We start from the raw sequence: 51006 nt of genomic DNA on the forward strand, positions 1-51006 counted from the left end.
ACGTCAGCTGCCAATCATGGGCCCTACAGGCATGAGCTTAGTGACGCCTCCCACAAGCAAAACAAAACTGCTGCATGCTCTTGCGTGTGATCTGTGAAATGCCTCTATTAAAGTGACAAACAAACATAGCTGCACTATTGAGTCATGCGACAAGATGGAGAAACAATAATTAACCTTGTCCTCCGCACAGCTGGTGACTCATGCTTTTGGGGATCTTTCTGGAATCACCTCCCAGGAACGGAATAAAACTTTTTGGGAAACACATATTTACCTTATTGTTTAATACGATGCAGAGGCATTTGATTACACAACAGTACCTGATGCCCTGCCCTTTTGCATTCGGTACATAACATTCCGAAGCGGAAGGCAAGTACGAAAAGCGCACCAGCCTCTCCCGTCGTCTGCTCCTCGTACTGCTAACAGGTATGGGCGCACCTCGCCAGGGAGAGGAGTGGCACATATGCACAACGAAAGTTAAGCCACACAACCACATCATTAAAATATTGTTAAAAAAAAAGGCATTAACAAAGAGTAACCACGCTTGCAGTTTCCAAGTTAGTTTCTGTCACAAACAATAAAACAAGCAAGATAAAAAAAATTTGAGTGTTTTCTTACATAGATACTTTTACCACTAATGAAATTATGAGCTGTAGACCCCATATTTAGACTACGCCAAGACATTCTAGAAGAAAAATAATAAACATGTTTTGTGACACCAAAGTAGTACAAGTGTTGACCACGTCCGGCATTTAAAAGGGATTTAACAACCACCCTGTAGTTCTTCAAGCCTAATGCTAACCTCTGCAAAGGAAAACCCCACGGTAGGGGTGATCTACATAGCATCAGTACTATAACACACAAAGCAATTACATGCATTGACAGCATTCTTGCATTATTTGGCACTAATCTCAGCCAGACTTCGAAAAGTTTGACTGAAGATTGACTATTATGTGCATGTGCGGATATTGAAAAGGAGCTGATTTTGCACCCCCTGTGGACGGGTGCAATATTTGATGGTTATACTGTTTCACATTAGTAAACTAAAGCACATATGTCTGTTTCTATACATGGGTTGGACTGACGTCACATCGCATACTTTTGACCACCATGCAAGAGGTGGTGAGTGAAGCTGCTCTTGTAAAAATTTTGAGTGACGGGTTAATCTTCTATAATCTTCTGGGGGGAGAATAGCGACATCTGTGCAAATCCGGGAGGCACAAAAGAGGATCCTGATAAGAGGGAACCTCCCTTTTCCACTCTTCTCTGGTGGTCATCGGAGCGCTCTTTGAATGACGTCACATACAACCTATGTATATTGTGTAAAAATTGGTATCATTTAATAAAATGTAAAATAAACTACTTTCTAAATTATATTATCATTTTAACAATTTAAATTTTTTGTGCAGAAGACTGGCAACACTTCGCAAGTCCAAATTTGTCGAATTTTGCTAAATGCCTTAACGCAAACCGCAGATTCCAAAGATTTGGGTTATCCCGTCATGACCCCGATCGGAAAATGCACTTGAGAACAAAGCAATATTTCTCAATTTGCATTGTTTTAGAATTAGTACAATTGAAACTCAATTTAACAAAACCCGATTTTACGAATTTCGCGATTTAACGAAAAAATTCGGATTCCCCGAGGAGCCTATGCGCGAGGTCTTCCTTCCTCGATTTTACGAAGTTCCCGATATAACGAAATAATTATCGGGTCTAGGTGACTTCGTTAAACTGAGGTTAAACTGTAATTAAATTACGAATGACTATTTCAAAGGTTTAGTTCTGTTGAGATTCTTTCATGATGGCCCATCCAAGCACTTTCCAGTCTAACACCACACTTGGCTTCATTTAGATCTCTGAATTGAGCCGGGCAATTGCAAGAAACTCACCAATTTTACTTTCAAATAGTTAGCCTTAGCAGTCAAGCCCGTGTCATTTTCAATTTCTGTCTGGTGCCACAACATTTCGGAAGGATTATTTCCTAATTCTTAAATTCCAAAATGTATGGACTGGGAAAGAACTACCGCTCCGTCCCATCATAATTCCATACAATGGGTAAGTAAGTAGAACCTTTATTATGTGCTACATACACGAGAACACAATTACGTTACCAACTTCACAAAACACAAGGCTCCAATTTTAGAAGCAATGCACGCACAAGGGCCATTTTAAGTGAGTTTTGTCGGAACACATTTATAAACCTCCCGAAGCAACGGGCCTTGAAATAAAATGTCTCACAAATAACGCGCATGATACACTCATTGCCCAAAATGCTTTTGAGCTCGACTTTCGACTCGACTGCGCTGCTTAATGCAACACCGACCTTTTAAAAAAAAGTAAATGTCACGCAGTAACAGTAAATCCCAACTCGCGAGTGCCGATACGGGACGCATATTAAACCGCTAACAAACAAAAATGGGAAAGTAAAAATTCAGAAAGCAGGAACAAGAAACAAACATTCAAGTATCACATAAAACCCACACTTCCCCCACACAACTGCTCGTTGATTTCAGGCACGCCGGCATTTGTCGACATGTTCCGAGCAGAGCTGAGGTCGCAACCGCTCCTTGCGGCCAGAAATGTAAGTAGCAAGCAAAAGACGCGGTGAAATAACAATAAAAAAAAGTCTACCACGTTGCCAACGTTGCGGTCGAACGACTGCGTTCACAGATGGCACAATGGGTGTGGCTAAGTGGGGGTACGGCACCTGCAACGCGTCCGACCGGCGTCCGTACTGTCCCATCCTGCCCGTGCGTTCGCGAAGTGGCAACGACATGGGTTGCGGGAGACGAGGTGTCGTCCCGTTTGACGTAGCCATCCTGGCGGTCAGACGCTGCAAAGCCAGCGAAAAAGGCGAAGAACGGCCGGGAAAGTGGTCGTTGTTGCGGCGTCTCGTCTCGCGTCTGCTTCGGTTTCCGTACACCGTCTCGCCCAGAGAGACCTAAAGCGGGACGGGCGTCCGCAGCATCTGCCATGGCAGAGACTGCGGCAGGCGGCGGCGCGAGAATTTTATGTCGTCGTTGGGCGGAAGTCGAGAAACCGCCCTTGAGGACGTGGTCGGGGACGCGCTCCGGGGACTGGGGTTAAGACTCAGTAGTCGTCGTCGTCGTCTTCCTCGTTGTGGCTCAGCTGCTTCTGCAGCTGCATTTGCTGCTGCGCCGCCAGCTGCATCTGCGTCCATTCCTGCTGGGCCAACTCTGCCTGCTGCTGTCTCGCCTGCAGTTCCGGAAAACAGTGTTCTAAAGTTTGACGCTGCGCACTAAGCGTGGAGGGGAGGGAACAATTGGATGTCCACAACTGGGGTCAAGCTTTTTCGGATTTCTTTTTGTAGTTTTGCACGGTGTTACGCGAATGAAGGGGCATACCCGTTCCGCCGTCGCCGCAGCGTCGCACTTTCGTGCGAAAGCATGAAACGGTGGGAATGAATAAGCGGGCCAACGCCGTTCACACGCACGTACCACTTTCTCCCATTCTATTTCCGTAAGGTATTGGCGGGCATTAAATTTTTAGCATTCTATACTCTAGTAGTTTTGATGACGGCGAATCGATTCTGAGAAAAGGACGAGAAAAACTGACAATCGCTCGTTCACGCCGTATGTCAGAAAACTTTCGACTGAGTTACCACTTGCCAGGCAGAAAACGCCACCGTAAGTGAAGTGTACCTAGAACCGGACGCTCGTTAAGCCTGGCAAGAAAATGCTAACTTAAAGGACACAAGCATCAAAAGGTGCAAAGAACGGCGGCAATGTCTAGCGGGTGTTTCCACGAGCAATTTCAAAAACTCGCTAAAAATATTGCGATCGAACAAAAAATTTTTTTTCCGGGGACGAACTGCCAGCCACAACGGACGTCAGGGATTGCAATAGCCTACTCATTCATTACATTGACTAAGTTTATTCATTAACCTTTTAATAATTGAAAATAAATTTATGGTTTCACTTAGAAACGTTCTGAGCATCGTTGAAAACCACTAAAAAAACTCGTTTAAAAAAGATGTAAGACAGGTACACCATTCTATGGCGTTCTGAAAAGACACTCATTTTGGACACGCTTTTAGGTTTCGGATTGAGCTTAGGTTTATATATCAAATCAAGTTCGTTGTAACGGGATTTGGGTGTACCTGGGCCACGGAGTAGGAAGGCTCTTTAGCTGTAGGGACTCCGCTCTCCGCTGCGACCAGATAATGACACCCCGCGCGCTTCGCTTCACGCAGCCACCCCCAGATGGCGCCGTAAGTTTCAGGCCATCCGGCGGCGCACTGGGCCGCCTGTGCTAGCTGCCTGCTCGGCGTGCAGCTTGCTTTACGGTGGCTACCGACTTGTGTACGATGTGGGCCGAGAGGAGGTTGCTGACATCGAGGCCAGCTTTCGTATGCAGCACTAACTGACCAATGGCACAGCAGCTCCAGAACCCCGAGTTTTATTATATAAGAACCTGTCCGCTGCCCATTCGGTGCTCTCCTTTTGCCAATATGTTACACGATATAACCATGTAAATAAACTAGTCTTCCGTCCTGTTAAGTTTTCCCGATCTGTTACCCCACTGTCTGGCTAGGACGTTGTTCGCGAGAAAGGTTGGACGCCAGCGATACCCCTGCCACCCAAGAGACCAGGCTGGGGGTCGACTCATAACAGGGCGAAACACAGAACGACACGGACGAAGGCTCAAATGCAGCTACAAGCTTTATTTGTGGTCCCCCTCCTTTTCTCTTCCTTTTCCCAAAACCTCTACCCCATTCCCTCTTCCTTTTCCCAGGCCCTCCGTACATTCCAGTCAACGATAAGCTCAGACGGCGCCAACATAAAGCTGCCGACAGATCCCCTGTCAACACACATACACTGCGACACCCCGAGCTCATCCCGGTTCTCCCAAACCGGTCAGTCGCAAAATTTTTTCGGCCTCTGTACTTAATGCATTCGTCAGACGTCTTTATCCTGATCGTCTCTTTTACTAAAATTTTCATGTCATTGTTTTCCCTTTCTAAAATGTTTACGTTTCCCCAGGCTGGAGAGCAGTCGGCGCATTCATTCAAATGTTCGGCTATTTCCAAATTTGGATCTTTGGTTTTTACATTTCTTTTACGCTCGGTTCACCATTGCAAAAAAAAGAAAAAGTTGGAAACATTTAGAGGCAGTGTAAGCAATGGGTGACTAGCCCACGTTCTGGCGGAGGGCCGGCGACCGGACGGCCTGAGCGTTTTGGCGCCCTCTAGGGGCAGGCGGAGAAAACATAGGAAAGGAGGGGACGTGAGATGTTCGCCGTTCCGACGGGGCGAGGAGAGTAGTCTCCACACCTAAAGAGCCTTCCTACAACGTGACCTGGGCTCCATGAGTCCTTGTGCCAGGGGGGAGGGGTATCAGTGAAATCTACCTGCTTGAACTTTCAGAATTTATGGCTAGTCCGTGTTAAGGGGGAACATGGGTCTTGGGGACAAAAAAATTGCGAAAAAAGCAACTTTTAGATTTTATTATTTCTAGGTTCTTTATGCTCTCCCGCATCTAATGTTAAACTTTTAATGCCGAAAAACCCCTTTTTATGTTAAAAACAAATATCAGCTGCAAAGATGAGGACCACTCCAAAGAAATGCACAAAAATTGCCCAGTTTCGCGTCGTCAGTCGTTCCGAAACGGATCGTCGTAGTGCCGCCATGTTGGTCTCGTTTGAAAACGTGTCTGTTAGGTTTGCTTTCCCGCTAAGCCTGAATGTTCAACACCGCCAATAAGGGAAATATAAAGCAAAAACCAAAAGAATATTAAAGCTTCGCTATTGGTTCTTAGCGGACACGTGACAAAATGACCCCTTCTTATTGGAGCACGGCAACTTCCGGTAACTTCCGGTCCACACACGGACGGCGTCCTGTTGCCAAAATAATGGCTACACCAGCTTCGTGCTACGCCTAACGAGGAACGTAGGAAATTTCAGACAGTGCATAAATTCGGGAAGGAGAAAAAGAAACGTACAACGAAACGGCAAAAAGAAGCGAAAACATCAGCGTCGACGGCCTCGGGCGCCTCCGTAACGATGGGAAGCTCGCCGTCGGCAGAACGCGAGTCAACGAGCGAGACAGTCGCCGTAGCAACGGTCTCTGTTGCCGAGAGCGAAGGCAATCCTCCAAGACGCACGAGGATCGACTCGACGTTTCTTTCGAGTGCCGACTGTCAAGTTCGTCAGCGGCAAACGGAAGCAATCACTACGCAACTGTCCTCAACATCGTCGACGGAGCGAAAGACGAAGTCGCTCGCAACCGAGTCTCAGGCTCCGATGTCGGATGCTAGTTCATCGACTGCGACGTACACAATCATCGATCTTGCTGCAGTAAACAGTTTATTGGAATTTACTTCATGCTGTATGTGCCGCGGAGCAGTGAACATTGAAAGAGAAAAGCGCGAGTTTGGAATAGCCGTGAAGCTGTGAATGCAATGCAACAACTGCGGAGATCTCGGAACCGAGTGGAGCTTGCGACGATTTGGGAGAGAAGTGAACCTAACCGCTTCGCAATAAATCTTCTCGTGGCACATGCCATGCAGAGCACAGGGGTCAGACAGGTGAAACAAATTTTGGAGCAATTTTTGGAGTAGAAAAATCTGAATTTTGAAGCAGCTTAGGAGCACAAGATTCTCGTTTTGGAGCAGCAGTTTACGCATCTCGGAGCAACTGAGAGAAGGAAAGTCTACAGTTTAGAGCAGATTAGGAGCAGAAAATGTTAGAGCAGCTTATCAGCAATTTAAATCATAAATAATCTGACTTAAATCACATAAACATAATTTTTGTTCTTTAATCATTATTTTTTTTTCCACCTTGCTGCAAAGTTAGGTGGGCACCAGGTACCTCAAGCTTATACGAACTGGTGCCAAAGTGCAATTGTAGTGCTAAACTTTTTAAAGCGGTGATTCGAAACATGAACAAGGAAGCACAGTTTACTACAACCAGGCAACAGGCCACCTCAAGCATTATTTGAGAACTGCACCTCAATCAAAGCAGCAAGAGCAGTCAGCGGGCAGCTGAAAAGGACTGTCATCACACTCTGAGGGCCAGGAACAAGTATGCTGCCTCAGCAGCATTCCAGACTGTCGCAAAACGCAGGCAGCGAGACAAGGCTCATGGTGATTACTCTCCAGGGGCATTCTAAGCCAGAATGTGCTCCGAGTGTTTGTTTTCCTGTACATTACCTCAGCTTTCTTTGTGGTAAATTGTTTTTCCATTTTTCTTAAATAAAAATTTTGTCTCCTCCCAGATATTTGGGAAGCATACCTCCACTCCTATTTATTGGATTTTGATCATTCTTTTTCTGACTTATTGCTGGATGTGCAAGGGGTTCAATAAGGGTATAACATAACTTCTAAAAGAATAATAACATATTCTAAATATTACACAAATCAAGAAGAACCTTGTTTTTGTAAATCCGCAACTTTGAACTACCATAACTTTGGTTAGAATGAAGATACAGTAAAACCTCGTTAATTCGGATCTCATGGGACCGGCAAAAATGTCAGAATTATCCGAAAGTCGAAATATCGAAAGGACAAAGAAAGCTGCGAGAAAATGTTTCCCTGTGACATACCTTTATTTTGAGAAGAAATCTGTTATTACCGCCTGCTTTCTGGATGCCACTTGGGCGGAGACGGCAACTTTCCTTAGCGCGGTCGAGTGCTCCACCACACTCGCACTGTCGGAGCTACGCATCCCGTGAGCGGACAATATAGCACAGCAAGGCCTCTTCTAGTTTCGGGTGCACCACCTTCCAAGGCCGCTTTCTTTTCGCGTTGAACTTCTCGCTCTCGATATCAGCCTCAATTTTCACGTATGTGGCCAAACTGCTTCTCTTGACGTCGTAACTTTCCGTCACTTGTCGAGAGACGCCGTCCTTCAAGGCCCTCAGTGTTTCCACTTTCGTCGCTAAATTCTCAGCTTAGTACTGCTGCAACGGAAAACGATTAGCACAACTGACCAATAATCAGAGCGGCGAAAAATGGAGGGATAAGATAGCTGTTAAAATGGCCTCGGATGGATAGCGGTCATACCCTTTGGAACGGACGGTAGCTAGCGCCACCTGCCGAATTTGTCCGAATTAACCATAATGCGCCGCGTTCCCTCCGAATTAATGAGCGTTTGCTGCCATTGATTAATACATACGTTTGACGGGACCGGATCGGCAGTTCAAATTATCCGAATTTACGAATTAGCGGGGGTTGAATAAACAAGGTTTTACTGTACAAACATGAAACCACCCTTATTGCAATCCTTAGAAATTTGGGATAATAGCCATATATCTTTAAGACCTTTGTTTGTTACAAATATTTTTCCGGCCTTTCCTGAATTTTTGAAGGACAATATGTGTCTAAAGGATTTTCTATGTGGTCTAGAAAAAGACTTGCTGCTTGTTTGAAGTCACCACACCAAATTACGTACCGTAAAACACCGGGCAAGCGCCCACTCAAATTTAGAGATCATCGCGAAAAAAATGTGGAATGGGCGCTTGTCCGGTCATCAATTCTATATATAAATGTACTGTGCATTTTTTCTCAGATCTCAGAAATTTGGATATGGGTGCTTAATGTGGAATGGGCGGATGCGCGGTATTCTACGGTATAGTCTGAAAGTTATATATTTGTGGCTCCAATATTAAGAAACCCCCAAGTGGGCCCTTAAAGTCGGACAAAGTATAATTACAGTTAAACCTCGATGCAACAAACTTCAATATAACGAAATCGCCGATTTAACAAAGTACCACATTTTTCATACGTTCTTGGGCATAGAACACCAAGTATTTTTAGCCTAATATAACAAAGTAATTTTTGTGGCTATATCAATATAACAACCGTAAAATTCCGAGCAAGCGCCCTCCTTGCCCGCAAGTCAAAATTACCTGCAATGTGAGGGGGGTGCTATCCCGGAACGGCACAAAAATTCAAGATGGCAACAACAAAATTTTCTCGCCAGAAAAAAAAAAAGCGCAGTGCATATGGATTTAATATTTTATTAATCTCTGGGAACATCGACTTTATTAGGCCAAAGATTTGTCACTGCTATGTTAATCAATTTCAGAACCACCAAAAGACTCCTTAGAGTCGGTTGCGAGAAAAAGTTTCGAGCATTCCGCGATGTTTCCCAACTGCATGCCATTGGCTATTTTGACAGCCTCTTGAGAAAGAAGCCGGTTGCTAAGGGCTCGTTCTGCAGTTATTTCGCGCTCCAGGTATTCAAAGAGTGCGTCATCCCTGTATTCACTGAACACCGGCTCGCCGTTACTTAGCTTTCGTCAAGGTTTGGCTTTCCCGTAGTTTTGCTGTAGCAAATTGACTAAATTCTTGTCCCATTCTCGTATCCGGTCGAGCATGAACTGTGGAGACGTCTGGTTTATGTTTTTCCCGTTTTCCCGATGCCATTGGACGACCTCAATTTTATTTGCCACTGTGTAAGAATGCGTAGCCGACTTGACACCGCCAAAACAAACGACAATGGTGCATGGCGACCTGGCTGCAAAGTAGGATAGGATTGGATTGGATTCTTGGACTGGATTTGGCAGGCCAGTGTTGCCTGGGCGCAGTGCGTGATACAGGTGCGGAGCGGGGTGGGGGGCCCGGAACGGCGTGGAAATGTGAAATTAGCAGTGAAGTTGGAGGGGGGCTCTTGCTCATGTGGGGGCGCGCTTGCTCGGAATTTTAAGGTAAGTGTCATCACTGTAAAATGCCAAAAAACAAGGCCCTAAAGGAATGTTTCGTAAAAGGAATGAAGAATATAAAAAAATTTTACCGCGACCGTGAGAGCTTGACAATGTTACTTCATGCGGATGGGCCTTTGACCGTGATGCATGCAGCACCGGGAGATGAAGTCACGGAAAGCGCCATCTCGGAGAATACCCGCGAAGTGCTCTCTGCTGAGTGCGGCGTGCGTAATGCATGGTGTTGAGCGAAGACAAATGTAACCTGCGCAGAGGTGGAACTCATGAAATGTACTTGGGAGCAGCCACGGGAGCTGCTGAAACAGCGGTTTTGGAGCAGGTTGCGAGCAGCTAAAACTACAAAACTACATTCCTGAGCAGGCTAGGAGCAGCTCAAATCAGTTCTCATTGCACTTCAGCTTGCGTCTCAGACGAGCACAGGAGCAATTTCAATTGTGCTTAGCAGCACAGATGAACATGAGTGGTTAGGAACCTAGGTAGATGGGGTAACAGTGTAACAGATGCGAAAACTTGGCCTTAGTGAGAACCAAAAAGCAAGTACCATATGTTTCTGAACATAGTGTCCTTGATGTTTTCTGAGTGGCTTTCAGCTGCTCAAAATGCAAACAGGCACTGCTTACAGCACAACCCACACATGCTCGACATAGTAATTATATGTGCAAACCACGTGACGTGCATAAGCAACGGACGTGCAGCTGCGCGGAGGAACTGGGCTACAAATTTTGAGTTTATCCTATTGTACAACTTGTGGGGATTCCTGTGGTCTTCCATCCCCGATGGCTGTGATAACGGCTGCGGGCCGGAACGCTTGGCCGCCTTCGCCATGAGCTCTGACCTGTTTGTGCAGCGGAGGGTTCCCTGTCTTGGAGCGCCCTCCTCTCGCTCTCTCCCGGGGGGACCTCTTTCCGTCCTCCCGCTCGGATGCGGATCACTGCTGACAGATGAGGAGGTTTCGCCTCTTATTTTCCCGGTTTCGTGAAAGGGACTTGTCCGTTGACCGTGAAAGAGATAGGACGCGTGTCGGCGACTTCCCCGATGCCTTCCCCGTCTTTGCTCTCTGGAATCCCGCGTCTGGCAGGTAAGGACCTTTTTTTACCTTGCCGGCGCGGGGGGCATTTTGGATGGGGACATTGTAGTTCTTTTTGAGAGTGTTTAATAAATGCTCTTGGACTCCGTCCTTACTCTGGTACGTGTGTTTTCTCTTCCGCTATATTCGAGAGAGTGAAACAAGGTAGTCAATCATTGGCACCGACGGAGGTAATTTATAGAACCGACCCGCGGTAATGTGACCCTAAACGTCGTCTATATTGCCGCGGAGATGTGGGGACCGCACTACTATGTTTGACATCTCCTTTGAGATATCCACCGCTGTTGAGATTACCCTTTGGTTCCTTTATTGGTACCTGTGTTGGTAAAGATATCCCACAATGTCGAAGCAGCAGACTATGATTAACGGAGTTATTGTATTCGAAACGATGAGCCGGAGCAAGAATAAAGTACGCCGAGCAGATCTACCGCTCCCGTGAGAGCTGCTGGCCGGCAAGGTTTCGGATCGGACCGCATATCAGTTCAATCAAATCCCGTTTTATCTTGCAGGAATGTGGCTCCAACTTCTAACGATGAAGAACTAAAAGGAATCTTTTGTTAATGTGTTTTCAACTGGCAGACGTCCAGATCCTGGGCCGCAGAGCCTCGGGCAATCTGATGCTCAACAACTCAACCTCAAATCAGGCCAACTTGCTTAACCGCTTATGATTGAAGAATAACAATCCAGTTGCAGGTGATGTAGCGCTTGGAATCCGACCCCCAAGTGTTTTTGCGTGCTTCCCGACTCAAGATACACAGGGAAAATAAACAGAACAAAAAATTGCAAGGCCTACCAAGCTAAATGCGCTCATTGTTGCCAATCGAGTCGATAAAAACCGAAACCAAGACAAAATAGAATTTTTTTGGCGCACGTTGTGCGATTTGGAGCAGAATGGCGTGAGGTATTGGCTGTGGCACAGTTTCCGCAAAATGGCGCAGGATGGCGCAGACAAATGCGTCTGGCACAAAATGGTGCAACCGTTTCACCCCCGCCTGTGTGTGCATGCATTTAGCGCGTGTGCGCATTCCGTGCAGGCCCGGGCATTCCAGTCCGTCTTTAGGCCTCATTTCCTTGCTTTAGCTTGCTTTGCTTCGCTCTTCCGACTCTACATACTTTGTCCACTCTCATGTGCTTTCACTTGAAGAGACATCAAAAATCCTGCAAGCTATTTCGAACGGCGAAAAGAAAAAGGATGTCGCGGCCCCATTCGAGATACGACAGAGCTCGCTTTCGACGATTTTAAAAGTAAAAGAGTATCCTCGGTGCTCTCAAGAATGGAACAAGTGCCCAGCGAAAATGGCTGAAGCCCGCCACCTATCCAGACGTGGACAAGGCAGTTTTCTCCTGGTTTATTTATGGATACCCGGGCACAAGACGTTCCATTGAGTGGTGCTGTCGCAAAGCAGAAGGCGAAGGACCTCGGATGCCTGTTGTTCCGCGATGACTCCCAAGCAAGCAGTGGATGGCTTAACCGGTTCAACGCTAGGCACAAGATCGTCGGGAAGATAATGAGCGGCGAGTCGGCGTCGGCCGATGCACCTGAAGCTGCTGCTTGGCTTGACAAAGAGACGACAGGAATTCTGACGCGCTATCAGCCGCGGACGAAACAAAATTCTTCTACTGAATGCTCCCGAACCGGATGCTGGCTCTCAAAGGAGACGGCTGCCACGGAGAAAAACCAGAGCAGGCTGCGGATCACAGTTCTGCTCTGTGAACATGGGCGCCAGTGACAAGTGGTTGCCGTTTATTATTGGGAAGAGCAAGAAGCCGCGATGCTTCAGAGGGGCTTGAGAGCTCGAGATTGAGTACGCTTCGAACTCGAAGGCGTGGATGACCCACGACATCTTCTGTGGTTTGCTCCAGAAGTTCGACGAGGAGATGAGGGATGACAGTCGCAGTGTGTACCTGGTGCTCGACAACTGTTCCGCCCGCCACATTGAGGACCTGGAACTGACCAACGTGGAGCTGAAGTTCCTCCTGCCCAACTGCACGTCACTGATTCAGCCACTCGACTAAAGCATCATAAACAGCGTTAAGAGCTCGTATCGGCGGCGGCTGATTGACAAGCTTCTGCTCGACCTTCGCTTGAAGCGCCAAACGAAAGTGGACATCTTTCAAGCCCTCGAGATGCTCCCTGCTTCGTGGAAGGTCACAGCGAAGGAGGTCATCAAGAACTGCTTCAGGAAAACTGGATTCGAAACACCCGCAGCCAGTGCCCCCAAGGAAGTGGACAGCGAGGAACCAAACGCAGGGGCTTCGTCCTCCTCTACCATTCCCAGAGGAACTGAGCGCGATGAAAGCCAGGAAGCTCTCCTGGAAGCAGACGATCAAGACCAAGAGGCTCTTTCGGGAGCATGGCAGTTCCTGCACAGTGACGGAGTCGCTCCGGACGGTGTCGCTCTGAAGGACTTTCTCTATGGGGACTCGTGTGTCGTCGCGACGGGTCACCGATGATTGCATTGTGAAGGACGTGCTCGGCAAATCAGAAGACGATGAGAGCAAGGCGGACGCCGAAGATCCTTGCGAGGTGCCGAGCAGCCGTGAGGTGCTAGACGCGATTGACGTAATGAGGCGGTACACCAGTGCACATGTGCAACGAGATGCGATGCATGCGCTGTGGGATATTAATTGCCGTGCGACGCTGATATTGTGTTGCAGGCGAAGGTCACGGACCACTTTCATCACAAATAGAGACTGCTTCTGGTGAGTGTTTGCACCCATAACACATCTTATTGATTTTTCACGTGCTAGGTACCAAATTTCGATGTAACGAAATTTCAATGTACAAATTAAATTGCGGATTTTACTGACTTCGTTAAATCGAGGTTCAACTGTAGAACTTTTTTCTCTCTATAGCTACGCGTCAATACCATCATCATTGTGACCATTTTGCCTTGTTCATTTGCCATTCTGCAGTACAGGTCTTGCGCCTCTCCTCTAGTCTTGGTGAGCTGTGTTTTTGGACTACGCCGGCTAGGACGTCATGGCCCCATCTGTTCTTCTGCCGCCGCAAAGTTTCACTAAGAAGCGTGGGAAAAAGTTGACTATAACGCTAGAAAAGAAGGTAGCAATTCTAAAGCTAATAGAAAGTGGCCGAACGCAAGCGGAGGCGTAACCTGCAGCAAGGCACTATTGACGGCTTCTTAAAGCCCGCTTAGATATAGTAAAGGCAAGTTTTTCAATCTGCTGATTTTTCGAACTGCTCTACTACTTGGACGTTTTTTCGGTCCCTGCGAAGTCTGAAAAATTGGTTGGTGACTGTACGCAGGACAACGTCAATGACATGCCAAGAATCTTGCTGCTTCCTGAGCAGAGAAATGTCGGGGAAACTAGATTTTTAACTAGGAGCAATAGGCGCTCACTTTTTACGTTGTGTACCGATTCAATTATCCAGTGATGGAAGCAGCATTCAACCTTTTGTAGAGTTTTGTAGCAGGTAAAATACAGGTTTGAAGGAGGTGCCAACTGCTGGCGTGTCACTTGAAAATAAAAATGTGATTGCATCGACAAATGAGTTCATATCTGATAATCATTGAGGGTGTCAGTGAAGACAGATTAGTGTACCTTGGGATGGAAAAGAATCAGAAACCACGATAATGGCGATTTTTTTCACTGCAACTATTTTCTCACCTCGTTTAACGACTTTGTCTTCTGACCACCAGGCGCTGTGAAAATCTGATTAGCTCGAGAAAGCTGGCAAGCACACCTGTCAAGACTGCTTTCTGCTCTAGCCACTAAGTGACTTCAGCCACCTTGAAAGATTGCATGGTACTACACAGGTGGAGGTTCTGAAATGTGGTCAAGCTTCTTCATAACTATCGTTGCATCCACGAGAAAAACGTTCCATGCATAAGCCACTACCAGTACAGTGCAAAAGCTCAAACCTATGAAAGTTGAAACAGGCGTTAGGGGCACACTTGTGGCAGATTCGTGGGTCATTTGTTCACGACGTACGTAAAACGGTCGTCCGAGCAAGGAGTGGGAAATCACAAAGTTCAGCGGTAAAATTAAATAAAGAACACCTTGTAAAGCAGGAGGCTTGAAGCAACAAAGGTCAGATAAAGAGGACAAAACCAGTTGGCTGTTGAAGGACGGCCATATTGAAAAACCGCCGAATATGCGCTTGGCTGCCCTGTAGAGCCGAATGCGACCTTGTTTTGTTTCACCGCATGCTTTGCTCTTTCTCTCAGGCCGGCTCGGGAGAATGCTAAGACGTCGCCTTTGTTTCCCTCGTCGCCCGGGCACAAGCTGTTTGCTTGACATCTATACAAAACAGAACAGAAAGGAAAGCAGGAAGAAAGCCACGACTGTGCCGGAGGGCTCGCTGCAGCTCCTGTTCTTACGAACTTCGCTTTATTTACACGTGTTGCTAGAGTATGTACACTAATGCTCCGAACCTACTTTAGACGGTCTGCAAAAATGGGTTTTTCTACTGCAGAGGTACGGCTAGGTGGTGGAAGCATGGAGTGAAAATATCAACTGACAAACCCACTTCGTTTAAAAAATAAAAATAAAGAACAACCTGCATTGGGCAATTCACGACGGCATTCGCAGACGACGTGATGACCGTGCACGCTTAGTTGTATGTGCTGCCGACAGATGGTGCAACATGAGACACGTGAGTATGCAGTCGTCTCTGTACCCAAATAAAATAAATAAATCATCGCACTTTCAGAATTGTATGTCCCCCCCAGAGAGACTCGCGCCGACATAACAGAAAATTGCGGAAGACCATCTACTAAGCTCGGCACCGGCGCACTCTCGATGCTTTCAACATCTCTTGGTGGCACTACAACTAGGCGAGCACGTCATGACAAGAATACTCCTTATACGACCCGAGACAAGCCTTTGGAAAGTGCAATTAGTGGGGACTTCCGGGGCAATTATTCCTGCTCTGGATTCAAGTGATGGACATAAACGTTACCCCAAAAATCTGAAAACAAAAAAAAAAGAAAGTGTGCCCCTTACATGCATTTATTAGGTATATAGTCTGTCTGTATCGCTGGCTTTCAAAGCGGCCCTCGGGAAAAAGAACATCAAGTCGTTGTCGTGGACTCGGGACTTCAAATGAGTTGCACAGATCTCACTCCGTGTCACTTCTCTGCATCGCACTATGCCACGTGAAGGAGTACACTGAAGGAGGCGCTACCAAACAGGCATTCTACACAAGGGCACGATTGATTACCAAGTCGCTCAAATAGGCCTTTAAGCTCTGAAACTTCTGGCATGTCCACCATAAGGAACGACCCAGCGTCCGCCATAATGAACCACCCAGTACTCCGGCACGACTGCAGTTTCTCTCAGATGCCAGACAACAGCTCACCAACTGCTCGAGGCAGTGACCTGGGTGGTTATGCAAGACGCCGAGACGAAGGGGCCGGGACATAGCCGCCTGCTGCGATTGGTCAGTGCCACGGCGCTGACCATTCATAGCAGGCGACAATGTCCCAGTCCCTTCGTCCCGCCATCTTGCATAGACCCCAGATGGGAGTATGCATATTCCAGGCTCCACCCGTCAGCAGCAACTTTGGCGACAGTTTGATGCCTAGAAAACAGACGAGTGTGTTCAGCATTCTTACTGCCCAGGCAACAAAAGTTGTCCCGAAGTGGCAACAAATTACCCGGCGTGCCATACTGTCAGAATCCAGGCAATAAAAATGAAAGCAAAAAAAAAAAAAAAAAAACAGGAAAAAAGAAAAGCAAACATTTGCGCTGTTTAATGGCAGGGTCTCAACTCCTGGCTGGTGAAACTTCCATGGATTGTTGAGCTTGAGAGCGACCTACGGCAGAACAGGCGCCTACCGTACAGACCAGGGCTGCCTTTACACCATCAAGCGCCCTGAGCAAACTCCAAATGTAGTGCCCCCCCTCCCTTTTTATATGCTTGTACCTACTAAGTACAACATCACGCTGTCAGCAAAAACGCAAGTATTTGCCCAACACGAGCCTTTTGTCGGCCGAGAGCCATATTCCAAAAATCAATGGCGATCGAGCATTGTCAACGTGCCCACTAAGAAAACGAAAGCTAAAAAAAAAAATTAAACAGACGTGTGCGGCGGCGCCTTCCCACTGATAGTGTTCTGTGCGATTGCTCAGGTCAGCCACGCCTAAGGCTGGTCCACCGTTGCGCCACTACCCTTCCACAACGTTACTGGGCACGAACCGAGGGTCCACAAATGAGGACGCGGCAAGCACAACAGCTGAAGGGACGTTCCGGGTACCGCGGCGCAGCAAGTTCCCCCCCCCCCTACCTGTGCAAAGAGCTCCTGCTGCTGGCGCAGCAGCTCATCCTCGGGAATACCCAGGTTCTCCAGGCGCGTGCTCTGGCGCCGGCGCTTGGCCGCCACCGCCTTGCAGTCCTTGAGCACCGCCTCTGCGTCCTGCCGGTAGGCGCCAAACCCCAGGCTGTCCAGTGCTGGTCACCGAAAAATGGGACAAGTCAGAGGGCTCCTCCGCTCAACGAGGCATTGGGGCAAAGACTACGGTCTGCCGCAGGTGGGGGAGGACGAGGCTCTCGTCCCGTCGTGATTGGAGGTTTCCTCCCCTCCGGCATCTGCTCTACCGAAGTGAAAGAGCAAAGGGCTTTCTGGAAGGGGCCTGTCCCGCTTTTCTTACCCCATGAGTCTACAGAAGCTGCGCTTCCGAGTATTGGCGATTCGGCCACCTTGCCGCTTAAAGTCGTCGTTACCACTCGTCCAAAGCTAAAGGAAACGCCTCCTCGTCCTCCAAAAGTGTCGGAACGGCCCAGGACGGAGCGAAACAACGTTGCCCGAGCTTCGTGACTCGCCGTCTGAAGCTCAGGAAGTCAAGTTTTCTAACCGCGACAGTCTCCGAAAGACCCTTCGCTAAATTACTTGAGCGACACGGAGAATCCTGGGAAAGTAGGTATGTGCGCTACGCACGGTCCCCTCACTAGTCTGAAAGATTCCGAGTCAGTAACCAAAATAAGGCACCGGACGAATGCGTGTGCGCGGTGCCATTCGTTTCAGTGTTTCGCTTTAGAACATGTATCGCTGTGGACACCTGCGCGTGTGGCACGTGTTAAGGTCCATTTGCAGGATCGCATTCGACTGCGACTGGCCGAAACGAGACCGATTTTCGAGCCTTTCACGGCGGCTTACGACCGGCTACATTGCTGTGCAGCCGGTCGTAAGCCGTCGTGAGAGGCTTAAAAACCGGTCTTTTCTCGATCAGTCGTAGTCAACGTTACTAAAACACTCAGTTGGGAAACTCGCCGACGAAACCTAGGCCGCTGGCGTCCACCGAGACCGAGCTAAATACGACAACAGCGCCACTCTTTATCATTTGTCTGTACTGTGGTCACCTTGAGCTTTTAGAAAGCATGGTTTTGCGTAAAAACAAACGGAAATGACTCTTTTTGTATGAAATTTATTGGAGTTTTGTACAAAATCAAGGGTGTGTGATGTTTTTATAATCTTTAGTTTGCAAGGTTTTGCGGCACAATTAATATTGTTTTTATACAACCATGCCTCAGCGGTGCTTTCAGGTAGCGCGTCCCGACCTAGGTGCATTTTAACTTTGGTAGTAAGACGCAGCGCGTCCGCTGGGGAGACGGGGGTGGCACTCCTGTAACCTCTTTCGCCGTATCTGTTTCGGCACCAAAATGACCGATTTAAGCCAAAATAGACGTCACGTGCAGTTCCTCGAGTGGCCGCTGCAGGAGAAATGGTGGCGTTGTGTTCGCCATTAGTTCGGTGCTCGAAGACAGATCGGGGACACTTTCTCAGAGCAGTTTCTATGGCAGTTTCCCAACCGAGTGTTTTAGTAACGTTGGTCGTAGTCAAATGCGAGTGTGTGAATGGGCCTTAACTACACTCGCAACGTGCTCCTCGGTGCTTTGGACATTTAGCAAACGATGCGCGACATAGTTTATATAGACAAGGTGAAAAACACTGTTCCCTTTTCTCCATAGTAACTCCCTGTACAATAACTACTGTATTTATTAAGGCAAAAGACTTATAGCTCTCATCATTCAGTCGACCTTAAAAGTCCTTAAGTGAAAACATGTTGCAAAACAAAAGGTACCAAAACGTTTACGTGACCACTCAGGCGAATAAGATGCAACAAAATTAAGAAGGATGACAAAGCGAATCAAGAGGAATCAAAGTGAATTAAGAGGAATTAAGAGGAATTGAAGAGTAATCAATGGGAATTAAGAAGAACTATAAAGTGAATAACGTCGAAAAAGAGAATGTGAAAAAAGAGAAGGTGAAACAAAGTAAATCATGTGTCTGTCTTTAATGCATTGGCGCTTGGGCTTTCGCCTTCAAGTCGTCTTAGAGATAACATAAGAGACCCTGTGAATTTCCGAAATAGACCCGCATTCTTTTCTTCTTTCTCAGCACATCTTTTAATATCATTGCTGTTCTCAGATTTGAAATTTTACTCTGCTACGGTGAAACAAATATACTCAGTTAAAGTTTCTCCCCCGTGCTTTCCTCTTGTTGGTCTGTGGTTGTGGGGATTTCGGTCATTCTGAACAGTTATGTGTCGGCTGCTCGACGGCGTCTGGCACCCGTGCCAGTGATACGGCGGTACTTTTGATTTGCAGCAGCGAGCAGTGGCATTGGCCTTTTGGTTATCAGTCTATTTTGTCCGCCAGTACGCTGAGCACGTGGCATTGTGTCCATTGCTCGGCTCTTTGGTGCTCTAATTCCAGCGGCAACAGCTCTGCCAAGTTCTTTGGGCTCCCGAAGAATGAAAGGTAAAGACAGGCGCTGCTTTCTTCTTTAGGCTATACAGTTCCGGATTGTTAAAAACTTCATGTTAGTAGAGTTATTCCAGAAGGTGAGAAGGAACAAGCCATTGAAGTTTAATTGATGAGCGGTATGGGGGGACCGATGTTAGCGCACCACGGCTCGATAGTACATGGATCACTGTCGCAAAGCTGAATGTGTTTAACAGACCTTTTGCCAGATTACCCAAGCATCAAAAAGAATGCCAGAAACGTACCTAGGTACACGCGCCGTGCTACTGGTGTCTTCCCCTCACACAGTTTGAAAGAAAAAAATCTAAAACAAATGGCACTTCGTATGCATATTCCACGGATGGTTTATTTAGGTTATTCAAATCATTTCTACAGGAAAGGCAAGCATGTGCAGTGCGTGTACCTACGTTCCCAACATCCTCTTTGATGCTTGGGTAATTTAGCGAAAGGTCTATTGCAGGACGGCTAGGTTGGACATTTACATGTATGTTCCAAGAGGTAACGGAAGTGATGCAATGGAATCTGATTGGTAGAGCCAATAGACCGATCTCACAAAGTTTTCGGCGCACGTGTGTCACTGCAATAACTTTAGCTCACGGGAGGCAGACGGCTGTGCATGCGAGGGCTCGTGCCTTCTCGTGCTCTACACGCAAACAGCTCCAGCAGGGCTGTCGCACGTGTAGGGAGTCTAGAAGTTCCCTCGATGCATTGCGGCAGCGGTGGAGTAGTGAAACCGGCTGGTGAGATCGGTCTATTGCCTCCACCAACCATACGCCATTACATCGCTTTAGTGACCTCTTAAAACATGCATGTAAATGTGCAATGTAGCAATCCTGGTCTGTGAATATTTTAGTAGTAGTTTCGTTTAGATTTTGTTAGTTTGTTGTGCCGTGAAGTGAAAAAATTTTGCTGGATAAAGCCCATGCCTAATAAAAAAGATAACTTGCAAAAGAAATTTGGACGGAAGCTCAGACTGGCAACATGAAATGTCACCCATCTTAAGCTGCAAAACACCAGCGCCTGTGTGCACTTTGCATTCATTGATTTACGATTTAATGAGAAGCGACTATCACTGTGCACACACTGCTGCCGAGCCAATCTCAATTGAGTGATGCAAAGTCAAGCGCAAGCGTTCCACAAGTGTCAGACATTTGCAGAAAAAAATATGCACACACCTTTTTTGTAAAAAAAAATGGCTAAGCCCTTCTTTACCTTTTCCCATGGTCTGGCGACATTGTTGCCATGACGACAGAGCCCGCCTTTTTGTCTGGTTTCTTGTCGATGTTTTACACACCCGCCACCCGTTAGAATTTGGCATTGCAGTCTGCAATTGGAGTTCCAATGGAAGGTATAGAAAGATTCCGGGCGTTGCTGTAACCACGGCATGGAGGCATGTGGCAGACGAGATAATCGAGCGACATCATCAGGAGTAATAGACCCTGGTTCTGTCCCACCACAGTAGCAGCCATCACACTATTTTGCAAATTTTTCTCGTAACTGTTAGCTCCTGACATAGCTGACACAGTCTGGAAATTCAAACGATGACAGGGCTAGCACGGTTGGCAGAGCTCAGGCAATACTACGAGCCAATGGGACCAAATAAAGCGACAAAAGCGCGACGTGGAATTCTATCTGAACGTGCTCTTTCATCAACCTAACCGATAAAGCGAAGCGAATTCCCCTAGATTTGCACTTTTAGTATGTGCGTTTGCGATTGTTTGCATTTGAGCCTTTGACGGTGCTCTGACCTAAGATGAAGCAAACTATACGGTGGATAGAGAAGCTGTGAAATGCATACTTGTACCACTTTAACTTTCATCTACTTCTCTAAATATTAGAATAGACCAATAAAACATTTTTTGCTTCACTCGAGCTTACTTCGGCGCAGACATTGCGCAATTCTTAGCAAAAATGGTGCTTTGGCACAAGATGTAGCACTCGCTAGTGGCGCAATTTGGCGCAGCACCTCCGTCACGGCAGACTTTGCTCCGCCATTGTTTTTCGACCGACGTGTCAGTCTGAAAACAATTTTATTTTCTCTTAGCGACTGGGAGCTGTGAAGTTTCCTTCCTCTTTCGCTCGGGGAATGCAGGAGCGGTCACAGTCTAAGCTAGAGTGAAAGGGGCCGTGCAACGATATTTGCTTGCAATGTTTTTCACTTTACCCAAGCTTACTGACACTATTTGGACCCAAGTATACTCGCACGCAACGCCACAGACAAAGAAAATTGGTTGTTGCGGCGCGAATTTAAGGACGAACGCAAGCATATTCTTTCAATCTCTCGTTTGCAAAACTTGATGCCGTAGCGGGGGGGCAGTAATCCCCAGTGACAATATTTGAATGCGACTGATAGATGGCTCGTCAAGCTGCTAAGCGCAACTTTTTTTTCCAAGCCCCTCCATCAGTATTTTTACAAGGTGGAAATAAACTCATTTGGTTTGATTTAAGATTAGACCCGAGCATTATGTGAGCACTCAATTTAGGCTCGTGATAGTCTATGGCTCGACAAGCATTTGGGTAGTAGCATCTGTCCAATCGCTACAATGACGACAACAGTCGAACGATAACTATGTCTGGAACTCAGCTCGTCTCCAGCGCCTTGCCAACCCCAGCACGTGGCTACAAGCAACATTGGCGGCATTTAACCGGCTCCAGTTCACGTGGCGGCTTGTTCTGACTGCGTGTTGAGGGGCTGAACGCTGCTCATTTTTCTTTAATTTTTTCCATGACTTCTATTGCATATGGTGAAAATGAATGCGCGTTTCATAGGTCATTGATGTCAGGGATTTGTTCTAAGCGGTTTTTGCACAAAGTAAAAGATTATGGCATTGTCCCTTTAAGATTAAGATCGCACTTGGTGGAACCAGAAACCAACATCTTGCAAGTATCACTGAACCAGAGTCAAACAAAAACAAAATAAAAAGTTCCTGAACTCGAACTGGAACAATGACAAGGTCAACACCCTGAAAACGTATGCGGACTATCAAAAACTACAAGCGAAAATTGCAACGGTCGCATAACTCGCAGACACATCGAACAGGCATTCATAACATGGCTTCACCTCATCGCATAGAATTATTCTTTTCACTTTCAGTTCTTCTACTATAGAAATAATAACCGAAGTAAGCCAGGTAAACAATAGAGAGTTTTAGAATAACGTACGCAATTTTAGCGCACGCTAGCGCTAAATTTAGCGCTTGTATTAGCGCACGCGACGCGAGAGAGTTTTAGAATAGCGTTTCTCCGTCGCGGCGCAAAAGCCCAAGCATCTCGCGCTTGCGACGCCACCAAGATGCAGTGACAATTTTTATTTCACACACGAAATGCTCTAACTTAAGAAAAAACAAGTTTTTTAGTCCAGAGTATTATTTTAGATTTGTTTAAACGTGAGAATGCGACGCGAGCGGTTGACCGGTCGTGTCCGCTTGCGTCGCCTCGGCAAAAGAGGTCTCGTGTACTGACCTTCGCACATCGTACCTTCGCCGAGAAATGTTCGCGCGTCACAAGCATCAAGCTGTCGGTGATCGTTGTCAAACCGAGTACAATGTCGTCCCGTATTGAAAATCGCAGTCACGAGGATGCCGCCGACGTCGCACTCACGACGCCGCCAAAGCAGCCGCTGACATAATCCTGGAAGCCGCCATTTTTTTTCAACTCTGCTCGTCTTGGCTTTAGCCAACTTCTCATCACGAATCCTCCTTGGAGAAGCGCAAAGACCCTTTGCGTACGCACGCTATTTCCGAGAAATAGCGCACGCTAAAATTGCGCACGCAAAGCGCAAAATCTGGTTTGCGTTCGGAGCATGCGCAGTGGCGACGACGCTATTCTTTGCGCACGCAAAGCTTTTGCGTGCGCTATTCTAAAACTCCCTAATGTTTGGAAAAGACGCGTCCATTGCCAACAGTGTTCCCATGCTGTTTGTCTTGCAGCAATGAAAGACTGCGCAACAGAATGGCAATGCCTGCGAGCCGTTGTCACATAAACTAATGCTCTTCTATCGAAAACACAGTTGCCGAACTGCGCTACAGAGGGGGGCTCTTCCGAGTGCTTACTACGAGGGGTCACACGCTCCGCATTAGGCGACACCACCATTGTCAGCTACCCTCCTCTGTGCTTTCGGGGAACTAACTATTTCAACATCAGAGAGACTGTTCAATTAATAACGCATTTACTGCGCGTCGCTGTGCATATCGAAACAAGTGCCAAAGTTGCAAAAAGAAGGATCTCCGCATACACTCTGCATTTACTGTAGGTTTGCCTAGATTTCACAAAGCAGTCGACAAATAAAAGCTTTACACGTTTCACTGTGTGTCAAAGCACAGAGCTCGTGGCATGCAGTTCTTGTTCAAAACTTGCAGCTAGCAGACGGCAAGTGCATGACGCGCCAACGTCGCCACCACTACGAAAAATCTGACGCTCTCCATTGTAGAGCGGCTATGGGAAGTTCCACGGTTGAAGTGATCTACTAACACTAGCCATGGCGGCATCGAATGATGGAGGAGAAAGATTCCGGGTTCCTTGCCGTGTCCCGTAGATAAACTGCAAACACGGTCGAGGCTCTGCACACTTGCTGCACATAGATCACTACTTACAATCAAATGAAACTCCACGAAACATCAGTGTTTTGTGACGCTGCAATGTCGCACGACACCACAACGCCATGGGACATGAGCCTACACGAAATACACCAGTGATCCACCGCGAAACCTCGCCAACACGGCGACTCTAGCGGGGACGCACCTCCGAGCACGTGGTCGGCCGAGATGGTCTTCTTCTGCTGGCGGTTGCAGATGTCGTTGGCCTCGGTGGACAGGTGGTGGATGAACTCGGTGCAGCAGGACAGGATGAGCTCCCGGGCCTCATTGGCAATGCGGATGTTGGGCAGCAGCTCCTTGATCATCTTGTTCATGGCTGCCCGGGGGATGGTCAGCTCCTCCTCCTCCCCCGCCGCAGGGCCGCCCGTGCCGTCTGACGGGGACACGCGCATCGAGACGCCGCAAGACGACGAGTGAGCTTCCGGAGCCTGAGAAGGGCTCCGGCAAAAGCCCAATTTTACAAATGCAGTACCTACCACTCTACGACTCTCAACTTTTAAAGCTCAGCTCTTAGTCCCCCCTTTCCGTGTTTCGCAGCACCGGCGTAACCAAGCTAAATTTAGTGGGAAAATCGAACTCAGGCGACCTCGACACCAATTCAATTCCCTGCTAAATTTTGTGGAAAAATTCAGTTTCTCTGCTAGAATCAGCGGGAAAATCAACGTCACATGACCTCAACACCAATTCAATTCCCCACTAAATTTAGCAGGGAAATTCAGTTTCTCCGCTAGATTTAGCGGACAAATTCAGTTTCTCCGCTAAATTTAGCGGGGAATTAAATTGGTGCTGTGATGCGACGTCAATTTTCCCGCTAAATCTAGCGGAGAAACTGAATTAGTTCATAGGTGCGTACGGAGGGGGATAAGGGGCATACCCCCCCTCCTCCTCCTCAAGAGCTGCGCTCTAATTTCGCATTATAAATTTGTTTTCGTCTCATTTTTTCCTCCATAATTTCGGTTGCTTTGTCTTATACAACGGTGAAGATCATGTGCGTATCTTTTTATAGCTATGAACATTAAGTGCGCAACATCTATGCTGCATCACCATTTACGACAAAGAACCTTCCAATGGTCCGCTCTTCTGGCGGTTCGAAGACCATCAAAAGTGTTGCGGAACACGTCCGCTCTCGCACCGCAGCGCCAGCCAAACAAAGTGTGATCTAGACAAATGTGCAATGTGGCAACTTTTTGTGTGCACAACCATACAGAGATGGGGTGCGACTTGTAGACCGGGAAATATGGTGAATAACAATGATTTGTATGAGCACGAGGCGTTTAAACACTCGCAGCCCTTGAGGCGTGGCTCTGTCAAATCGCACAGAGTTGAAATGAAACGGAGAGGCACGGAGATCAAACTGGAGTGCCCGGGTCCTGCAACGCAGGCTTTCGCTCCGAGGTATGGTGTGCCAACACGGTTGACCACATCTGCAAACCAGCTTCCAATAGCAAATGAGACGCCTAAATAAAGACTGCTCAGGAATCGTGGCGCAAGCCCCAAGAAAAGGATCGCCTAATTGTGCATTGTAAAGTAACCACAAGCTAGATTAAACAAAAGCTGCCGATTTTCGGGCCTACTCATTTAATCAAGTTCCACGAGGATTTTTAAAATTTTTTTTTACAAATTAGTTTTTCTAAGCAAAATTTAGTGGTTTTTACCGCATTCCATTTATTCTCAATTGGATTAAGTTTGCAAAGATAGTGCAGGAGCAGACTGAGACACTATAATTTTCATTCTTTTATGCGCCTCACCTCAATTAAATGCCCTACAAAGACACGGTGTTGGGACCAGCGTGCACTGCTGCCATGGGACAGAAACGACAACCATAAAAAGCAGCCGGAAATGACGCTACAATAAAAATTACATCCCTTAAACTTGTTCAGAGATTCGGTATGCTAACATGCTGGGGGTATTTGTGGTTCTCATAACTCTCCCTAGCTCTAAACTTTGCATTCCTTCGTGATAGTTCTAGCTCTCCTCTGAATTTTTTTTCCTTCCGTCGGGCTTTGCACAAATCTTGCAGCGCATGCGAGGGAACCTGAAATTTTGAGAGCTGTGCTGCTCCATTGTATGGAAACAATGAAGAATGACGGGACAATGAAGCCACGACTCCGACGTCCTCTCGGTAAGGCCCATCCACTTTCATAGCTATTTTAACTTGGCAGAACAATAACACTTAAAAAAATATAAACAGATTGGGAAATCTTGGATGGTTGTGAAAGGTGTGCAGGGGGAAGATAAACAAAGCAGAAGACGAGAAAGGAGTGGGCAGTGTCGGTTGCGGCTGGTTGCATGACCAGACATTTTGCATGTTTTACGAGCATGTTGAGGTGCAATGGTGTTCGCTGCTCGCCACACCCGTCTATTGCTGCCCAGACCAAACATAACTAAAAAAAACTTTCAATTGGGTACGAAGTTTAGGAATAAATGAAAGTGCTTTATGAAGCATGTATTGTATGTTAAAAGATGTTCTCCTTGCATGTGTAGCATTCTTTCTCTCCTTGCATTCTCGAGCAAAGTTGGCTGGGGTATTCATGGTTCCCATAATTCTCCATGGCACTCACTGGTGGCACTGGCATTTGCAAAATTGGCCATTGGCCAACGCTGCTCGAACTTTCACATTTACACTTCGTTTTCTCCACAAAATTGAATTTGCCTGTGATACTTGTAATGTCGGGGCTGTTTAATTTTGTCACAAGGACACACCAAGTGACGAGTGCTTGCCAAACACGCTACACTGAAAATTTGCCTAGTTATAAAAATGCACAAAATAACACATCCAAAATTGACGAATGAAAAAATAAAAAAAGAAGATAACCTAAGCATTGTGTCACAGTAGTCTTAAAGGGACTGTCCAGTCAAATTTTGTATCCGAGAAAACAATTGAATACCATTGTTATTGCCTCGAGACGCATTTTATGTGCAATATCTTAATTTCATATGCCCCTCTGCATGAGCAACTGAATTTATACTGCTCCAATCGCACTCTAGCGTAAACGGTGCTGTCGGTGGCAACATTGGAGCTCTGACGTCACACAACACAAAGCGAGCATCTCTGTCTCGTTGTTTACCTGCAAGTGAGCGCCTCAGAGTGTTTCGGTTTTGTTGTTGTGTTCGACTTATTTCGTGGTTGGGTTAGATTTTCGTTGCGCGGTTGGGTGCCACAACCACCGGGCAGCACATGCGAGCCAAGACATGACATTCCACGCTTGTCCGCGAGACGAACAGTGACGAGCAAAATGGATTGTCGCCATGCGTAGGGACTGGGTTCCCGTCAAGATTGAGATCCCGCTTATGCAGCAATCATCTCACAGAAGAGAGCTACGAGCTGAGCCCTAAGCAGACAGAAGGCCCGTAAGCTGAAGTGTAATGCTGTGCCAACGATATTAAACTACGTCCATTCACTCCTCGCCCAAAATCAGAATAATCAATTTGATTATGCAGCGAAACCGAAACCAACAGCTAGACCACTTGGAAACGATACCAGAAGTTGTGGTTAGCACGCGTGCAGCCAAATTGTGTTTGACCAGCATGTGAAATTAGAGCGTGGCTACAATTCACCAAGCTCGTCCAAGTCAAGTGACGACATGCATTTGAACGATTCGCCATTTGCCTTCGACCCGCGGACATCGCATCCGAGGGAACAACCCGCAGCCTCATCACCGAACCCGTGGATCCGCCGTAATGTGTACTCAGATGCCACTTCGTGTACCTAGTTGCCGCTTCAAAGGCGAAATCTGCATCCTTTGCTTTGCAAGCGCACCTAGTTCGATCGGTGGCCGTCGCAATTGTGCTTGCGCGAAACGGCATATGTTTGCTCGAACCTTATGGCTGTTTTCGAGTAATATCTTGCTAAAAGGTGTGCATTTTTTTGCACACGCTTAGGAACTGCATTAAAAGAACCATATTTCCGTTGGGCACAGCCTCGGAGACTATATAATTCGAAACAAAATACAAGACATCCGCCGACCAACGCTTGTTATCCCGACCATCCGACAAACCTTTGAGCTTTGTGACGTCACGCAGCAGCTACGGATGTCAGCCACTGACACTGGCGAAATTCGGGGTGCAGTTTCGTACATACGCTCATGAAAGGTTTAATTAATAACAGGAGATCATATATCAAACTAAAAATATGAAGGCTCCCTCGACGCAACGAGCGCAAAAACTTAGGTACTACCGGTTTCGACCGGAAAATCGCTTTAATAGTAAAGCGGAAGCACCTCCCACCTCTCCCCACTTTAGCAGAGCGAACGCTGGAGAGAAGGTAGCCTCCTGTCCAGCGTTCTTTCTGCTAAAGTGGAAAGGATTAGGGGTAACTTCTACTTTACACTCCACCTGTCACCGACTAGAGTAGTAACATGCTTTGAAACTTGAGTCACGTACAAACGAGAGGAAGCTTTCGAACGAGCTGCACGAACGCTCACTGACCGGCACTCTCATCGCACAAAATCAGATAGAAGTTAGATGAAAAGCCTGCAACATATTGGATCAATTTAACACATACGCGGGTGCACACCTGTCTCGCTTGTAATCGCGCGGAGAAAAACAACAGCTGCGAAGGAGACTCACCTTTCTTCAGCGTCAGCTCTGCAGCGTGTCTCGAATTCATGACGGTGACAGGAGATGATGTTCCAACAAGGTCTTCAGCACTCCGCATCAACTGTCTAATACAAAAAGAAAAAGAGTTCACGAAAAGTTAGCTCGGCGGCAAACAAAAGAAAACAAAAACGGGTTTCCTACGGAAAGCATATGAAGCGATCGCTTGACGTCCGGACGCAGCAATTCTAAAATTCGCGAACACTTTCAAAGAAAAAGCGAAGAAAAGAAAAGTTTGGGCGCTGAGCGGAAATATTTAAAATACGAGGAACCTAGTTTATAGAGTATCGGGTGTTTTGTAGAATTCGGGAACGGGAACCCCCGACTCGGTAACCTATTTACAAAACTGGCTTTTGAATATTGCAGCGCTAGGAAAACACGCGTGTTCGCGCAATAAACACCTGTCAACGCAACCTGCGGCTGGAAACGCCGCCTTACCGGCGCAAAACAAAGCGGAGAAGCATAGACCGAAAGGAAATCACGGTTTAAAACCAAAACAAAGAGAGCACACCGCGACAAAACTTGAGACCTCGCAGGGATCAGCGCTTCGAGGACGCATGACTTTCTTGAAAGCGGGGCATCGTAAGCCTAACACGGTTGCTCCGATAACGGATCGTCTTCGGCCGTCCAAACAGGCGCACATGCACGCAAAAGTCGTTTATAAAGATACCGACACTTACCGCTGTACTTCCAGATTAAATTGCACCTATTTAGCAACTTCATAAGGCGTAGAGACGACGAAAGGCGGGAGACATCAAATCTCCAGCCCGGCCGTGAAGTAGCAATGTCCGCCATTTATTCTCCGAGTGCTGTGCACCAGATTGCCATTTAGTGGCGCCATCTGGGTGTCAAAGACACCACTAATTGTTTACTCAATGCCCGCCAGGGTAGATGTAAGTTTCGGTTTCGATATCGTCCGTCGACAGAAGCCTCTTAAAGGGACAATGAAGGCAGTTTCGGAGATCTTTTTGGCGATTGAACTGGGTTCCAGGCACGTCTCAGGACACGTTGCCCAGATTTCAGCCGAAACCGGCGCTTCTGTGCCGCGCAAATCAATTAAACAGTCGCGGTAATAATCGTACCGGGATCGACTGGGGCGACGCCCCAAGAGTTGCGGGAGAAGCCAGGAGAAGCGGAGCTCACGTGACCGATGCGGGACCAACAAGGAGGCCAAGGTGGTGGTGGTGGTGAATACGTTTATTTAAAGAGAAAAAAAAAAAATATCTCTGGAGACTCGAAGTTTTCATGACGCGGTGGCCTCAAGGCTTGGCATCGTCTCCTCGGTTAAAGGTGTTAGATGGAGTTTCCCAGGTCTCCCTCAGAAATATACTCTAAGAGAGATCTGAGGATCCTGGTCTTGCGTGAGGTGTCGCCCGCTGGGTGCGTCCAGTCCTGCAGTTTTGAAGGTCTTTCGTCATTCGCCATCTTACTGAAGATGAGTGTTCTGAGGGTGGAGAGGGCCACACATTCCCAGAGTATGTGTTTAAGTCTGGGAATGGATTCCTCGGCTTGACACCGCTGGCATCTGGGGTCGGGAGGGACAGCGTAGGGTTGTTGTTTCTTAAGTCTTGCCAGGTCCATTTGGTATCTGAACCTGGGTGTGACTGCTCCTCCTGTGCGTATGCGGCGGAGGATCACCGATTCTTTTCTCTTGAATTCTTCCCTAGGGAGAGGATGTTGTTCTGGGGTCCATGATCTTGCCAGAAGATGTTTTCGTGTCTTCTGGGCTAACCTGAGTTCCTCCCTTGGATCGTATGGGGGAAGCTCAGAGTCTTGTTGCTGTGGTGTTGAGCCTGCCGTGGAGGACTGAGACAACAGGGACGGCTGTGTGAGATTCCTCATCGCCTGCTGTGCAGCCTCATGGGCTAGCTCGTTGCCCGAAATGCCTTCGTGCCCGGGAGTCCACTTGACATTAATTTGAATTTTCTTGGATCTGTATAGTGAGATTGCGAAGGCGAAGATAGCGTCAATGGTGGGGCTAGAAGAGGAGCTGTATTTCTTGAGTTCTCTGATGGTGTCTTGCGAGTCGGTATAGACGATTAGCTGTTGTTCGTCTTGTAGATGGGGTACTGCCCCTCGGATGGCTTGCAACACCGCCTCCCGTTCGGCGAAGCCCGGCGTGTGGTGGCCTCGAGGGTTACCTTGAGTCTCTGTCCAGGTCGCATTCCCTTGGATGTATGTGGCTGCTGTTGCCCAACCCATAGAGGAGATGCTGGCGTCCACATAGGCGATCATGTTTTTTTCGTCCTCCACAAGCTTAGCCAGCTCCTTCTTGTGCATGCGAGCGTAGTGTTCTCGTCTTTTCTTGTGCCGCGCAGCGTCCATGTTTCTTGGGAGAGGTTTGCACCCGTGAGTTACGTCAATGAGTTCCCACGGCGCTTTGCTCGGCGATATGGGGGCCTCTTCTTGTATCTCGATTCCCATGTACTTAGCAATTTTTCTTCCCTCGGTTGTATGTTGTAGACGGGATAGCTGAGCCTCCTTCTGTTGGTTCATAAGGTCTGTGAGTTCTGGGAGGAAGGAGCGCGACGTCACAAGAAACGCGTCAGCGATTGGTCGAAACGAGAAACGTGCCCTCGGTCACGTTTTGGTTCGCGATTTTTAGAAATACTGTTCTAATTTCCACTTGAATAACCATCAAAAGCATAAATCGGATCGGAAATGATTACTAAACCGTAAATAAAGCAGCATCATTGTTTTTTTTTCTTTGCTACGCTGGACGCGAAACCGGCAACGAGCAACTATGGGCCAACAAAATAAAATTAAAAAAGAACACGGTACTCGAAAGATTTTGCAAAATGGTAGCGTAGATGGCTGTCTAACGGTCGACTGAAGACCAGTATTCGTTTGGGCGACGCTAGTTTTCACGTGTGGATTGCTGTTCGTGTTCTTTGACGACGAAAAGAGGACGTCCGCGGAGCAACCGAATCCCGGAACGGCGGGATCGCTGCCGCTTTCCCTTCGGCATCTCCCCCGCGTCCGTCCTTCGGCATGCGGGCCGCTCGTTGCCGGCTGGGCGGTCTCCGTCGTGTGATGGCAGAGGCCGCCACGCACGTACTCCCGTTCCGTTGGTGTTCGGTCACTGAACGGAAGCTCGAACTCGCTCGCGAGAGCGGCATTCGTCCATGTTGACAGAGTCGGCGCAACGACCGCGCCACCGCGCTGCTATAACCCACCGCGGTAACCAGAGTCTCGATCTCCTAAATACTACCGATACCGACTATTCACACTTGACGTCACTCCCTACGTCACCTCCGTTTTCGGAGGCCCAGAAACGAGACTGGAGATGGTTCAGTTTCGGTTTCTTTACATCTTTCGGAGGCACATAAATACGCGTCATAAATGTCTACAAAAAATTGGGCGGCATGCTATGTTCTCAAAAAGCATTAAAACACCATTTGAAAAAATTAAATAAAATCGTCTTCATTGTCCCTTTAACTGCATTTCTTCTACAGAAGCACGGTTCCACCGTGTACAGAAGGAATGCTACAGAAAACAAATATCGTATGTGTACTAGGAGGGGGCACGTTGCAATATGTGTGAAGCCTAGTCATAAAAAGTTTAAACGATGTTGCGCGGGTCCCTATCATTTCGTCGAAACTCGTTTCGTGGACAACTTTTCGTGGACACACGTTTCATGGACGCACGTTTCGTCGACAGTCTGACGTTTCATCGACAATCGTTTTGTCGACAGCACCACCGTAAAACGTTTCGTCGACAAACTTTTTTTTTTTTTTTTTTTTTTTTGCGGTTTCGAAAGGAATGCCGGAAACTTAAGGTACATGTAAAATAATTTAATTATGACTTTGTTCTTGAGTGAGGGCGATGAAAAGGACATGCTGGATCGCGAAATGAACGGGGTAGCAGAACGAAGAGAACGAAGTGCGCAACGATATAGCCTCAACGAATACCGAATGACGCAATACATACCGAACGCCTCAACGTATCAGAACGTTTCTCAACAATGTAAATATTATGCATAAACCCCTTTATTCCTTCTCTTAACGCTATTTAACAGTACATGCGCTTGTAACAGATGAAAAAGACGATGCCTAGCGCAGTCGCTCCCCAAGGTGAGCAACTGCGCTCTCGCTCTCATCCGTGTCAGATGGAATAAGCAAGAGCGCGCAGGACTTCGCGCGCGGCCTATTCGGATATTTGCAAGTTCCGATGCCCGTTTATGGAACCCAAAGTTACTGGAAGAGGAAAAGTGGTGGAGAAAAATATGCGTAGGCACAAAGCAAAACTTCGATCCAATGGTGGGTTGCGGAAAAGTGCGTAAACACTGCTTTTTTTGTTTTCTTCATATTGGTTATTTTTAAACAAAAATACAGCTTGCAGCCTTTTATTGCAACATTACAACCCTAATACTTCAATGGAAATTAAGCGTGTTCATTACCCTCAATTATTCAAAACGAAAAGTGATGCAGTGTTTTACTGGCTACTGCGGCTTATACGCGAAAAAACTGTTTAGTCTCACTAGTTTCATCGTCATGTATCCTTAAGGGCCGATTAAAAAGGACATTATACAATAAGGGGGCTGTAAACAATGTCGAATAAAAATAAATAACAAAAGCACGAAAACCAATAACACTCGCACTACCGGGAGCGCGCTGCCCGCAAGTAAACCTAAAAAAAACAACTACATTGCAATGCAAAAAATAAATAAATAAACAAATAAACACGATAATTGGTTACGGATAAATAAAACAGTACACCAAGTTTAGTCGTATTACACAAAGTAAACCATAGTTAATATCGAATGTGCATCTTAATGCATTATATAGCTTCTCTCGAGCAGCCGCCACATGCAAGGCCTTGGAGGCGGTAGTACCACTAGATGAAATCTGTCGGTAACAGCCACACGCGACATTAAATTGTTATTTTATCGATGCCACCAGACAGATACCTGGGCCAAGTTCGTAGCTTTTTTCATAAAAGAGCGGCTTCCAAATCTAATGTTCTTTGGTCACATATTAGCTTATCTGCATGCAAAATTTCAGTACAGGCATAACATATGGAGAACTATTGTGTTATTCATTATCCAGAAGCTAAACATGCTAAAGACTAAAAATCGTATGCGGTCTGGTAAGTACAGTACGTTGAATACGCAGTGCTTGGAGGAGAAAACAACCGTGTTTTATCACCGTAAAAGTAAACCACGCGTAGGAAAATGCTCAGTCTCCTTCAAAGTTTATTGCTACCGGCTAAGACCAGATGCCAATTAGCTTGAAAACCGATTTTATGCCATTTTCAACTGTAGGAAGGCTGTGTGCACCGCAAACAGGCCTCGTTTATTCTTTCAAATTTTCTTTAAGAGCTTCAGTGTTTTGACGTGTGGACTATCTATGCTATGTTCAGGTGGCTCTTGAGTGTTCTGCCAAAAGACGCGACGCACGGAAAGATACGCTTGCTCTGGAAATGACCCAGCCACTTTTTCAAAACAGTCGGAGTGCCGGCGGCCAGCCCGCGAACGGTTGCATTCGATGACGTAGAGACACCTCGATCACGTATACTGCCGAAAGCGTAGCCCTCAAGAGCTGCGCATATTGTTGAATGTTTTAAAAATCTAATTTGAGAAAGGACACTGGGGGGGGGGGGGGGGGGGGGGGGTCGATAACAAAACTTCCCGGCTTTGCCAACGCTTCCCCAAAGGTTCGGGCAAAGACACGAGCGAAACCATTCGAATCGTAAGTTCCGAAATCAGTGCAATCGGCGAGCTCCCCCCCCCCCCCCCCCCCAAAAAAAAAAAAAAAATACGATAGTTTAAGTTGGTGAGGCAAAATGGCTGCGCACTGGTTCGCCATACTTGGCCCAGTCGGCCATCTTTCATCCATCCATCCATCCATCCAACACAAGGCCGCGCGAGGAGGCGCAGCTGGCGGAGCTTGCAGAGCGAGCTGTCGACGAAACGTCGCAACATCTGTCGATGAAACGAGCATCCGCTCGTTTCCACGAAACGATCTGTCGATGAAACATCGCAGTGTCGACGAAACGATTTGTCCATGAAACGTCGTTCGACGAACTGATTGCCACCGGTTGGGAGAGGGCATGACGTCGGCCGCGTAGCCTCCACAAGCCATCCCTTGACGTCTCGCCTCTTTCTCATTTTCCTCCTTACTCTCCTCACTTACGATGCCAACGTGACCACATCACGTGACCGTAGCTAGCCTTCGTCTTGCTATGGGGTACTAGAATACACCACAGTCTAGCCTTCGATCTGATAAAACCTAACGGACGGAGCGCGCGCAAGCCTGCATGGAGTCCTTCTACAAACAACCATCCATCTCACACGTGACATGTCAGAGATCTGCGGTCACGCTGGGCACAAAATCGTTTAAACTTTTTATGACTAGGCTTCACCAATATTGCAACGTGCCCCCTCCTAGTAATTGTAACCCCAGATCACGTGCGAGATGGATGGTTACTTGTAGTAGGAGCCCTTGCAGGCTTGCGTGCGCTCCTTCCGGTAGGTTTTATCAGCTAGAAGGCTAGACGTGAAGCAAGCGTAGCAAGCGGCTCCGTCCGGTAGGTCACGTGCTGGGCCAATAAGTGAGGAGGGTAAGGAGGAAAATGAGAGAGAGGCGAGGCGTCAAGTGAGCTTGCCTTGTGGAGACTACACGCCTGACGCCGTGTAGCCTTCTAATTAGCCCTTCTCACTGATCTCAATGACAATTGCTGGATCGCGCTTGCCGCTCCCGCAAGTGAAGCCACCGGACGCAACCCCGCTGGGATACGATTTCCCGTTTTGCTAGCCTTTTGCTGCGGTTTTCCAGCGTGCTGTAGACACGTTTTCTACTCGTTCGTCGTCATTCGCCGAGGAAGTTTTTTTAGACTCTGTGTATTGTTGAGACTTGCCGTTGTGAACACGTGGAAAATTTTACGAAAGTGCAGTGTCGCAGGAAAAAGGCACAACGCGTCGAAAGGAAGGGCTGGCGGCGTGTTCAAAGCTTCCTTGGCACGCCAAGTGATGCATTTTTGTGCCTTCGCACGCGTGGATACCGGTCAAGAATTGACGCCGCGCCAAAGTTCTGAACGTGTGTCGCGCGTAGATGCCTTTAGATCATTTATATATTTCGGCCACGGAGTTCTGGATCGTCCAGCTGTTCCGGTGAGTTGCTATCAATAAAAGGGGGAGATCTGTACGTGTTCTTATGTACTATATTAACCATGGCTATATCCCAAATCTACTCTAATAGATTCCGTGGGAGCACGAATAGGGCAACGTTGTGTAGCCAGGGGGTTTTTCGAAAGCAAAAGTACAAGACGGCGAGAATGAAAATCTTTGAAGCGCGGCCGATATGGTCGTGTGCAATCTGTTGACCAATTACAATTAGGCGAGCCGCGCTCAAACGTCAAGTGCAATTAAGTAGATTGATAATAAGCCAGCACTGATCAGTGATGAGGAGCTGTTGTGCACGGTACTGTGTAAATCGTCTAAGGACGAAAAAAAGACGTACCTTCCCCCCATCTTCCGTCGCTAGTGGACGCTGGATTAAGCTCGTTCCTAAACCGCGAGGGGAAAAGAAGCTGATCCAGGGGCACGAATAGCCTCACGCACATTCACTCGCTAAACACATACACGCGGCGTCGGTTCTTGGTCGGTATCCAAGCGTGCGAAGGCACGGAGACACGGCACTTCGGCGTGCCAAGGAAGCTTTGAACACGCCGCCAGCCCTTCCTTTCGACGCGTTGTGCCTTTTTCCTGCGACACTGCACTTTCGTAAAATTTTCCACGTGTTCACAACGGCAAGTCTCAACAATACACAGAGTCTTCAAAAAACTTCTTCGGCGAATGACGACGAACGAGTAGAAAACGTGTCTACAGCACGCTGGAAAACCGCAGCAAAGGCTAGCAAAAATGGCAAATCGTATCCCAAGCGAGTGAAGTCCGGTGGCTTCACTTGCGCTGCAGCGAACAAGCGGGGAAGCGCGATCCAGCAATTGCCATAGAGATCAGTGGCCCTTCTAATCTCCTTGCCTGTATCGGGCCACTTCCGGCCGCAATGACAGGGAGCCGAGAATACTTCCGGTTCGGGTTTTGTTTGTATCCTTTTAAAGGGTAACATATTACTGCTACGTTTTGTGTGTTCCACAATTACATCGGTCCTTTTTTACGTTTTGCGCTTCCACCGGCTTCTTGAAGTGCTGTAACGCTTTTCAATTGTCTGGGAAACCTTGCTATGACAGATATCAGCGAAGTAAAAGATACAGCAAGCCGCGGCCGTCGAGAGCGAAGGGTCTCTGTCACGCGAGCGTCAATTTTACGCTCAGCACGAGGATCGCTTAATTTTAGATCAAAGATGCACACATTCAACTCTTCCGGACAGCGAAGATACTTAATCGAACGAATCACACTTGAGTTCCTATGCAAAGAAAGGTTTATTGAAAGATTAATTAATATTCGCCCCGATATAACTTTTTCTTTTAGCCTGAATGCAAGTTTTTATAAAACAGCACTAACTTGATACCGCATAAAATATTCAATATATAAGATAATAGTTTTTTTTGTTTTTTTAATATTAGAGCAGAATTACTTTATGATGTTAATTAGCCTGTGAACAGATTGTTTAAATGAGAGTCCTAAACAAACTCCAACAAAAACTGACAAACTAAATAATCAAAAAACGAAAACTTTGGGAGTTTGTATTAGTGAAGGACATCAGAAGGGGAGGGATCTTGTCGCATGAAGCCAAATATGAGATTCGGTTCCATTTATATTTCAGATCCGTCGATTTTAAAAGTTCTACAGCCATTTTTTTTGCGTGCGTTTATAAAGCGTCTGTTTGTGACACGATTAAAGCAAGAGCATCCTTCCAATATTATTATTCACCCACATCATCAAACACAACAGCGCTTGTGTGTGTCTGCCCAAACAGGGCAGTTCGAACAATTGCGATATGTCCCCAGAAGTGTCCCGTGATCGCAACAAGTCGGACGCGAAACGAGTTTTTTTGCCTTATCGCCTGGGTTCTAGAATATAAAATTGCCTTCTGACGTCCGCGTCTGCAACTGTGTCCACTTGAATATCATTCACGGGATCGCCGCGGTAGGTCAACGTTGTCACAATCACGATATCTGCACTCGTCGTATAAAGCACGCACCTTGACTTTTGCAGGGAACGAGCGGCGCAATCGTACTACACGCTGCGACGGCTTTGTTCCAATCGCGATATCTCTACTCGTCAAAGAAAACGCGCTGCTCGCTTTTCTCCGGGCACGATCGAGCACGAATGGCACAATTATTCGCACCCTCGCAGGGGGGGGGGGGGGGGGGGGGGGGGGCTGAAGGGGGGCTGAAGTTTCATAAGCTCCCTGCACCCTCCTTCAACTACGTCCGACAGGCGTAGCATAGTTTCGATTTGGCCAGTTCGAACACTCACGGCGACGTCGCGAAATTGACGAAGCGATGCATTTCTCACGCACGCTATTCCGTGCACAAAAACACGAAACAATTACGTTCCTCGGGTGATTCGTAAACGTCTTCGTAGGCGTCTAACTTCGTTGAATGTCTCCCGTGTACATACGTTTTCACTGGGCCGTCAGGTAGGGCCACGTAACTTTCGCTACAGAGGCCAAATAAAACGAGATGCGGCGGCTTTTTCTTGGCGCCTTATGGTCCAGAAACACGCACACCGATCTATCTTATCGTTCCGTTTTCGAGATACCTTTTCTGATTTTTCGCCAAGAAAAGCTTAGAGGACTCATTTTTGCTCATTGAAACATACACAAGAAGCTGGTCAACTGGAAGTTATCTCGGCCACCGGAAGTTCCGCCAGTACTTGTTTATGTTTACCTTGGAATACCATGAATACCCGTTCTGCTCCAATACAGAGAACGCCCCCTTCGCTCCTTGAACTATATACGCAAAAAGTAGTGGGCACGGGAGCAGTGGGCGTCGACATGGCTCTCATGCGGCGCTTTTGCGCTTTGCAGGCATTCCTTGTGTTTTTGCTTCCCTGCTCTTCGCCTTGGCCGAGCGATACAACCGGTTACCCCAACGAATTGCAATCTAACGAGAGCGTCAGCCAACGGCACGTCGTCAGCGGTTTTGTCCCGGATTACCCTCTTCTTCTGCGACCAGTTTTTGGTCCTGCAGCATCATCGACGGCGACATCAATTCCCGGCCCGGGTGAGCTCCAAAACGGATTCCGAAAAGATAGAAGACTGGAACATAACTTATTTGTCGCCACACAATGTATAGAAATAGCAATGAAGAACCAGACTTCTTTATGGTTAGCTTTTTTGGACAAAGAGGGAGCCTAGGAAAACCTCTGGGGTGGGCTGAAGGAGTATAACTTAGATGCAAATTTGGTTACGTTTCTTCAGCAGGCGTACACATTATAACATGGGAAGCAGAAACCAGGGATGGGCAAAATACATGCAATTATGTATCGAAATACAAATACAAAATACTTCGTCCAAAATGTATTTAATTACAAATCTAATTACATTTCTAAAAAAGCATTTAATTACGAGATAGAAATACAACAAAGTACAAGATACAAAGTATTTGGTCTTCTCCAAATACTTTTCCAAATACATTCCTCAAAATTTGCGTCAGCGTCTTCAGGACACTTGCTACGGGTTTCTGGGAATCTCATTTTAATTTTGCATTGCACACTCGGGAGTTAGTGTGCGAGGCTCTAGTAACGTAATAGAAATATAATTACAAAAAAATGTAATAAGCTTGGACGTAATACGTGAAAAAAGTACAGAGCTTCATGCAGCTTTTTTAGAGAATTTTTTATTGTTGCAACTTGCACCAGTTACGAAAATCTCGACGACCCGCGCATTTAGAATGTTCCAGGCGAAACTGTGGATGGAAATCAGGCTGGAAAGCATCACAAGTTGTCACATTCACTTATTTAGCCCGTCTGCCTGTGAACGTCGATTTTGTCACTATTCTTGCCCTGGACTAGTACCGTAATCACAAAGTCACTAAACGCTTGTGCTTGATTGAAAGACACTGCATTTGGTGCAGAACGTAGTTTTCTTCCTGCTCTGGACATGCAGTGACAATGATTTTGAGGGATGTATTTTCGCCCACAAAATTGTATTTAATTACAACTGTATTTGAAATACCCACGTTTTAGTATTTAAATACACACGCCAAATACATTACTCAATTTGTAATTAAATACCAATGCAAAATACACAAAGTATTTTAAATATGTATTTCAAATACTTGTATTTGAAATACTGCCCATCCCTGGCAGAAACTATGGTACACAAACCGCAGCAATAAAAAATGAAACACGTTTACAAATCTGTGTAATGCGAAACTAGAGCGTAGCTCTTGAGGAGGATGAGGGGAGGGTACAGAGGGGAGGGTTGCCCTTCCTCCTCCTCCGTACCCTCCCCCTTCCCATCTTCCTTTCCTCCTCGTTTTCCTCTCCTCCTCCTTCTCCTTCCCTCCTTTAATCCTGCCGCTGATTTCGTCCATGGGTGACGTGACACGAAATCGTGACGTCATTTTTCCCGCTAAATTTAGCGTGAAAACTGAATTGCAGTTGAGGTTGTGACGTCAATTTCCCCACTAAATTTAGCGGGGAAATTTTCTCGCTACGTTTAGCGGAAACATTTCTCCGCCAAATTTAGCGGGAAAGTTTCCTGCTAAAGATAACAAAACAATTCCACCGCAAACCTTAGCGGAAAGTTTTCCCCGCTAAATTTAGCGTGAAAAATTTTCCGCTAAAGTCAGCGGGGAAACGCCCCATGATGCAACACGCTCGGTTACGCCGACGGCGACGGTGATGGCGACGCTGCTCAACTCGGAAGTGGGCGAAGAGCGGAGCTCCAAAAAAGGTCACGGGCAGGGCTGTCCACTATCACCTCTCCTCTTCATGATGTATCTCAGTGAAATGGAAAAGAAATTAGAGCGGAGTAACTTAGGTTTTGATGTGAGTTATATGGAAGGAGGGAGAAATGTACTACAGGTAATACGATAACTGTATATTCGGACGGCATAGTACTTATGGCAGATAACCAGGATACCTTACGGGAACTAGCTGGAATATGCGGAGAGGAAAAGGGCACCTTGGACATGATTTTTAGTAGTGACAAGTCTGGAGTAATTGTGTTTAACGACGAAAAGAGGGAACTCTGAGGATACAAGACATTGTAATAAACCATGTATGAAAATAGAAATATCTGGAAGTCTGGCTCAATGAGGGAAGGAAATATCTAGGGGAACATGAAGAGAATATAACTAGAAAAGGGAAATGAAATTCATCCATTATGAAGCTCAAGGAATTGTGGAAACATAATAGAAATGAAGTGGTCAGAGGTATATGGAAAGGAGTTATGGTACCATGACTGTCTTTTGGCAATGGGGTACTGATCATGAAATCAGAGGTTCAATCAGGATTAGAAGTTCGACAAAGAAGCGTAGGCAGAATGGCACTGGGAGCACGTGGAAAGACACCAAACGAGGGAGCACAGTAGAACATAGGCTGGTCGTGATCTGAGAGCAGGCAGGCAATTAGTTAGTTGAAATTTGAACAAAGGTTGACCGAAATGGATGATACGCGGTGGCCACAGAAGGTATTTAAGTGTTTATACATCAAAAGTTTAAACACAAAATGCACAAGTCGGACCCGAAAGCTTACATTTAAATACCTACTCACTAGTGCGGTGGCTGAGCAGACTACTTTAGTAAAAAGGGGAGTGAAAGATGGAGAAAGGAAAATAAGGGAAGTAAGGATGCAGGAAAAATCAGCTCTAACAATATACAGGACACAAAAACGGGACATAATGAAGGAAATGTGTTTCACAATTCGCTGGGAAGTTCTTTACTGTTGGAGGCGAGAGTGGGAGTTGTGAGGACGAGCACGTATAGGGCTAAATTTGAGAAAACATACACATTATGTGCTGCCTGCTATAATGAGAACGAGACACTAGAGTACAAGGGCGACAAAGGACAAACACAAATTTCCAAACACAACTAGGTGACTGGTGCGCGACCGAGAAAATCCGCCTGGTCCTGGTATCAAACCAGGGACCTCTCAATTTCCAGTGGAGCGTTATATTAACTGAGCAAACCAGGAGTTAGACGTCACACTCTAAGAAAAAATGGAGGAAAAAGGTAGTAACGCCGCGTCTTCCTCCGTTCTACTGACGCGTCTCCAAGCAGACACGAGGAGAAGGAAGGAACGAGACGTTTTCCTCCTTCTCCAGGTAGACGGGAGAAAACTTTCGCCCTTTCGACTCATCTTCTTTCGGTTTCGTTTTTCGAGCACGTCGCGCATGTTGTTAAATAAATGTTGAGTTGATTGAGCTTCAGCGGCAGCGAAGGCCGCCTGTAATTCCATCTTCTAGTCCAAACGTGCAGAACATTTCGGTTGCATTGACGTTTTTACCACTAATTTTATCAAACGATCAAACGAAGCCGCTAGAAACAGCGAAGATCCGGAGCAGTGCCTGCAGCGCTACGTACACTGGGTAGGATGGCCGCACTGATCTCAATGACCATACATAAGGTCTGTTCGATTTGGCCAGAAAGTTCTGAACTAGTTCTGTCCGAGTTCAGAGGAGTGCAGGAGTCGTGCAGCGGCGGCGCAGAACCAGTGCAGCCACCGCGCTAGGACTGGCGCTGTGATCGGCTTTCCGAGCGGAAGCGCAGCTGGTGTCGTCTGCATCTGTTGGCTCTTGTTTCTGAACGCCAAGTTGTATGCTATACTTATTCGTTTGTGGGCTGATGAGACAATTCGTGTTTCCTTAGTTTTAAAGTATAATAAAGGAACCTTTTCTGTGATTATTTTTGATTCGCGTGTACTAAAAACGTTTTCTGCACGAAATGTGTTTCTGTCTGTATTTTTAACGGCCGTTCGGTTCCCCTCATTTCCATAACCGTTCGTGTCCTTCACATTCATTTAACAATAGTAGATTCATTCCTAGTCTCTCGAGTCTCGCATTTCTACGATATGTTCGCAGCATCGGGATGATTTTGCGTCGGGAATAACTGGCGGCAGCGCGCGGTCGATAGCGGTCACCTCGAAGACGAAGGCCTGACGATAGCGTTTTGGCCAATACAGTTATCGACCGTAACTTTGGCGTCAAGCTAAAGCGTTTTTGCTGATTCTCAAGAAAGAACTGCATGGAACTACCAAGCCAATGCCGGTTCTCAGCGTACTTTTTCCCAGGCGCGTTAGTGGGCATCCAGGGCATGGGAGGGCCAATGTACTAAATCCCAGACCTCTGCAATCTATCGGAGTCGTCAGTACGCATCCAAGAGCAACTGAAGGCGGGGACTATCAAGAGCCCAATACCTTTCCCGTGTCGGTAAGGAAGAATATCAACACTGTGCATCCCCACATAGCATCAAAAACAAACAATTTACGTGATCCAGTATTTCAACACTTACCCCAGAGAGCAAAATTTACACGAGCAGGTGCCTAAAACGCTTTCAGAATATCATAATCAATCAAATTCCTTATGATCTCAATTCCGCGTCCACCACGGGTACGTTATTATCATAATTGGGAGGAAATGCAACGTCCGTATCGGCGTTATTGTTAAACATCGCAGACATTTGAGCAAGAGCTGCGGGAAATGGCACCGCGAGCGGAGACGGACGAGGAGTGTCGTCTGCTATCGCTGTCTGCTCTTGTCGTCTGCTTCTGCACGGACGCTGAACTGACTCTGGAGCCGGTGCAAGATTATGAGGAACTGGGTCTGAACTCGTTCAGAACTGGGATGAATCGAACGCGCCAGTGCAGCGGCCGGGCAACTTCCGGTTGAATCGAATGCACCAGTTCCTGCACTGCTGAACTAGTTCAGCCAGTTCAGGCGAATCGAACAGACCTATAGACAATTGCTGGATCGCTTTTCCCCGTTCTGCGAATGCGGTCACTGGCGGCCATCTTTAGGTAGAGTTATATTACCTCTAGCCAAGGTACAGCTCCTGCAGCCACTGTAATCCATCCATGGCAGACAGCGTTTTGGCAGGTGTGGTGGCAGGCTGCCGTCAAAATAGGGTGGATGATATTTCGTGCCTGATTGAAATTGTTTGACGAAACATGTTTTTGAAACTCTGCGTGAACGGTAGCGCGATCTTTGAGAACCCGGTGAAAGTTTCACGAAATCGCAGCACCGGGGGAAAAGCAGCACAGCTCGCATCAAAAGTCGCATCAAAATTAGCATCAAAAGCAGACGCCGTTACGGAGTCTGCTTTCGATGCGAGCTGCGCTGCTTTCCCCCGGTGCTGCGCTTTCGTAGAACTTTCTCCGGGTCCTCAAAGATGAGGCTACCGTTCACGCCGGGTTTCAAGAATTTACGTCGTCGAACAACTTGAATCAAGCACGAATTATCACCCACGGTACAGTGTACTAGATCCGCGGCTATTTTATGGCACCCGGCCGCCATTGCGCTGTCCGCCATATTACTATGATGGCTAGAGATGATATAACTCTACCTAAAGATGGCCGCCAGTGACCGCATTTCGGTCCATAGGCGGAGCTGGTCAAACGCGATCCAGCAAATAGACATAGAGATCAGTGGATGGCCGTCTCTGGATTGCGGCGGGACGGCGCCTAGAACACAGAGACGCGAGGAGAAAAAAAGAGAGGGAGAGGAGGAAAGGGGGAGAGAGACCACCGTTGATTGGCCCTTGTAGTCACGTGGTACCGCGCCCGGCTGTTCCGGCGTCACCCCCCGGAAGCCGCGCAGGTGAGCAGACGCCGCCGCCGCCGGCCTTTGCCTGCTCTGGCTGCCACGTTGGCCCCGCCGAAGTCGAGTTAAAGATACGCCACGAGTGTGTAATCCAGAAAATTGAAAATTTAGAAGTGAGATCGACGCTCTCACAGTAAACAACAGGCCCGTGAACCTAGACAGAGCACATAGCTACTCGGTGCCTTAGGCTTAGCGCGCGCAGGGGGGGGGGGGGGGGGGGGGGGGAGCGTCGAATTTATTTACGGTGTACAGATATATTTTTCCTCATCACCTCACGCCCAAGCGTACACGCCGATGCCGCCAATGTTTCTGTCGCGTTACGGCACTGGCGCAGCACAGCGCGGTGCCGCTAGCTAGTTGTTTGCGGCGTTCAACGTGGTTCCGTATTTCTGCGTGTCAGCAACATAGCAGCAACATCGTGATGGCAGTGTTGTGCGTAGCGAACAGAAGACTGGAATTATCGCCGAGGTGACCGTGTGTTCGCGTATCAGTGGTGTAACAAGATGAGATTACGTAAACTTTCGGGCATTGACGCCGCTGGTCGGGCCGTGATCGGAGGGGGCGGGGTGTCGCAGGTTGACATTCCGCTTTACATTAAAGAGTTAAGACCACTTGAGGAATTAGGTGCAGTCGAACGACGTTCGGATATTCATGTTGGAACGCATGGTCTGAACGGTAAGCTCCTATCGTACAGTGGCCAGTGTGACTGTCGGTCCCGAGAGCGATTACCCTCTGGGGAAAAGACTGAACAGTACGAAATTATGACGGAAAGTATGTATATTTACAATAGAATTTTAGCATTATAAAAAAAAAAAAAAAGAAAGAAGGTAAAATCGGAGCAGAACGCAGAACTAACTAGCAAAGATAGAAACAGGCGGGTCAGAGGAACATTGGGGCTCCCTCCCGCGTGGCTCCGGCCCAAAGTCTCAACCCTGTCCTTCAGTGGGTCCGGAGCTGGGGTGATGCCGGCAAGGTTTGACCAGAGGCAAGTTTGACGACTCTCTCGCCAGACAAAAAAACAACAAAACAATCGGGGGTGATTTTTTTTTTATATTGCCCGATTTCTCGGAGGTCATCTTGATGATATGCCACACTGCCTGGTGAGAGTTGGGTGGAGAAATTGGCTTAGAAGGGCGGGAGGAATAATATATTTGTCTTTTTAGACTTAGGCTAGGTAGCTTTACGCTAAGAAAAAACGACGACCTGCCCTTGCTCCCGTGCCCAGGAGGGGTTTGTGAAATTGCTTGTGACTTTGTTTCGATGATTCGGTTGCTATTACGCTCCGGTGACGTCGAAACGAATCCGGGCCTTCATACTCGTTCTGAGGCACTCCTATAGGCTGTCACTCTGCTTGACGAGCCGTACATACAGTTGACTGTCCTTTTTCACCTTTTAAAAGATATACAGGCACGGTTTGTGCAATCGGCAAAAAGCCAAGCTCATTCAGTTGGTCACTGATGTAAAATCAATGAAAACTGGCCAGAAGAATATTGGAGCTAAAATTGGTCACATTCGAAAATGGCTCAACGCCCCTGAAAAAAAAAAATTGTATAGCCCATTTATTTCACGTGAAGATGAAGACCAGCGAAGCTGTTATCTTTACGATAACTTTACGACAACTATACGATATCTATACGATTTACATATGATTGCATAGACATGTACACTAGAGCCACTCTATGTGGCAGCGTAGCTGACAGAGTAGCGACACGACGCAAAATCATCTAGATGCACGACGTCAGAGGCGCTGATAGTGATCTCCATTTTGGGGCTGGGAGGTTGCCATGGTAACCGTGCTTCTAGCGACGTCGGGGGCAACCTTTGTAGTCTAGTTGATATCTCCATTCGTTCATTTAAAAGTGGTGTAAAACGCTTGGCATCGCGGTACGGCAAGAACCTCTGGAGGAACGGTGCCTGTTTTTTCTGAAAAATGAGACGATTTGCAGCCCGGGGACTGTCGGGCGACGAGAGCTGCTATGGTGTTGTACGTGCACGGACAAGGCGAGTGGTTTTCAGTGCCGCGGGGATGGCGGCCGCTTCATGGGACGAAAGTAACGTCCTAGTACTTTCGGACTTCGCTCCAATGGAACAAAATCCGATTACGCCGGCCACGACAGGACGATTGGCTCGAAACATGACTGCTGCTCGACTGCCCCACACTCTTAGAAAAAAGGGTCAGTATAGTCCTCCCTAAAGGGAGGAACGCTCTTGACACATATGTTCCTTCAGAAAGGGAGAAACTTTCGTCCCTTAAGCAGGGGAGGAAAAGTTCCTCCGTCGACTGCATCTCATTATGGCGGCCACGAATCGAGCAAATCGAGCTCGGTAAGGCTTAACGAGAACACTAAGTCTATTGCACGAAGCGAGAGGAGCAGGAAATAAAAACGTAACACGAGCTTTCCGCGAACTGTATTTATTTCCGAAGTTTCTTTACCCCTGCAGGTAAAGAAACTTACGTTTCGAAAGCATGCAGTCACTCAGTCTTCTCATCGTCAGCACTGCGATGTTCAACGGAGACAACCGGCACTCAGTTCGCGCACTTTATGTCCTACCTTTGCTATTCCTCGAGCCACAATTCCTTCGTCAACCGTTGCGTCAACCGCACATCACGGAGGAGTGAAATTCATTCGCCCGCAAAACCAAAAGCCGCTCTCAGAAGAAAGCAAATCCGAAGCAACCTCTTGGCTTATCTCAGCACGGTAACACGAAAGTATGGCGTAGCCGCGTAGCGTAAAAGGATGTTAAATCGCTTGCCACCAGATGGCAGGGTCAAGCAGAGTAATCGCACGTAGCTAGGCTAGGTGGCGCTAGGTACCGCCCAATTCATGTTTTACAAAAAATATTTTTATTTCCTTATCCCACAATTGCGTTCCCTTTTCTTCGGAATCTCTAACACATGCAGACACGTTGCGCACACTACAAACATCAGGTCAACACATATTGAACGCATATAAAGGCATCGCACATACAAACTTCAATACAACAGCACACTACCCCGACCACTACTACCGAGCCCTGCGTTTCCGTCTTTTATAGTAGTAGTTTTGAACGTACGGAATTTTTCGGTGACTCCCTAAGCAAAAAAAAAAAAAAATATTCCGAACATGTTTATTTTTTTCCACCAATGTCATACATCTGAGGCTATTTTTAATGGTTAAGGGGATGAATCTCTTATTAAAAAGAAGACGCTCGATCATGCCATAAATATTTGAAAGCCAATAAATAGAGCCGCTCCAATGTGGTTCCAAGCCATGAGTTTGTTTTCCCGCATGGCCCTTCGTAGCCAGTATTTATATTGTAGTGTTCGTTTTTCTATTTGTGCTGTTCGCGTAAAGCTGCAATTGCCGTCTTGAATTAATCTCTGTAGAGCGGATATCCACTCAGCTGGAAGTGATGCTTCACGGGCACAGAAATCGCTTTTCGATCAACTTGAATGCAGTCAAAGCCGCGACTTGCGACAACTGTTAAGTGTACGGAGCTGCGCCGTTGCGAGCTCGAAAACTTCTAGCGCTCATCCCAGCGCGCCACTTAGAGGGCAGTTTCTACAGGAACCGTAATATATTTAAACAGTAAAATAAAGGATAGCGTTTTTTGTTTTTTTTTCGATTTTGCCTGTCTTTTTTTTTTTATGCTAAACTTCCATTATAAATATACGTACTTTCCGCCATACTTTCGTAGTGTTGTCTTTTCCCCAGAGCGCAATCGCTCTCGGGGACCGACAGTCACATTGGCCACTGTACGATAGGAGCTTACCGTTCAGACCAGCGTTCCAACATGACTATCCACACGTCGATCGACTGCACCTAATCCCTCAAGTGGTTTTAAACTCTTTAATGTAAAGCGGAATGTCATCCTGCGACAACCCGCCCCCTCCGATCATGGCCCGACCAGCGGCATCAATGCCCGACAGTTTACGTCATCTCATCTTGTTGTTACACCACTGATACGCGAACACACAGTCACATCGGCGATAATTCCCGTCTTCTGTTCACAACCCACAACACTGCCATCACGATGTCGCTGACACGAAGAAATACAGAACCACGTTGACGATGTTGCTGACACGCAGAAGAATCACGTTGAACGCCGGTTGGCACTCGGCACGGGACAACGGAACCGAACTCAGAACGGAAGGCACCCAGGCAGCCGGCAGGAAAACCTGCCTTCCTTGGACGCAGTTCCCGCGATTTCCATGACGTCGAAAACGTCGACACAGTTCCTCGTGGTTTCTCTGCTGTAGTTCCGCGTGCGTCCCGCCGCAAATTGGAGACGGCCGTCTTACCCAGTGTATGTAGCGCTGCTGGCACTGCTCCGGAACTTCGCTGTTTCTAGCGGCTTCGTTAGCTCGTTTGATAAAATTAGTAGTAAAAACGTCAATGCAACCGAAATGTTCTGCACGTTTAGACTAGAAGACGGAATTACAGGCGGCCTTCCCTGCCGCTGAAGCTCAATCAACTCAACATTAATTTATTAAACAACGTGCGCGATGTGCTCGAAAAACGAAACCGAAAGAAGATGGGTCGGGAGGGCGAAAGCTTTCTCCGGTCTGCCTGGAGGAGGAAAACGTCTCGGAGATTAATAAGGACTTTAATTTTCCTTTCATCGGTCTGGGTTTGTTTATGTGTCTTTTGGTAAACAAAAATAAAAAAAACTTTACAAAAAGAAAAAAAAAAAAAAAGCACTTTTCTGGGGATCGAACCGTTGACCACTTGGTCAGTAGCGCGATGTTCTACCCCTGCGCCAACTGAACAAGGAGAAACTCGCCCTCCTCCTTTCATCTGAACTGCCGTTCCTCCCTTCTCTGGGCAACTTGTCCGCAACAAGGAGGAACAGTCGCTTTTGCTACCTTTCTCCTCCCTTTTTTCTTAGAGTGCATAGTGAGCGAGTATATACGTTTAGCATCCTACTTCTTCAAGACCCGATCATCCCTTCAAGATGAGATTTTCTCACCGACTGGTGAGGAGCGACGTCGATGGGGTTCAACCAAGAAGGACGGCATGGTGGTCTCTAGGGAACTGTTGACGCCATCAAAAGAGACGGACGCTGGATATGAGGTGGTCTTGCCGGCAGGCCAAATTGTCGTTCGAAAGTTTACCGGCATTCAAAAGGTCAATATTTTTATGTGGTGTAGCACACATATCCGTGTTAAAGAGGCCACGAAATTATTTTTAAACTTTTTCTTCCTTACCTGTAATCCTCAACTCAGAAGAGAACTGCGAAATCACGCAGTCGTGACATGCTAGGGCACCGGTGCGATGACCCCAAGCTTTCACCGCGCTTCTTAAGCACACCGTAGAACTTGGCATTCGCAAGTGATGATAAGTTCCGTTAGGGCACTCATTTGCCAGGAACGCGAATTCAAATATCCATGGACGAATCGATTGCTGACGAGCGCATACATCCGAGCGACGCAGTTTTCGCGTCCAATGCGTGAGTTGGGGTCGGCTGACGTCATTTTGCCCTTTGTAGGCATTGTAAAGAGGATATTTAGAACCATACACACATGATGATAGCGTCAGAGCACACTGATATTAAGGAGCACAAAACGGGCCCAGCTACAGAAAATAAATATTACACTCGTAAGAAATAGATACGTCTGTAACTTGTTAATTACAAAGACGAACACACCTCTGAGCATCTAAGTTTAATAGTATGTGTTGATGCATTGTCATATAGCAGGACATTTCACATACGTCACTTGAGCAAACGCCAGTTTTTCACTTGAAAAACAAACCAAAAAACACTGCGATCAAATGCAAGCTATTGCAACGAAAGCAAGTTATATCAAAATCTTCAGAACTGCCAATTCGTAAAATTGGCGATTAGTAAAAAAGGTTAAAGATCGCAGGAGCTTCCTCGCTAAGAAATGCTGTGATTATTCGGTGACCCAGGACTGAAACAATTTCCCCTAGGCCCTACACGCGCCGTATACCTTTAGTTATGATTCTCAGAAATTCAGACTTTCAAAGGAAGCTAGAAAAATGCGAAAATTTTATCCTAAAAACTATGTGGAGCCCAAGTTCGTCTGCTTCTTTTTGCAGGGGTTGTGGTGACGTCAGAACGCCGAGATCTGAGTGGCTCCGATTAAAGGATAGTGGGCAGACCTAAAAGCAAGCTGCCTTGAGGTCTACCCACTATTCTGTATTCAGAACAAATCAGAGCTCGGCGTTGTGATGTCACCACAACCCCTACTAAAAGAGGTGGTTGCGCTTACGCTGCGATATCGTAAAATCGTTGCCTACTTGGGAGCTGTGTGAATATTTATACAGCGTGTAGTTGGTCAGCCATTTCAAAGTTGCGACGAGTCACTCGCTGTAGATGAGCAATTTAGCCAATGCAGTATAACCGCTAGCCTGGCCGGGGTCTATATGTCTTTAACGTGCACCACGCAGTAGTGATACACAACCGCAGGCCGGTACGATGCTCATCCAGATCGAAACGGGCAGGGGTGGTGATTGAACCCAGGTTCCCTGGTTCATTAGTACAAAACGTAAACATCGCAAAAGCTTCCTCGCTAGAACTTTGTGATCATGCGGTTACCTAAGGCAAAAACAAATTTCCCAAGACCCAACATGAGACGCATAGATTTCGCATCGATTCTCAGACACTCTAACGTTCAAATAAAGCTAAGGGAATGCGAAAATTGC

At 47.1% G+C, this 51006-nt stretch overlaps 2 protein-coding genes across 3 annotated transcripts; both read right to left on the reverse strand.

The window, feature by feature from the left end:
• Window positions 1–266: 266 nt before the first annotated feature.
• On the reverse strand, window positions 267–29506 carry LOC120847666 (protein Dr1). Of its 2 annotated transcripts, none has more exons than XM_040219531.2 (5): window positions 29369–29506; window positions 28662–28756; window positions 24238–24465; window positions 17021–17184; window positions 267–3216 (listed from the first exon to the last, which is right to left on the reverse strand). In XM_040219531.2, the coding sequence occupies exons 2-5, from the start codon at window positions 28747–28749 to the stop codon at window positions 3091–3093; spliced, it is 606 nt and encodes a 201-aa protein (XP_040075465.1). In that variant the 5' UTR covers window positions 28750–28756; window positions 29369–29506; the 3' UTR covers window positions 267–3090. The 2 variants fall into 2 exon arrangements, with proteins under 2 accessions (XP_040075465.1, XP_040360153.1); XM_040504219.2 differs by lacking the exon at window positions 29369–29506 and adding an exon at window positions 29200–29338.
• Window positions 29507–29879: 373 nt separating this feature from the next.
• Window positions 29880–31203, reverse strand: LOC115318495. The gene has a single exon (XM_040219506.3). It carries the CDS (start codon window positions 31182–31184, stop codon window positions 29982–29984), a length of 1203 nt encoding a protein of 400 aa, XP_040075440.1. The 5' UTR covers window positions 31185–31203; the 3' UTR covers window positions 29880–29981.
• Window positions 31204–51006: the final 19803 nt, after the last annotated feature.

Source organism: Ixodes scapularis, unplaced genomic scaffold, assembly GCF_016920785.2.
Source record: "Ixodes scapularis isolate PalLabHiFi unplaced genomic scaffold, ASM1692078v2 PGA_scaffold3__209_contigs__length_174095766, whole genome shotgun sequence".
Taxonomy (NCBI): domain Eukaryota; kingdom Metazoa; phylum Arthropoda; class Arachnida; order Ixodida; family Ixodidae; genus Ixodes; species Ixodes scapularis.

What these genes read in the sequence shown, in the direction of transcription:
- LOC120847666 (XM_040219531.2), bottom strand. Translation starts at nt 28,749, where the DNA reads ATGCGGAGTGCTGAAGACCTTGTTGGAACATCATCTCCTGTCACCGTC. An exon ending in AGAGCTGACGCTGAAGAAAG is followed by an intron (nt 24,466 to 28,661) that starts GTGAGTCTCCTT and finishes TGTCCCCGTCAG; the next exon opens with ACGGCACGGGCGGCCCTGCG. An exon ending in GGCCGACCACGTGCTCGGAG is followed by an intron (nt 17,185 to 24,237) that starts GTGCGTCCCCGC and finishes TTCGGTGACCAG; the next exon opens with CACTGGACAGCCTGGGGTTT.
- LOC115318495 (XM_040219506.3), bottom strand. Translation starts at nt 31,184, where the DNA reads ATGAACCAACAGAAGGAGGCTCAGCTATCCCGTCTACAACATACAACC.